Source organism: the organism of the source record quoted next, unplaced genomic scaffold, assembly GCF_019419815.1.
Source record: "Pyrus x bretschneideri cultivar Hongxiangsu unplaced genomic scaffold, Pyrus_bretschneideri_v1 Contig95, whole genome shotgun sequence".
NCBI classification, from domain to species: domain Eukaryota; kingdom Viridiplantae; phylum Streptophyta; class Magnoliopsida; order Rosales; family Rosaceae; genus Pyrus; species Pyrus x bretschneideri.
This window is the reverse complement of record NW_025999837.1, coordinates 668,072-740,160: the sequence shown is the minus strand read 5'-3', so window position 1 is coordinate 740,160 and position 72,089 is coordinate 668,072. Positions and strand designations below refer to the sequence as shown.

General features: G+C 39.2%; 3 protein-coding genes, 1 long non-coding RNA gene and 1 pseudogene across 4 annotated transcripts; 1 reads left to right on the top strand and 4 right to left on the bottom strand.

Moving 5' to 3' along the window:
- Window positions 1-24,035: 24,035 nt before the first annotated feature.
- Window positions 24,036-30,182, top strand: LOC103936328 (ubiquitin carboxyl-terminal hydrolase 6). The gene is made up of 18 exons (XM_009346166.3): window positions 24,036-24,193; window positions 25,264-25,409; window positions 25,518-25,553; window positions 25,702-25,809; window positions 26,427-26,527; window positions 26,620-26,746; window positions 26,957-27,016; window positions 27,112-27,179; window positions 27,361-27,411; window positions 27,733-27,841; window positions 27,955-28,043; window positions 28,639-28,708; window positions 28,924-29,004; window positions 29,116-29,211; window positions 29,307-29,355; window positions 29,454-29,552; window positions 29,638-29,712; window positions 29,955-30,182. Exons 1-18 carry the CDS (start codon window positions 24,184-24,186, stop codon window positions 30,008-30,010), a joined length of 1,431 nt encoding a protein of 476 aa, XP_009344441.2. The 5' UTR covers window positions 24,036-24,183; the 3' UTR covers window positions 30,011-30,182.
- Window positions 30,183-40,753: 10,571 nt separating this feature from the next.
- On the bottom strand, window positions 40,754-43,248 carry LOC125473748 (myosin-12-like). The gene is made up of 4 exons (XM_048577009.1): window positions 43,211-43,248; window positions 42,178-42,258; window positions 41,294-41,382; window positions 40,754-41,169 (listed from the first exon to the last, which is right to left on the bottom strand). Exons 1-4 carry the CDS (start codon window positions 43,238-43,240, stop codon window positions 41,046-41,048), a joined length of 324 nt encoding a protein of 107 aa, XP_048432966.1. The 5' UTR covers window positions 43,241-43,248; the 3' UTR covers window positions 40,754-41,045.
- A 3,472-nt stretch (window positions 43,249-46,720) lies between these two features.
- LOC103936334 lies at window positions 46,721-48,975 on the bottom strand (annotated as a pseudogene).
- Window positions 48,976-63,288: 14,313 nt separating this feature from the next.
- On the bottom strand, window positions 63,289-64,274 carry LOC125473749. The gene is made up of 3 exons (XR_007255584.1): window positions 64,033-64,274; window positions 63,828-63,938; window positions 63,289-63,352 (listed from the first exon to the last, which is right to left on the bottom strand). It is a non-coding gene; the product is annotated as an uncharacterized LOC125473749 (long non-coding RNA).
- Window positions 64,275-66,079: 1,805 nt separating this feature from the next.
- Window positions 66,080-67,217, bottom strand: LOC103936331 (senescence-specific cysteine protease SAG39-like). The gene is made up of 2 exons (XM_009346169.3): window positions 66,776-67,217; window positions 66,080-66,672 (listed from the first exon to the last, which is right to left on the bottom strand). The coding sequence occupies exons 1-2, from the start codon at window positions 67,215-67,217 to the stop codon at window positions 66,080-66,082; spliced, it is 1,035 nt and encodes a 344-aa protein (XP_009344444.3).
- Between the last annotated feature and the right edge of the window lie 4,872 nt (window positions 67,218-72,089).

Below are 72,089 nucleotides of genomic sequence, written 5' to 3'. Positions count from 1 at the left end.
GGAATGCTACTACTTAGACGCGAGAACCAGTGACACCATATGCTCATACCAAATTCAAACTCCACAATTGAAATGCACAACACTCAAGATAGAAGTCAAGGGTTGTAACGGGGCTTGGGATATTGGCTCACAAGGAAAGGTAGGGATAAACAAAAGTTCTTTAAACCATAGCAAGCAAAGTAATGAAATTAAGGCTTAGAATTCACTTGGCATGCAGAAATCAACTTTTAGACATAAGGGGGAGATTCAACAACTCTTAGGGCCTAATTTATTGTTTTGGGCCCTTACTTCAACCAACAATACTTTTCAACTCTTTTTTTTTTTTTTTTTTTTCTTTTTGGCCGTGCCTATGGTACATCAACTCACATAAACACTCTTTCCCCCACACTTATTTTCTGCAATACCTTAATCAAAAGGAATTCATTGCTTACTATGCTTCAAGAACAAGGGTAAGGACGGTCATATTCTAGGTTAGGTGAGGATAAAGTGGGTTAACAAAGAACATGGGCTAACATGGCTCAACGGGGGTAAAACTTACAACATATACGAAATATGGGAAGTGAGGCTATTTGGCTATGGTGGCAACTACACAACTTCATCTTGATATATGTTATGCAAATCAATAACATGCTTTGAATGAAATGGGCATGAGTTCTAGCATTTGGAACTATATGATGAAACGCCTTCTAAGTAGTAACCAAGCAAAGAATAATGAGATCATGCAACGACTTTAGAAAACAAGAAATCACAGATTATACTCTCCAAAGAACGTTATAGGCTCAAGTCTCTCAGGGTTGTAGCGTTTGTTTGAGTTCCTTCCTTCAAGCATGTTACATAACTAATTTTTTTCTTTTATAATTGCATGTGAAGTCATACATTATAACCATAACCAAGCATATACCAAGAGTAAATCAAACTTTTCTCCATGTTTATAACTCTTTTCAACAGTCATGTAATTAGAAACCAAATCCTTATCATTGTGTTGGAAGGTGACCTACGACACAAAAACGACTCAAAACACTCTTTTTAGGCTTTTCAAAACATGTTTTTCAAATTTTTATGTGATTTTCGAATTTTTAAGTCAAAACACACTAAACACACTTAAAAACAGCAAGAAACAACATTTGAAGTTATGGTGGATAAAACCCTACGAATTTTCATCAAAACACTTTAGTAACTCCTTCACACTTAAATCAAACATTGTCCTCAATGTTAAAAACCACACTACACACAAGCAAACATATAAACAGCAATTAAACAAACTAAACATGGCAGAATGTATCTAACAAAGAGAAGAGTTTAGAGATGTAAATCTGATTATGGAGTGTTCGTTCCATCTTCTCCTTGGTGATTGCAGTGAGGCTTGGATCTTTGTGATTCCACAGGCTTACTCTTGAACTGCGCTGCTCCCATCGTTGATTTTCCTTTGTGCTACTCTTGAACTGGGCAGCAGGCTTCCTTTGGTCTCCCCCGAAGGTCTGAGCTTCCTCCTCTTATCTGTTTCTTTGTTCAATCTCTCCAATTCGTATTGAAGAGGGTTAGAGGATAGCTCAGCAAAGCTAGGTAAGCAACCAGGGAATAGAGTCCAGATAGACTCCAAGTGCCGGCTGATTGCTTCTTTCACTTTGCCATGCAAGTAATATCAAGGACAAAGGAAAAGACAGGGAAAGAGCATGATATGAGATACCTTTGCTTTTGCCCTTGATGATATGAGATACCTTTGCTTTTGAAGAAGCGGTGAATGAATCAGCACATGTATTTGTGGTGCTGTTTCCTCCTGGGTCATCTGTACTCCAGGCATCTGGTATCATCTTTGGGGAAGAAGAAAGACTTGAGTATTTCGAAAGGCTTTGCTGGGAGTGCGCCCTCAGAGGTGAGAAAGAGTTGGGCATTTTCTTCAGTTCTGTCTTGCCAAAAAAAAAAATGAAGGTCGACATATATAGGGAATTCAATAGCAAGTGGTGATACTGTTCTTTTACCGTTGTCGACAAACATTTTAATCCCGCAAATCCGGCTTTTTGGAATAGTGACGACTCTTCGATCTTTGAAGACGCCTCTTCGATAAAGCTGCACGCGTTTTCTGAAAAGCAGATAAAGCGTCGCCGAACTTTGCGCTTGTCGGCTAAAGACGTGTAGTTGCGATGATGGCCTCCACGTGTTGAACGCGTTTCCTGAAAAGCCGAGGCTTTTTGAATCGGTGGACGCGTTGCCTTGGCTTTTTATAGAGTTATCGATCACCGCCAACTTACACACTCTGAAGATTTTCCATTCTTGAAACTCGTCTCCGGCCCTTTGAAAATCTACTTCGTCCACCCCTTCGTTTTTAACTTCGTGAACAATGGCTAGCTCATCCAACCCATCGAACCTTTGCTTAGATTTGAGTCTAAGCAGTGATCCGGTCGCGTCTCGTCAGGGTAAGGTATGGTGCCCGTCTTTCTTATCTTCCCATGGCCCTCTTACAGATGAGGACTCTGTGATGACGGATCCCACAACGGCTACGATAGTGGCTCGGAACCTCCTCACTCCCAAAGACAGTTAGCTGCTTTCAGGACGGTCCGATGAGTTGGCCGTTCAAGAATCCCTGGCTCTGAGTGTTCAATGTGCTGGCTCTGTGTCCAACATGGGCCAACGCCTTCTTGCTCGCTCCCGACAGGTTGAATCCTTGATGGCGGAGGTGGAGAGTCTTAAGCAGGAGATCAAACAGCTTAAGTACGAGAACCGAAGTTTGCACGTGCTTGCCAACAATTATTCAACAGGCATGAAGAGGAAGCTTGATGAGCTTGATGACCGTCAACGGTTTGCAGCTTTCTTCCAGAGGCACCTCTTTCCTGGGTCATCCAGCGTTCCACCAAGGTTTGGGGCCTTGAATGATCTATCTTCGGTGCCTCCCGCTCCTATGCCTCCTGCTCCGATGCCTCTTGCTCCAATGCCTCCTGCTCCGATGCCTCCTGCTCCGATGCCTCCTGCTCCGAGAGTGTTGCCACGTAGTGGGGCCTCACGTACACAACCTTTGTAAAGGCTCCATCTTTCTGCCATGTTTAGACACAATTGTAATTTATCGAAAAAAATCAATGAACAAGCAAAAGTTTTATTTACTGTATTGGGTTGCCTCCCAAGTAGCGCTTGCTTTAACGTCGTACAGCCGGACGAGTACTCTCTTCAATCTTCATTTGAGCTCACGGAATGGAAAGGAATGTCTTCCACCACTTGCCCCACACCATGCTCGTAATATGGCTTCAACCGATGCCCATTCACCTTGAATTCTACGCCATTCCTTAAGCTTTTTATGTGGACTGCACCATAAGGTAAAACGTTAGTAACAACAAACGGGCCAATCCATTTAGAACGCAACTTACCAGGAAACAAACGTAGGCGAGAGTTGAAGAGTAACACTTTTTGCCCAACTGTGAAGGTCTTGGTTCGAATCATTTTATCATGGAATGCTTTGGTCTTGGCTTTGTACATCCGGGCATTCTCATAGGCTTCATTCCGAATCTCCTCAAGTTCATTCAATTGGAGCTTCCTATGAACTCCCGCTGCATCTATGTCCATGTTGAAAGTCTTCACGGCCCAATGTGCCTTGTGCTCTAACTCTACGGGCAAATGACATGGCTTACCATAGACGAGCCGAAAAGGTGACATCCCAATGGGTGTTTTGAACGCCGTACGATATGCCCACAATGTCTCATCTAAACGTAAGCTCCAATCCTTCCTTGTTGGTCCAACGGTCTTCTCCAAAATTTGTTTGATTTCTCGGTTAGACACCTCGGCTTGGCCATTTGTTTGAGGATGGTAAGGTGTGGAGACCTTATGGTTGACATGGTACTTTCTTAGCAACGCCTCAATGGTCCGATTGCAAAAGTGAGACCCTCCATCACTTATGATTACTCTCGGCATTCCAAACCTAGCAAAAATGTTAGTTTTCACGAAATCTGCAACCACCTTAGAATCGTTAGTACGGGTGGCTTTTGCTTCCACCCATTTAGAAACATAATCAACGGCTAGCAAGATATAAGTGAAACCATAAGATGGAGGGAAAGGGCCCATGAAATCAATGCCCCAAACATCAAAAATTTCAACATTAAAGACAGGGGTTTGTGGCATTTGGTCCTTGGTACCTATGTTACCCATTCGTTGGCAACGATCACAAGACATACAAAAGGTTCTAGCATCCCTAAATATAGTCGGCCAATAAAAACCACACTCTAGAACCTTGAGGGCAGTGCGTTGTGTGCCAAAATGACCACCACATGCATATGTGTGACAAAAGCTTAGAATTGAGTGAAATTCAGAATCATGCACACATCTACGTACAATTTGATCTGAGCAATACTTCCACAAATAAGGGTCATCCCAAACATAGAAACGTGCATCATTTTTAAGCTTATCACGTTGGTGCTTGTTTAGTTCATTTGGAAATTGTTTAACCACCAAGTAATTCACTAAATCTGCATACCATGGTTCACTTACCTCAATGGATAGCAGCTGCTCATCGGGAAAAGTTTCAGGGATAGGTACGGCATGTTCATGCTCCTCGTGGATCATTCGGCTTAAATGGTCAGCCACTACATTCTCGCTTCCTTTCTTATCCCGGATTTCAATATCAAATTCTTGAAGAAGAAGAATCCAACGGATAAGCCTCGGCTTTGCTTCCTTTTTCGTGAGCAAGTACCTCAAAGCTGCATGATCAGAATAAACGATTACTTTAGTACCAATTAAATATGAACGGAATTTATCTAAAGCAAAAACCACAACTAGAAGTTCTTTTTCCGTCGTGGAGTAGTTCAATTGGGCATCATCGAGAGTCCGAGAGGCATAGTATATGGCATGCGGCCGCTTGTCTCTTCTTTGTCCTAGAACAGCTCCTAATGCATAGTCGGATGCATCGCACATGAGCTCGAACGGAAGGCTCCAATCTGGAGGTACAATAATGGGGGCCGAGACTAGCTTCTCCTTGAGTTGGTTAAATGCCGAATTACACTTTTCATCAAACTTGAATGGCACATCTTTTTGAAGCAATCGGCAAAGAGGGTTGGACATCTTGGAGAAGTCCTTGATAAAACGCCTATAGAACCCTGCATGGCCAAGAAACGAACGTACCTCTCTAACCGAAGTAGGAGAAGGTAAGTGACGTATAAGGTCTATTTTCGATTTATCTACTTCAATTCCTTTTTCTGAAACAATATGTCCTAAAACTATACCTTGTTTCACCATAAAGTGACATTTCTCCCAATTCAAGACAAGGTTAGATTCAACACATCGTTTCAAAATTAAGGTCAGATTATCCAAGCAATTATCAAATGAATTCCCAAACACACTGAAATCATCCATGAAAACCTCAATGATCTTTTCAACAAAATCGGAAAATATACTTACCATACACCTTTGGAAAGTGGCCGGTGCGTTGCATAAGCCAAATGGCATGCGACGATAAGCAAATGTTCCAAAGGGACATGTGAATGTGGTCTTCTCTTGATCATCCGGGGCTATCACAATTTGGTTATATCCAGAGTATCCATCAAGAAAACAGTAAAAAGCATGACCGGCTAACCTTTCGAGCATCTGGTCGATGAATGGCAGAGGAAAGTGATCTTTCCTAGTCATGGCATTTAGCTTCCGGTAATCGATACATACTCGCCATCCAGTCTGAATGCGTGTAGGCACGAGCTCATTCTCATCATTCTTGATAACAGTTACTCCGGACTTCTTGGGAACGACTTGAACTGGAGAGACCCAACGGCTATCGGAGATAGGGTAGATCACTCCGCAATCCAAAAGCTTGATTATTTCCTTCTTCACTACTTTCATCATCGGCGGGTTGAGACGGCGTTGAGCCTCTCGGGATGGCTTAGTCCCCTCCTCAAGAAGTATACGGTGCATGCATGTGGTAGGGCTTATTCCTTTAATGTCGGCCAAAGTCCACCCTATGGCCGTTTTGTGTTCTCGCAGCACCCTCACAAGCTTCTCCTCCTCCATTGCCGTGAGACTTGATGAAATGATGACGGGCAATGTTTCGCCTTCTCCCAAAAACACATATTTCAAATGGTCCGGCAACGGCTTAAGTTCAAGCGATGGTGCCTGAACAACAGAAGGTAGCATCTTAGTGGAAACTGAATTTGAAAGTGAGAGTGGAACCTTACCATATTGTTGTGGCAATGACTCAAGGGCTGCCACAACCTCAATTATTTCTTCACTAGAACCCATGGCAAAGAATTCCTCCTCCTTGCCGTGGCCTTGCATTGGCCCAAATCCGTCATTTTTGCACTCTATGGCCTTAGTGATGGTTGTTTCCAGGGCGTCCTCGTTCAATTCTTCAAGGTATACTTGTGCCAAAGAATCGATAACATCAATGGAAAAACAAGAATGGTCATCAACGGGATATCTCATAGTTTCAGAAATATTAAAATCAATCACTTCCCTATCGAATTCCATTGTCAAGGTGCCTTTGTATACATCAATCTTCGTTCGGGCCGTCTTCATGAATGGCCTACCAAGGAGAATCGGCAAAGATGTAGAATGGGCTGAATCCTCCATGTCTAGGACGTAGAAATCAGCCGGAAAAATTAAATGGTTCACCTGCACAAGCACATCTTCCAAAACTCCTTTTGGATACGCGTTAGAACGATCGGCCAGTTGTATAATTACACCATCTTGTTTTAATTCACCCAAATTCATAGATGCATAAATAGAATAAGGCATGACATTTATGGATGCACCTAAATCAAGCATGGCATGTTCAAAACGATTATGTCCAATCACACAAGGAATCGTGAAACTACCGGGGTCTTTGCACTTGGTAGGCAGTTTACGTTGCAAAACAGCGGACACATTCTCGCTTACCTTCACTACCTCTTTGTTTGCCCTTCTTCTCTTTGTATTGCATAGGTCCTTGAGGAATTTAGCATACTTTGGAACCTGTTTGATTGCATCGAGAAGCGGTATGTTCACTTGCACCTTCCGGAACGTTTCAAGAATGTCCTTCTCGCTTTCTTCCTTTTTTTCTTGCATGAACCTGCAAGGAAAAGGTACATTGGGCAGATTAGGACGTGAAGTACATGAATTTGAATTTAAATTACCTGATTTGGCCGAGTTAGGGTGATTGGGGGCCTGCGGCATTGGGTTTTTCACTCTTTCCGTGGGTGAGCTAGACACTTCCTCAGGTTGTGTCGTCTCTTCATCTACTTTCTGGGCAGATTTGGGATTGTTTGGCTCGGTCCCAACTTCTTTTCCACCCCTTAGGGTGATGGCCTTGGCGGATTCGAATCCTCCCTTTGGATTGACTGTGGTTGAGCTAGGAAGCTTTCCTTGCTCTCTAATCTATCCAAGGAACTCAGAAATCTGCCCTATTTGTTTCTTCATATCCATCATCTCCTTCTCGTTATTTTCTATCCGGTTGTTTTGATTTTGCAACCCCTGCGAAATAGAGGTTAGTAATTGCATAGCTTGATTACTTTCCAAGGATGTACCTGAATGAGATGATGCCGAAGGTTGTTGGGATTGTTGGGGTGCATACGGCTTGGAATAAAAACCAGGGGGGTTTGGCCTAAATCCTCCTTGTTGGGCAGCTTGTTGTGGTTCCCTCCATTTGAAGTTTGGATGGTCCCTCCATCCGGCATTGTAAGTGTTCGAGTATGGGTTGTTTTGATTTTGTCCTTAGAAACCAATTGCATTGGCAGATTCCCACCCACCATTCTCGATTAGTTGAGGGCACTTGTCGGATGGATGCCCTTGAATTGAGCACACGCCACAAACTTCGTGTTCTTGTGCTTTTGGACCAATCACAACCTGAGAAACAAGAGAAGTAAGATTAGCAAGTTGTGATTGAATTTCAGAAATAGCACTAACCTCATTTACACTTTGTTGCCGTGGGGCTTCCCTTTGGCCCACTCCTTCATATTGTTGAGCGTTGAGCGCTCGGTTGGCTATGAGAATCTTGGCATCCCTTGGTGTTTTGTCCACCAATGCTCCTCCCGCTGATGCATCAAGCATTTGACGTTCGATAGGAAGGAGGCCCTCATAGAAATATTGAAGGGGAAGTTCCTCCTTCATTTGATGTTGAGGACATGAAGCTACAAGGCTCTTGAAACGCTCATAATAAGCCGGGAATGTCTCACCATGATTCTGTAGAATACCACTAATTTTCTTCCGTAGGAGAATCACTCTCGAAGTAGGGAAGAATTTCTCCAAGAAGGCACGCTTCATACTCTCCCACGAAGTCACAGTTCCCGGGGCTAGTTCGTAGAGCCAATCTTTGGCCTTGTCCATAAGTGAAAATGGAAAGGCCTTCATCATCATTATACTCCCATCCACAGTGACGGGGGTCACGCTCGAACAAACCACCTCGAACTCCTTCAAGTGTTTGTTGGGGTCTTCCATAGACAAGCCATGGAACTTCGGAATATAGTGTAACAAACTGGATTTGAGTTCAAACACCTCAGTCTTCCCCTCTGCAGCCGTGGGGTATTGGATACAAAGAGGCAATGCATTATCCAAACCCGAGGCCGAAAGCTCCTTGATGGTTTTATTATCTGCTGCCATGGTTTGTTCTTCTTCAAAAATCTGATCCGTGGGCTTTTCTTCTACACCTACTTCGTCTTCTTCAAGTCCAGGTTGTGGTGGAGGTTGTGGTGGCTCTTGTTGACTCCTCGTTCTCCTCAAAGTGCGTTCAAAATCACCGTCAAAGTCGGAGATGTTCTCTATAATAGGCCGAGAGCTACGAGTCATACACAGTACCTGAAAAACAAGAAAACAAACAAACTAGGAATCTGAAATAAGAATGCACGAAAAAACAACAAAAAAAAAATAAAATAAAATAAAAATAAAGACAAGGGACTAGCAAAGTTGCTAATCCCCGGCAACAGCGCCAAAATTTGATGCGAGAATTACTTGACACTCAAATTAAACCCTCGTTTGACAATTGTAGTAGAATGGATAAGTGAGGGATCGTTTGATGCAAGAATTACTTGACACTCAAATTAAACCCTCGTTTGACAATTGTAGTAGAATGGATAAGTGAGGGATCGTTCTAGACCGGGGATTAGGAGGGCTTGCTAAAACCTTCTAAATTGACTTAAAAACATAAAAACACAATATAAAACACTATTTAATGCTCAAAGAAAGCAAAACTAAAAATAAGAAAGATTAAGACTAAGACTTCAACGAAATAGGGGGGAATTGGATTTGGACGAATTTAAACTAAAACGTAAAAACAATATAAAACGTTAAACTAGACTCAAAGAATGTGAAACTAAACGTTAAAACACTAAGACAAACCAAAAGAATCAAAATGCTTTAAAAACACAAACTAAATTGATTTCTAACTATATTGCACATTAAAGCAAAAGGGAGATTGAGGTTTGATGAAAATTGAAATAACGAAACAAGAATGTAATTGATGAAATAAGATGGTTGGTGAATTAGCTAGAGGTTCTTTCTCCACACATGATATTTATGCATATGAATCAATTTCCAGTTATTCCTTCATTGAATTATGAACGACAATGCCCCAAATTAACCGTGACATCACTAGTTAACCCTCAGATTTTCCTTATATTATTGGATTGGATGGCATCATTCGACAACCCAAAATATTCTCAAAAGTTCCTTACATGTCATCATAATAGAGATACAATCGAAGATCATTAAGAATAATGAAAACCATAAGCATTGACAAAGCATTTGCAACTATGACATCATGTTACTCATGCTAAGAATTAAACTTAACGCGATCGTGACAAGCGACCTTCACTACTTTCAAGTATAAGTTAGTAACAATTATGTGAAACCTTCTTAAACTTTAGCCACATATTCATGCATGCTAATTAAGTGTCGACCCTCAATCAACAAACACAAATAAGTTAATCATCAAATAGTTAAGCCAATTGCATTCACGAATCAAGAGTTCATAACTGGAATTCATCAATTCATATTACATAAATAATCATGGTATTGAAATCACCCCTAGCCAAAAAGGATTTAGTTCCTCATAACTTTGAAATCAAAGAAACACCTAAACATTCCAACAACTCAAACGTGAATTGTATGAACGTTTAGGCACTCTTCTCTTCCATTCCTCATATTACAAAACAAAGAGAATTGAATTTAAACATTGAAATCAAAGAAACGCGTAAACATTCCAACAACTCAAACGTGAATTGTATGAACGTTTAGGCCCTCTTATCTTCCTCTTTATTGTGGCACAAGGACTAAGGGATGTTGTTGGTGTGTTGAATGGATTGGGGGATTATGGAAATGGAAGAAATGGAGGAGAAATGGAAGGGAAATGGAGAGAAACTCACGGCTAGGGAGAAGATGGAAGTGTTTGTGGTGTGTTGTGTATGAAATGAGATGATGAATGAATGAATGAATGCAAGGGTATTTATAGGAGTAGTGGAGGGAACATATAGGGAGAGAATGGATGGGAGAGCATGTGAATGATAGCTAGGAGAATGATTAAAGGGGTGTGAATGGTTGGAAATGCATGTGGGTGAATTGGTGGTGCAATGATGAAAGAATAAGTGCATGTGTGTGTGAATGGGTGTTTCTTGATGGTTTTGGGGTTGTGATGCATGTGAATGCATGATGAAAAGTTAATAAATAATGCATGTAGGGTTAGGAAATAAAATCATAATTTAAAGGGGGGATGATTAAAGGATGCGGCTAGGTTGGAAAGGTGTGGAAGATGGATGGAATTAGGGGGAATGTATGGCAATGATGGGGAGTTCTTTGGTGATGAATGCAATGATGAAGAGTGAATAAATAATGCATGTAGGGTTAGCTAGGTTGGCTTTGTTTGGGTGCATGTGAGTTAAAGAGGGAGAATGTGGTGAAATGATGAAGTAGGAAGGTGGAAATGCATGTGAATGCATGTGAGTGCATGTGTGTGTGAATGGGTGTTTCTTGATGGTTTTGGGGTTGTGATGCATGTGAATGCATGTGGCTAAGGCTTGTTGATTGGGCTAGAGGTTTTGCATGGCTCAAAGGATTGTTTGATTGGGCTAGGCCCTTTGTTTTATGTCCAAAGTGCATACAAGGCTTTCAAATTCGTCCAACACTTTGGCTCCAAAAATATGTTATCCATTCCAAGCCCAATTTTGCTCCAAAATGCTCCAAAATGCATCTTTTTGCTTCCTTAGCCATATGAACCTAAAAACACACGAAAATGGCTTAAACTACTAAAACAACTATGAATTAACAACATAGATGCACGAAAACAAGCTAAGTAAGTCGCCTAAATATGCTCCTATCAGCCATAAATAATTAAACCATTTGATTATCCTTACTCATCTCCGTTGTTTCTTCAATCTCTACCTTACTCGGTGTACGATCCATTAGGTTCCTTTTAGCGAGGTAGTGGGCGATTAGAACTCTTCAAATCAATTGTGAATTGAAACTTACTTTCAATTCTTCATTTAGTGATTATACACCTTTAGGGCTTCCACAAACCATGAGTGACACCTAGCAATGTGTCATGACTACCCAAGCTAATCAGAAGAGGTGGAGAATCTATTCAGTTTAGGATTACAATGCAATACGGTCTTTCTCTAATACGATACTCTTGACCACATTGTTTGGTTTGATAGTTTATTCATGTTTATTATCCAATGTGATTCTCTTACTTATATGATTACCTTAAATGTTATTTGGAACGACTTCCTAAATCTCATTCATACTATGGCAAGAGATTCTTAATCATATCATAGAGTATTCTCCCTCAAATGGTTTAAAGGTTAGAGATCCCTTATTGCGCATTCACTTGCCTTCATGGCTAAGTGGCTTAACCCCAACTATGCTGTGGACACCCTCTGACGGAGTGACTTTGACATAGTCAAAGATCAAGGACCTAACCACAAGACAACTATGATGCCTTAGGTCAAAGGACTGCTTTGCATTATCCTAACCATGAGATCTCATGTGACATGAATGAGAACTCCTTGTTGATCGTGTTGAGCAGACTCATTCTCTATTAAGCACCTACATGTCTGTCTTGGTGTCAGTCACACCAATGACTCGAGACCAGTCACTCTCCCTAAGAGAAGACATAGCACGTATTGATCTTAACAGACTGTCAATACCCAATTAGCAATCCTATGATTAGGAACGTTTAGGATATGTATACAAAAGAGAATGGTCTCATGAATCTAACTTCTTTAGATCACATTCTCCCAATTACATATTCTTTGGACTTATCGTTTAAGCATATTATGGAGCCAAAAATTATCAGAAGGCGACACGTGAATTTTTGGATAAGAGAGGACAAAAATACCCTTGAGGAACAACGGGATTCCTACGCGCGAGCAACAGGCAATTATCCTTCAACCAAGTCAAAAATGCCCAAAAAAGGTAACAATTCAAAATCCATCTTATCAAATCCCTTTTACAAGGTAATTCCCAAAACCTATCTCATTCCATATATTTTTTTACCTCTTTTCCCCTCTTTTAGCTAATCAATTAAGCTATCATTACATAACCTCCCAAAAGCATTCCTTTTATTATGTTAATTAGCCAATTAATATGTTTATTCCTAATCAATATATTAATTGCTAATTAAATCACCAAATAACACCCAAAATATACATAAAGGGCCGGCCACTCTTTCTCCAAAGAAGACCGGCCATGCCCTACAAATATGACCCACTTTTCTCTAAAAACAAAAGTTCACACTCGCAAAATTCCAGAAACTCTCTAAACACTTTTCTCTCTAAATTCTAACTTTGGCATCAGAGGTTCTTCGGCCAAAGGCCCCCCCTCATCGTGGGCGCGTGAGGCTCTTAGCCTTGACCCTAAGGTGTTAATTGTTTTGTAGGTGCAATTTTGTCCAAGAAGAAAGAGGAAGAAATTTGCATCCACAAATAGGTGCTTTTATTGAGAGTTGAAATTCACGCTCGTAGAAGACTCTTGGACAAAAAGGTTTTTTCTCTATTTTCTAGTCTGCTTGTATTTTTCGTACATTCTTATTTTAGAATTTTTTATTTGCAAAGATTCTTTGATAAAACAAAAAAGAGAAATACACGCCGAGCAGCCCACTTTCATGGCCCAACCTGATCCCGCCGAGCAGTCTACTCTCGTGGTCCAGCTTGCTTTCGCCGAGCAGCCTGCTCCTGCAGCCTAGTCTGCTCTCGTGGCCTTCCAATCAGCCCAAATCAATCGAAGACTAGTTCAACCGTCCCGGCTCTAAATTTTCGTACCGATGATCAAACCGGGAGCATTTTCACCATATTTTTCTGCGGATTTGACATTTTCCAGCTCAAATCTTGCACCCGGAGTCTACCACACTTCCACTGCTCAAGGAGAAACATTCCTTAGAAGCTCTTCCAATCCAAATGACGAACAACACTTGCCTTGACAAGTCATAGAGTTGACGAGTGCCCTAGCACATCAGACAACCTTGGTGAGCCAACTCTTGTAGCGCACCAAGATGCAATGTGTTCCAAACTAGGTGTCCCAAAGAACGACAAGGGCAGACAAAGAACCTCTCCAGCAACTTCTCGACAAGCAGCCACTCGACCAGCCACGAACCGAGTGTTTGGGCAGAGTACACTCCCGATTGGGCCTCTGAGATAACGTATACTCCCATCTTAGCACGTGGAGGAGTGTGTATTCTCAACTAGGCCGACAGACGAGCATACACTCACGGTTGGGGCCACACTCTGATAATCAACATGAGCAACCTTCCAAGCGAAGTGTTTATTCGTGGCTCGGCCCACAAGGAGCATCATCCACATCACATCGGAGTAAGCAGCACGACGGGCAGAGAGAAGCAGTCACTCAATCCAGCCCAAGTTCAACCAACAGCCTGCAAAATCCCTCGCCTGCTAAGAATCCACCATATGCACCGTCATTACGACATAGACAAGCCGAACACATAGAATAACAACCTAGATCAGTAGGTCAAGATTGGGTACAGTTGATGGCTTCACTACACCAATAAAGGCAAATTCAGGAAGAAGTAGAGAGACTCTTAAACAAGCAATCACGTGATTTCCAACGTAACGAAATGGCCAACGAAGCTCTACGACGGGACATGACCAACATAAACAGGTCATCCTTCACGGACGAGATTAAGCAGGCAGAGCCTCCACACGAGTTCAGCATGCTACATTTCATATCTTTCAAAGGGGATGAAGACCCGAAGAGACACCTAAAGCGCTACCAAAGCGCAATGATCCTCTATCGAAACAACGATGATCTTATGTGTCAGATATGCGCCACCACTTTACAAGGCGAGGTGCAAGATTAGTTCTACACCCTGCCTCCACAATCTATCCGGAATTTTGACGAACTTTCTTTGGTTTTCACCAAAGAATATTCATCCTATTGCTTGATCAAGAAGAAGTCTGACCACTTGTTCAACGTCAAGAAGAACCCAAATGAGTCGTTTCGCAACTATGTGAAGAGGTTCAAGGCAAAGAAGGTAAAGATAGTTGAATGCAATGACTCGATAGCTAGAGCAGTCTTCTAAAAAGGACTTTTAGTAGACCATCCACTATTCAGAAAATTGATCATGAAAGAAGATCTAACTCTAGCAGATTCTTTCGCTCTAGCAGAAAAGCATGCACTTTAGGACGAGGCTCACCAATACACATTCAAGAACTTGAAGAAGTACCCAACATCACCTCCATACTATCCAAACCGGAAGTAGAGGATGACTCATTCATATGTTTGACGGTATCTGAAGCAACAATAAGCTCTACCATCATACGAGAAGAGCTAGGGGCCCGACTACCTGTATTTCACAATTCAAAAGCCCTCATCGATGCTATTAGAAATTCAAAAGCCAACTTTGGCGATAGTTGTTGCAACCCAAAAGCTCAAGTTTTACCTTCAAATGCATGCAGTCATCTTCATGATGCATTATTCCGCCCAATCCAGACGCGCGACAATAAAGGCGTAAACCTTGGCAGATGCAAAGTTTTCTGACAAACGCAACAACTTGGCCCAAAAGACACGCCAAGGGCAGATGAACATTAGAAGAACACACTTGGAAGTAAGTTTTATCCTCGTCGCCCCAAAAGATTCTACATAGGAGCAATATCTACCTGCAGTTGAGCACTACCTCCTGCTACGCGTCACACGGCCTTAGCCGACCCTTGCTTCATAATTTAGCTTTAGAATGGTCCAATACCAGCAGTTGAGCATCTCCTATTATGTGTAACATGGCCCCAACTCCACGACTCCCTACCATGCATTCACAACGCAATAGAGTGGCCCAACGACGCCCTAAAGGTAACCGAGCATGCCTTAGCCGCGCCTACTCTACCCAATGGAGACTTCTGGCATTTGCATGTCGACTGCTCATCGAACTACAAAGGTTCGAGAACAGGCGTAGTCCTTGTCACCCCAGACGATTCGATACCCAAACAAGTGATCACTATAGGCTTCAAAGTACCCAACAACGAAACAGAGTACGAGACCCTACTAGCAGGCCTCCGAATGGCAAAAGACTTAATGGCAGACAACGCTCACATGGATACACTAACCGGCCTAGACTTTGCCCTCGACCACCAACTCAAACACTCTATCCTGAAGGAATATCTAGACAAGACAAGCATAAAGGCGAAGCTAGCAGCTGAGGTGTCACAGGTTAGTACAACCCCAAACTGGCAAGATTTCATTGTAAACTACATGATCAATGGCACATTCCTCACAGAAAGATTGAAGTCTAGGAAGCTCCAAATCAAGGCAGCACGCTACTACATGTGGAACGACATTCTCATCTGAACATCCTACACCAGATCACATCTCCATTATCTAGCATTTCCCGATGACTTGAAGGTTTTAAGCTCAATTCACGAAGGTGTTTGTGGAAATCACTCTGGAGGTCGATCCTTAGCACAGAAGGCTCTTAACGCAGGCTACTATTGGCCTACCATGCACTAAGATGGTAAGGAATTAGTACAAAAATGTGACCACTGCCAACGCTACAAGCCAATACCAGTACTGACGCCAGGGAACTACACCCGCATACGAGTCTTTGGCCGTTCATGCAGTGGGCAATCGGCCTGATAGGACTTATGTCGCCTACTACTAGGGGCAGGGGCATGATGATCGTGGTAACCAACTACTTCAGGATATGGGTAGAAGTAGAGCCCAAGACGACCACGACTCAAACGGACATAGAACACTTCATATGAAGGAACATCATATGCCAATTTGGCATCCCTTAGTCCATCATCACCAACAACGGTTCGTAATTCGTCGGCAAAGATATGGCGAAGTTCTTCCAAAAGTATGGCATCAAGCAACGCATGTCCACGCCGAGATATCCTCAAGGCAATAGGCAGGCCGAAGCATCCGACAAGATGATCCTCGACTGCCTCAAGAAATCCCTCACCAACAAGAAGGGAAAATGGCCTGACGAACTCCTTGGATGTCTATGGGCATATTGCATCACCAAAAGACGAGCAACTAATGAGACTCATTTCTCTTTGGCATTTGGCTAAAAAACAATCATTCATCCCAATGTCATTAAGCCAAGTATCATCGCTCTACTACCAAGTATTGAGCAAAACAGTAAGGAGATGGCCACAAGCTTAGATCTGGCAAAGAAGAAGCTCAAGTAGACCATCATCCGCATCGCAGCCTACCAGCAGCAGTTCCTCTCCAGCTACAATAAAAGGGCCAAGATCCGTCTGTTCCAACCCAAAGATTTAGTCCTAAGAAAAGCCTTCATCCCTACCCACAGAGAAGGCTCTAAAAAGATGGATCCCATCTGAGAAGGTTCGTACAAAATTAGTAGAGTAGGCGGCAAGAGTAATTACACCCTCGCCACCATGAAACGACAAAAAGATCGAAAAGCAGTGGAGCGCCTACAATCTGAGGAAGTGCCATGTGTAACCTCTCACTACATCAAAGCCCGAAGACTCAAGCAACTCGACGGGCACTACCTCATAAGCCGATGACTATCCAGTTGTTATGCAATTCCTACCTTATAGCTAAGTTCTCATTTGTTTCACTCGTTTTTCAACGAGAAATTCAAAAGTAATCATAACTTGGCTCGGCTGCATGCTTACAACAACTGATCACTCTTACACTTCAAAAGAAGACTATGCCCTTTTTAGGGACTTGTTGCAGGAATTGCGCCTCTCGAGGGACCAACTATGTTTTCCAATGCAAGAGGGTAAACCAATTCCTCGACACCCATATGGGTCAGCCCTCTAAGATGGGAGGATAAACTCTACACTTCGAATATCCAGACGTGGATGAGCCTGGTTGCCCTAGTATAACTAGATGCACGATGGCTTGTGCTGGGATTCCTAGAAGTAGCCACAATGGTCTTTTTCAAGGCTTAGCTAACTGAAGGATTTTGGGTATCTTGGCCTAATCCATAGGGAATCGGGCCTTTAAAGACCGAAGGGGCACATTATGCAGTACATCCGATGGACGGCTGCCCTGGAATCCTAAAGCTGCTACCGAGTGCACTAAGGCCGCCTACGGTTTCTAGAAGACTGCCTACGGCTTCCCCTTCGAGCAGTAAAGCCATGCTAGACTTATACAACCGCATATTTTTGTGAAAGGTTAAACAAGCTAGTGTGCATATATGAAGCTTTATCCACTGCCGACATGCTACGTAGTTGAGAAGCTTCACCTCTGCCAAGCTCAAAATAAATAACACCAAGTCCTAAAGTGTTGTGATATTTGCTATGCAACCTACAGAATTGAAGAAAGCCAAGGTTAACAGCCTAGTGGTTACGCAGATTTGTCTGCTTCTGTAAATAAGGCATCCGGCTGCCATCCCTATGACTAACAACTTTGCAAAGTTCTATACCAACACCTACAACTGCATAGACTACGTGGGCCTGTCTGCTTATAGAAAAGTAGCATGCCTGTTACTGGTCTATAAAGTCTAAAGGTTAAGGCATAAACAAAAAAAAAAAAAAAAAACGAAGATGAAGAAAGCGAATGAAGGATGTTTATAAACAACTTGAAAATGCTAAAGGAGCTACAAGGGAAAAAAAAGAAAATCCTAAAGGCTACCTAGAAGACTACATTTCAGCAGCTTGGACATCCCACGACTACTCGGTCACCACACCTTCAACAGCAGCAACATCATCTAGCACTTCACCCCCGGCTACCTTAGCCTAGGCACCAACTTCTTCAACTACTTCACTAATGGAAGCCTCAAAAGTAAAAGCAAGCAAGTCTTCTGGAGAAATAGAGAAGGTCTCGATACCTCGAGCCTATCCTTCTCACCCTTCAGCTGCTCATTCTCTTCGAGTAGACCAACACGGACGCGTTGCAGCTCATCCACTTCCTTCTTCAAACTTTCGTTGATCTTTGAAGTGAATCACTTGATTATAAGCAGCAATCAACTCTTCATCCTTTGCATAAGCAATGAAATGAAGCTGAGAAACTGCAAACTCAAGATCTTGAATCTGAGGTATGTAATATCCAATCTCCTTCTCTGCACTTTCATACTTAACTTGGATCGCGTCAAGCTTAATCTTCAAGTCAACGATTTCTTGGCGAGCGGTCTCAAACTGCAGAGAAATGGGGGCATAAATATTAGACCCCTTCAAAGCAACGAGCTTAGAGTCCAACCTCTTGATCTCCTCGGTCGAGGAATAAGCTTTAACTGCCATAGTCTTCACCACCTCTTTGGTAGCCTTGCTATATATGCATTATAGCAAACAAAGCAGTCCTTCTATATTGGGTCGTATGCTTCACAAAGGAACTCGGGCAAACAAACTTTTCTAACGCCATCAACAAACTTGGCACAATCATCCATGTCTTCAAGTAGATTTGGTTTCAAGAGCACACAGTTCTCAGTAGCCTCCCTATAAGCAGGGTTAGTGGATTCTCCTCCTTCCCAGCAGACGAATCAATCTTACCAGCAGAGGGAGTGGGCCTTAGCGCCACTTTAGTAGCAGAGTCCACCTTATCGCTTTTCATAATAGCCAGCCTTTCCGAATGAAAACCAGACTTAGCTCCCAACGGATATCTTGGCACAGACTTCGGCACTGATGACAAGACCTTTACAGTGAGCAATACTATCAACAATCGAATTAGCCATTCTTGACATAGCAGGAGCTACAGGCTCAAATCTAGCAGCCTTATTTTTCTTCCCATTAGAAGAAGTCATGTCAATCACAGGCCTCTCGATAGTAGGTGGACCCTCACGAGCAGCGGAGGAAGTCTTCAGTTTTTTCTTAACCAGCATCTCTTGAGCAGACGGAGTAGATCTCTTCTTTCCACCTTCATTCACAGTAGGCTCCATGATAACGATCAGATGAGCCAAAGTATCCACCTTGATCCTCTTTACCTTCTCTCGAGAGAGCAACCCACATTTCTCCTAGCGAAGATAACTAAACAGCCAACGCTATTCATGGTACTCAACAGAGGAACTCAACCCATACTGGCTTTTTCCTCATTTTTTCTCTCAGATCAACAGGCAGAAGGTCTGCATGCCCAACATTTCAGCAGCCCATGAAGCCCTCAACCTCCTCATTTCTCCTAATCGCCGGCCTGGCCCCTGCTAAGTCCAAGAAGCCAGAAGACATGAGCCATACGACTCGCCTAACATTGCGCCCTAGTGCCTCAATCTGCGGCCCAAGCCGCATAAGCTACCCTTGGCAATAGCCAAACCAAGCAGCCCAAGCAGTGGTTCTTACCATAACACCTCCTCGCCCTATGCCGAGTTGACTCTTGGCCCCTGCCAGCTGACGTACCGCACCACCTCAACGACTGCTCTACGACAACACTATCCAAGAAGAAGACATGAAAAATTAAATTTTTCTTACCTCGGTGCGGCGCGGAGAAGATGAAGAAAGCAGCGAAAGACGGTCCTTTGCATAGGCAAGTGTAGAAGATTGCTAGAGGAGGGGGAACAAATATCCTCTAGCTTTCTTTCTCTTGCAGGGTAGAATGAATTGATCTCCAAAGTTGATTTATTAACCCACTTAAGGTGGACTTAAATAGGCTTTGAGAGAAATTTATTTCCCTTCCCTAGAAGGATCTAATTTCTTATTGAAGAGGGAATCTACAACAAAATAGAAGCAGTCTTAAGTTTCCTTAAGCAAGAAGATCTTTACACCTGCTGCCCTTTCCTGCGAACAGCCCAATAGGTGTAAGGCATTTGTGAAGCCAAAAATAATCACAAGGCGACACGTGGATTTTTGGATAGGAGAGGACAAAAATACCCTTGAGGTACAATGGGATTCTTACGCGCGAGCAGCGGGCAATCATCCTTCAACCAAGTCAAAAATACCCAAAAAAGGTAACAATTCAAACTCCATCTCATCAAATCCCTTTTACAAGGTAATTCCCAAAACCTATCTCATTCCATATATTTTTTACCTCTTTTTCCCTCTTTTAGCTAATCAATTAAGCTATCATTACATAACCTCCCAAAAACATTCCTTTTATTATGTTAGTTAGCCAATTAATATATTTATTCCTAATCAACATATTAATTGCTAATTAAATCACCAAATAACACCCAAATATATACATAAAGGGCCGGCCACTCTTTTTCCAAAGAAGACCGGCCATGCCTTATAAATATGACCCACTTTGTTCTAGAAACAAAAGTTCACACTCTTGCAAAATTCCAAAAACTCTGTAAACACTTTTCTCTCTAAATTCTAACTTTGGCATTAGAGGTTCTTCGGCCAAAGCCCCACCCATTTGTCGTGGGCGCGTGAGGTTCTTGGCCTTGACCCTAAGGTGTTAATTGTTTTATAGGTGCAATTTTGTCCAAGAAGGAGGAAAAAATTTGCATCCACACATATAACATTTATATGAGACGGCTTAAAACAATAATATTTGCTCTTTATATTACACTAGATTAGTTTAACATGTGAATGTCCGTAAAGTATCATCATATGATTGGTTTTAGGGCACATTTCCAACAATTGTTACTTGAATTCCTCATTGTTGAGCCTAAAATAATCCCAAAAATCCTAGAGCCGATAGGTGGACTTTTGCTCAAGAAAAACAAGATTGCTCTCATTAAATGGGCATGCTTCTCAAATACTCCCACGTGCAGCTCATCACCCTTAAAGGTCCAAGCAGCTGAATAAGACTGCTCACAGCTCACATGCTTATAGCATGGAAAAGTCAAATCATTAAAAATAAAGATTAATTATCCAAATTCTATCTTTAATGCATTCCCAATTGAAGAAATGACTCCATTCTAGTAAGTAATCCTTATTTAAATCAATTAGGGATATTTACAACATTATCTCAAGATATTATTTCTTATTTAATAGCTTGAGAAATTCTCTTCATAAACCTTGACCAATAGGATGCCGCCATGTGTAGGGTAAAACTCTAACACCATGGCCGGCCCCCCTCCTATAAATACCTCAATCTTTACCTCCCTCGTGGGTGCGTGAAACTTAGGACTTTGATCAAAGGTGTTGATTGTTTTCCAGGTGCATTTTCGTTAAAGCTAAAGATGGCTGAAAATTGCATTAACACTCATAGCGAGCAAAGAAAAGATTAATTTACAAATTAATTGTTACTTGAATTCGTCATACTTAGCGAAGAAAAAATAAATTTACAAAGTAATTGTTGTGGGATCAAAATTTCGTTGAAATCAATGACACATATTTCAGAAAGTGTTATACATGATTTTGAAAAGCCCCCTTGCCTGCAGAGCACATAACCCAGAACGTCAACAACCAAAAAATGGATATGTCACTGATTTTGTCGATCCCTTTCTGTTTGGATTGAATGGAAACCACACAATAAACTGCTGAAAATGAAAAAAAGTTGCCTTCCTATTATTCATCTCTAAATATTGGGGGTACATTGGTAACTACGATTGAATCTCAATCTCCCACTAAAGTGAGATCATATCGTGGGAATCCCTGAGAGAAAACTGCTAATGGTTGATTTGAGATTGTGGTACTTTAAAAAAAACAACTTATTTAAAATGTGTTTGGTAAAACAAAAAAAAAAAAGTGTTTTTTATTTTATTTATTTATTTATAATTTCAAAGTATAGTAATCAATGCTCATTTAATGAACTTTTCAAATGGTAAGTATACCTCCACATGTTTTACAAAATTACAATATTTGCCTCTACATTATTGTCTTTAACAAATATTATATCACATTAAATACTATATTTTTTTTAGTCATTTAACATATTCAAAGCGATTTATATAGAAGTTTACCAAACTAGCCCTAACTAGTCATTTAAAATGTTATATCACATTAAATACTATATTCTTTTAGACATTGGTTTTTTTTTTTTAATTTTATTAAATGCACTTTTACAAAGAAACAGATTTATCAAACACTTAACAACTTTAATTTACAGTTGTTTATTCTCCAAGTACAACAAAAGTTGTTTTTTATTTTTTTTTATTTTTTTTAAAGCACAACAATACCAAACTAGGCCTAACTCGTCATGCTTTTTCTTTGAAGGTTGAATATGTTACCTTTTTTTTATTATTATTGTTTTTTACCTTTTTAATTGATTTTTCACTACAGAAACAGAATGTATCTACTTCTTAGTTAGATTTTTTTTTTAATTTTTTAATACAATTTTTTGTAGTATGATTTTTTACCAATTTGTCCTCTTTTTTTATTTTTTTGAATTTTAATTGTGAAGGAAATTAAGGGGTTTTCTTGACATTTTGAAATGCTTCACCTATATAGCCTTCTGGCTTTATATATACTAGCCTTCATGCATGCGCTCATGCTTATACAGAAGACATTTTTTGAATCACGGCGTGTTACGCGTGACTTACACGTTTTAATATATTTATATGCATGAATTGACAAAAGGAAAGTCAAATATTTGAAGTAAATAAATAATCTTAGATCATGCTAGAAAAAACCCCTTACAAATCAACCAAAGCAACTGAATTCACAAAATAAAATTGGTTTTTCAATTTCCATCTACAATCTATTGAATTTACATTAAGAATAGAGAAAATAATATTTAATATGTAACATCCCACATCGACTAACAGAGAGGGGGTGATGTGCCTTATATGTACATGCCCACCTCCTATAACACGAGGCTTTTTGGGAGCTCACTGGCTTCGAGTTCCATCGGAACTTCGAAGTTAAGCGAGTTCGGACTAAAGCATTCCTAAGATGGGTGACCCACTAGGAAGTTATTGTATGAGTTCATAAAAACAAAACTACGAGGGCGTAATCAGAGCCTAAAGGGGACAATATCGTGCTTCGGTGGAGTTGAGACTGGGATGTGACATAATAAACAACTGATTGAATTATATTATTACTAACCCATTGTGAGGTTAAGCCTACCTCCTCCCCCTTAGTGTAGATAATCGTTTGTTCAAAAAACAAAAAATCTAACGTCATATGAAAAAAAATCCAATTCTATGTGGATTGACAGATCTATTGTGTGATGCCAATTTCGACATATGAAAAAAATCTAACATCAAATTGTTTTTATATATTTTGTTGTATGAATCTTAATGCACCAATCATAGATCATAAGAATTAATCTTTATTTATTTATTTTAAACAGTGGGCTCCATAAATATTTATTAAATAAAAAAAACATATGAGTTTGAGCAGAATGAAAATTCGAGATTACCACATAAGCTCTTAAATTTACATTTACCTATTTTTATGACATCTCCGATGATCTTTGCTGTTTTTACGGATACGAACACGAAAAAGGTGTATTCAATTGAGAATTTTAGAGATTTTAATGGATTTATAAATCCATGGATTTTTATGAAGTTTAATTGATTTGTAGAGATTTTATATTAAATTTTGATTCAATTCCCTCAAAATCTCATGGAAGAGGTGAGATTTGTGGATGCTTAAAATACAATACGAAATCTCTCGAATTCCCTCTAATTCCTCAATTTTCTCAAATTCTTTAAATCAATTTCTAATTGAATACACTTGGAATGTTATAAACTTCTTTAAAATCCTAATCGAATACACTTGGATTTCTAAAGATTTTAATAATTTTTTTTTTAAATTCTAATTGAAAACACCTTAAATTTTAAAGAATTACTAAAAATCCTGATTGAATATCCTAAATCCATTAAAATAATTAAATTTTCTCAAAATTCCAATTAAATACACCACGCGAAAACTCGGGTCCAGACTCGCTCTCTATAAAACGAAAGCCAGAAAGCGTAGAACATTGAAGCACATTTGTCTCTGCCTGTTGTACAAGCTAGACTCTGATAAAACCACAGCCTCCGTCGCTCACCGATCTTCGAAGCTCCAAACCATTTCCACGATGCTTAACGGTAAGAGCGCCTCTCGAGTTTAATTTCTCATCCAAGTTATACTGTTTATTGATTTTATTTGTATTCCAAATTGTTGTTCGTACTAAATTCTTTCTAATTTCGAGCATTTCTGGCGCTTAATATTTCACTTGGCGCATTTAGGGGTTTTCTTTCAGTTTTTCAATCTGGGTTACCGGAGTTTGTGGTATTTGACGCGACTAAGCTGTTTGTTTGTCCGTTTTTTTTTTTTTTTTTAGAGTAATTTGCGCTGGATTTGTGGGTTGTAATTCGAAATTAGGATCTGGGTCTTTGCAATTTCGGGATTTCTGATGTGGGTTTTCGTATTTAAGCGGAGTGGTTCGGTTACGTATCATTTTGGTTTCTTTTTGCTGTATTCATCTTATGCAACAATGTTGCATAGCATACTAACGAAGAATCTAAGGTGTTACTGAAATCTCAGTTTTACAGGACTTCAGACTTTTATTAGAAATGAATTAACTAAGTTTACTTTTAGAGGAATTTCGGATATTTGATGTGGGTTTTTCGTATTAAGTTGCACATGTAATTTCTCAGTCAATTTAGTTTATTTTTGCTGTATTTATCTTATGCAACAATTTTGCATAGTGTAATATCGAATAATCTAAGGTGTTGCTGAAAACTCAGTTTTACAAGACTCCAGACTCTTCTTAAATGAATGAACTAGTTTTACTTTTAGCCGAATTTGGGATTTCTAATGTGGGTTTTCATATTAAAGTGGAGCGGTTCTGTTGCACGTATAAAGTTCTTAGTCAATTTAGGTTTCTTTTTGCTGTATTCATCTTATGCAACAATGTTTCATAGCATACTATCGAACAATCTAAGGTGTTGCTGAAAACTCAGTTTTACAAGACTCCAGACACTTGTTGGTTTCGATTGCATTAGTTTTAGCTCAGTAACAAATTTTCTCTCTTTCCAGACGCTATTATTACCTTAATCTGAGGACAGTATAAATGGGTTCTTCATAAGTTCATATGTTGTTCTGTAGATTTGTAACTTTTAACTTGGTTTGTAGATTACATTATTGACAATAGTGATTTATTACTCATTTGTAGTGAGTGTAAAATGGCAAAAGGAGCTGTTGAAAGCTGTGGAAATTGATACTACTCAGCCACCTTATGTATTCAAATGCCAACTGTACGACTTAACAGGGGTACCTCCTGAAAGACAGAAGATAATGGTTAAAGGTGGTTTATTGAAGGTAAATAGATTGCTCAGGCTTAGTGAAAGTGTTCATATATACATTATATATGTCTTGTTTAATTGTCAAGTAAATCCTTCTTTTATGTTTGTATGTTTTTAAATGTAGGATGATGCAGACTGGTCGACTCTAGGAGTAAAAGAGGTGGGGTTTTTTTTTTTTTTTTTTTTTTTTGAAGCGAATCACAATTAGTATTATATTTATCTGCTTCTTATTTATTGTTGCTTTAATCACAAATCTATAACCTTTCCTACAAGGAAACGAAATGATCGATAATATATACGTTTTGTAGGGTCAAAAATTGATGATGATGGGGACAGCAGATGAGGTTGTCAAGGCTCCAGAGAAGGCTATTGTATTTGCAGAAGATCTCCCAGAAGAAGAACAAGCGCTTAACTTGGTAAGTACTTTGTACTTGGGTTCTGCAGATTTAAATAGCTGAACAAGCTCTTAACGTGATAAGTACTAAGTACTTGTTCTGCAGATGTTAAAAGCTGTTATTTCTTCTTAGTGGACCTCGTGCTGTTATTATGACGCACTTGTGATATTTATCTGCAAACTTCTCCCATCTCTTTCATTTAGAGTTTTGCAAACTTCTCTTATATAAATTCGACCTCGTGATGTTATTATGATGATATGCTAGTGGCTCTGTAACATTTTGAGTTTTTCTTACTTTTTCTGTAAATATGATATTAGTTAGGATTTTGTGCTGTACTGTTCTGGCACGTTCCTTGTTGACTTGTAGTACCAATACATTATTTTATTCTCATTTGCATCTGATTCATTATCAGAAATAATGGCTTCAGAGCATTCTCAATTATGCCACCTTTACGTATTTGAAGGTTCAGTCATAAAATGAACTTTTTCGTCTTTTTTTTTTTTTTTTGGAGTAATTTTAACTTGTTAGACTTTTATGCGTTTCTAAATTCCATGATTTTGTTTTGGGTTTCAATATTTTTTCCTTTTCTTTTTGCGTTGTGTATAAATTATTTCAACCTATGTTACTTTTATTTACAGGGTTATGGTGCTGGTCTATTTAACCTGGGAAACACCTGTTATATGAACTCCACCATACAGTGTCTGCATTCTGTTCCAGAGTTGAAATCAGCTTTGATCAAGTAAGTTAGCTTCTTCAGTTGAAGAATGTATTTCAATTTACTTAAAAATTTGTTCCTATCATACTAGTTCTGACAGTATATTATTTCTTCAGGTATTCACATTCTGGAAGAAGCAATGATGTGGATCAGACTTCTCATATGTTGACTATTGCAACTCGTGATTTATTTAGTGAATTGGATAAAAGTGTCAAGGCTGTGGCACCCATGCAATTTTGGATGGTTTGTTCTTTATTCACTGTTTTAATTAATTTCTTGAACACGTTTCATCTTTCAATGAAGCTTACGAAACTTGTACAGTATATTCTTAATTCTTGCATTCTACTTTTGCATAGAAGCTTTGTCATGGAGCCTGATATCATTAGTGTATAGGTAGTTTCTTACTAGTACAGGCGGAAAGATAAACAAGTTGGTTTGTTGTTATATCTGCAGGTATTACGCAAAAAGTATCCTCAATTTGGTCAGCAGCATAATAGTACTTTCATGCAGCAGGTTTTCATTTGGTTTTTATCCTATTGTAATGCTGCATTTTTTCAGTCTAGTTACTTTGGTAGTTTATTGAATTTTTTGTTCTTAATGTGTGACAGGATGCTGAAGAATGTTGGTCACAGCTTTTATACACCCTTTCTCAATCTCTAAGATCGACAGGTTCTAGGTGGGTTATTTTATTTTTTCTGGGTTTAGATGTGTGTAGGAACTGAAAGTGGTTTAATGACCTTAAACTAATGATCTATGGAAACTTTCTTTTAGGTTCAGTAGCAATTTTTGTGTTCTGGTTTCCAGTCTGTTTTCTGCCATATATATTGGAAATTATACTGAATAATGTCCTCTTGCAGTGAAAGTCCAGACTCTGTTAAAGCCCTTTTCGGCATTGAACTTGTTAGCAGGTTAGACATCTGCAACTTATCAACTTACTGTATACTAATTAGATATTGACTTACACTGAATAGCAGTCTGAGATTACGTAACAGTTTTCTTTGTTGTGATTATGAAATTGAAATATATACTTTAGTTTTCTGGATGATTGGTTTAAAGAAAATTTAACAGCTGACGTTTGAATAATTTGTTCAGTTTCCTCTTGCTGGCACGATATATGACTGGCTTGTTGAAGTTCATATTTCATTTATGAGTTATAAGTTAAAGAGTTATTAAATGACGCTGCAATGTTTCTACCATTTCTTGTATTTATTGATGTGGTGGAATGCTAGGGTGCACTGCGTAGAAAGTGGGGAAGAAAGCTCAGAAACAGAGTCAGTTTATTCTCTGAAGTGCCACATATCACATGAGGTGAACCATTTGCATGAAGGGTTAAAACATGTAAGTATAATCTTCTTCATTTCATTTTGTGTGTGCGTGCTAGAATGTGGTGATATAATCAAGATACTCGATAGTAATTACAGGGTCCTCATATATTACACTGCTTCACGCAGGGCTTAAAATCAGAATTGGAAAAAAACTCACCTTCCTTAGGGCGTAGTGCGATCTACGTCAAGGAGTCTCTTATCAATGGCCTTCCGAGGTACAAAATGACTATATGTATACTATTCTTAATGCATTATTCTTGATTGTAACCTTTTAGTCTCCAACATGTAATAAGTTACACTATCACGTAGTCAGTTTAGTATCTTGTGCCCTTATTTAAGGGTCTCATTAATAAATCATTTTCTTTTTAATTTTGAGTTTTCATTTATTTTTTGTGCTACGGAGAGAGGAAAAGTATGTAGGAGAAAGGTGGAATAGAGAGAGGTAAAGGAAGGATGGTGGAAGAAACGCAAAATGAATGTGTATGGAGTGACAGACAAAATGAAAACTAAAAAACAAAACTGGAAACAATATTGTTTTCACTTTCATATTTTTGTTTGCATATAATTTTCTTCATTTCTCTATCCTCCTTCCCACCACCTCCGTTCATCCCTCTCCGTTCCTCACTTCTCCCGTATACTTTCCCTCTATTCTAGCACAAAAATTTAAAACATAAACTAAAACTGAAATGGTTATCAAACGGCCCCAAGTTTGTGGATGGGTGGCTAAATTCTGTGTGGTCTGCCCTTTTGACTTTAACCCAAAAAAATATTACAAAAGTGGAATCTTAACAGAATTTTTTTTCCCTCAAGGTACTTGACCATTCAGTTTGTACGCTTTTTCTGGAAAAGGGAATCAAATCAGAAGGCCAAGATTTTGCGGGTAATGCCTATTTTCTTCTTCTGATATACAAATTATCATTTGTCTCTTTCCATATCGTTCTAGGTGGAAAAAGATAGTATTCCTAAGAGAATTTCTGTGTATGTGTTGAGTATGCTTGACAGTTTTTTTTGCAACTTTAGTGCACTGATATCTTATTGTGAAAGTGTTAATAGAAACACTGCCTATTAAATTTAAACTGTTTTCACTTATCTCAGAAAGTCGATTACCCTTTGCAATTGGATATTTTTGATCTGTGTTCAGATGATCTTCGCAAAACGTTGGAAGCTCCTCGTCAGGTATATACTTCTATTTGATTTTGACGAACTTATGTTAACATTTGGTAAAGAATATTCACTTTTTTTGTTTTTTTTGTACTGGTCCAATTTATTTCCAACCTCAACTTTCAGAGACTGAGGGATGAGGAAGGTAAAAAACTTGGTTTGAAACCCAGTGAAAAGAGCTCTGATTCAAAAGACAAAGATATCAAGATGTCTGATGCGGAGGTGATTATACAACCTAGCTATACACTTTCACACAGAAACCTCATGAACTGCCTATTTGATTACTTATAAAGCATCACCCTCTTTTCTGCGTGCAGGGATCTTCAAATGGAAGTGGAGAATCATCTTATCCTACACCAGATGAAGGTTAAAGTCAATCAACCTTGTGATTTTTCTTCTTCTGTGTTTCACTCTGGTTCTTCGAGTCCTTAGTTTGCACTTATTTTGCTGTCCCATTGCTGCAGGTGCTATGACTGGAATTTATGATTTGGTTGCTGTGCTGACACACAAGGGTCGTAGTGCAGACTCTGGCCATTATGTTGCCTGGGTCAAGCAAGAAAGCGGTCAGTTTTCTGGAATAACTGCTAGTTTGGTTGCATGTGATTATTACAAACCTTTCAACTCATGGAATTCTTTTGTTGGTTCAAGGGAAATGGATCCAATATGACGATGACAATCCCTACCCACAGAAGGAGGAAGACATCACCAAACTCTCCGGAGGAGGTAAGATTGCTGGAATTTCTTTGCTTGCTAACCTCCTGTATAGTAGCATGAATTTCACTAAGGACTGCTCTATGGTTCTCTGGCGCATATATAACAGCAGAGCGGCTCACTTGTTAACTTGTCAATTAACAATGCCTAAACCTACTTACCCATGTTTTGGGCAGCGCTCGTGTCCCGCTTTGGCATTTATCTTGGTCACCTTAAAATTGTCCGTCACTCTAATAGTTTTTGCTTGTTTGCAGGTGATTGGCATATGGCCTATATCTGCATGTACAAGGCCCGTACCATCCGCATGTGATATTTCCTTTACCTCAATTGAAATTGAAATATCCTTCCAGTTTATATTTCTCAGGATTAGATTCTACACCAACTGTATCGTGTGCAATTGAAATTTGTCCCAAATGTGCGTTAGAACGAAAAATTCTGATATTTAGATGCGTTTTAATTATGTAAGCAAATTTTTTGGTTTACATTGAAGTTTGTTCTAATTGTGTGCTAGAACGAAGACTGTTGCCATTTAGATGTGTCTTTAATTTGCAGAGTATTACATATTCGCCGTAATGCTTGATTTACGCTAACAGTTAGCGCGCTGATGACAGTCGAGTCGAGGACTTGAGTGAAGTTGAAGGGGAAAATCTCCACTATAAACTTGGTGTAACTTTCCACATCCTTGACACCAGGAGGAAGAATTCTAACAACCTTGCACGTATACTGAGCATTAAGCTGCACGACATGTTTTCTTTCCTTATCGCAGACGAATCCCAAGCTTATCAGAGCGCGTATGATTGGACACTTAGATAAGGATCCGAGATGAGAGTATGCCACTGCGTGCACACACTTGCATTGAAAAACGAATCTACTGCTCGGAAGCCGAGAAAGTATTTCTGCCAACAAATCGTTTGGGATTGAATGCTTGTTGGCACTTGCATCTGTTAACTAAAGAGAGATTTATTTCGCACGCTATTTTTATCCTAGTTCGTAACAAACAACCAGTGTCTTCTGTGTTGTCTTCTACGACTTACTATTAGCTTTAACCTACACAATTTACTATTAGCTTTGTACAACGAACATTGAGCTGAGATCATGAACTTTGTTCTATTACCCTTCATGATATCCAGACGACAAAGGAGGAAGATTCTCTCCCCTTCTTTTCCTTCCTATTTGAACGGTTACAGTTAAGCCACGTCAATATCTTATATTAATTTTTTTTTATAGAGACAGTAAGACAAAAAACAATATGTGAAAACTTCTACTCCGACGACAAAGGTTCAAAAAAAAATTTCTTCTCATCTTCGTCTTTGAGCCTTCTGTTTCTTTTCTTTTTGTTTGTTTTCAACATGACAAAAAGTGCCATGGTTCCTGCCTTCTTGATGACAAGGGAAACAAAACGATAAGGCGAATGAATCCCTTATACGTTGAATGGATACAAACTAATCAGATGGTTCTCTCCAGGATCACTAGTTCGCTACCCCTAAAGTTCTTTCTACCATCGTCAACAAAACGGATCCTGCTTCTACATGGTCTTGTTTAAAAGAACGATATGCCTCTACCTCTCCAAATCGAATTATCTAGACTGCATACTGAATTAATGAATACTGCTCGTGGTGACCTTTCTATTGCTGATTACCTAGACAAAATCAACGTTCTTGATGACAACCTTGCTCCTTCTGGAGCTCCCGTCTCTGAATCTGATTAGTCGCGGTTGTTATGAGCAAAGTCGGTCCTCAATATGAGAACGCTGTTGCTTCTACCGAAGGACGTGACACCCTAATCACCTACAACGCCTTGGAAGTGCTATTGTTGAGTGCTGAGCAGCGTCATAATGCATTCTCTCTTCCTTCTGATGTCGACACATTTGCTTTTGTTGCTGTATGCGGTGGTTCCATAGGTCGTCATGGTGGTTCCTCACGTGGCTCCAATTTCTCAGATTCTGCTTCTGGAGGGGTTGCTACCTTTCCTTCCTCAGGAAGCTTGCGTGGTAATTCTTCAGCTAATTTCACAGGCTTACTTGGCCCTGCTCCTGGCCCAACTCAAGGCTTTTCTAATGGTTTTCTTCTTCTGGGCGTTTTGAGTGCCAAGTTTGTCAACGGTTTGGTCACTCGGGTATTGTTTCAATCATCTCGCCGTGTTATATGTATTGCCGTGAGTCTTTGGAAAATAGGAATGTAAATATTGTGTAAATATTAGAATTATTTATTAGGAAGGATATCTCTTTGTGTCCTTTTTTGTTTCCTTGGAGAACAAGAATTGTATATACTTACAAAATTATGCAATACATGAAAATTAAGCCGTAAAATTCTATTTGGCATCAGAGCCTGGTGTATTCTACTGCCAAGAAAAAGAAGGAAAAAGAAAAAGAAAAAATCTGCAGATAAAAGTGCATCATGAGAGTTAAAAGATAAAAAGATAAATTCAAAAATTATTTTAATTTTAAAAAATAGAGGTGACTATTGGTCAAAACACTTTAATCAAATTTTAAAAAGCACAGATGTTTAATCTAAATGATATAGAAAAACTGTAAGGGATTCTAATTTTCCCATATTTTTAACTAAGGATCTTGGGCCATTAAATTATTTGTACTGCCAACGGCCTTCATTTTACTCAGATAAAGTACATTATGGATCTTCTAAAGCGCACAACTATGTTGGAATCTAAACCTATTTCTACTACTGCCATTAGTGGTCGTTGTCTCACTCTGCATGATGGTGAACTTGACATAGCGAAAGTTATAACAAAAAGAGATCACGAACTGTCACCTTTGGATGGAAGTCTGGAATACCAAAGGTTGTGAGAGAAACTCTCGTTTTCAAAAATTTTATTCAATGAAAGATGCTCACTACAAGGCCTATGAACATATTATAAATGATTGCTCAAGAGAACTAAAAGATAAGCAATAAAACCCTTGAAACCTCAAAAGACAAATAATAAAGAACATAAAACCCTTGAAACCCCAAAAGACAAACACTAAAGAACCCCATTATTAGTAGGCTGCAGTTTTGATGGATTTTTGCAAAAGATGGCTCAAGCCACTTTTGTGGGAGAAGGAACACCTCTTTTACAACTTGAAAAGTACAAAACATCCACTTTCGAGATATGGCAACAACAAATAATATTTTAACCACTCCAATCACTTTTCTTAGTTAAATGATGCTTTCTTCTTTTATTTCTCCTGCGTCTAAAATAACACCAACTCCATCCTCGACTTTGAGTTCTCTTCGAATAGAAGTTCATCTTGAACAAACATTTTATCTTGTGTGCTATGGGCATAAACTTTACCATAGCTAGAAAGAAAATAACTTGACCTTGAATTCTCAATGAACAAAAATTGATCACCCATGAAAATCAAATCTTGTACCTTTGTGTCATGGAACCAATTATACTTGCATTTTGGCGTTATGATCTTGAATGCAACTCCATAAATAAGTTTGACATTAGCATCTTGGTACCCATTTTCTAACTTGGTTGAAATTTCATGGCTTTGGAACTCGCTTTCTTGAGCTACCATATGATATTGGTCCATTTGATCTGAAATTGGCTCCATAAAATTTATTTTGTCCCTCACAATGATGTCAACTTCTTCTGTTTGAGCAAACATATTTTGACCTTCAAAGAGGACTACTTGTAAGTCATCAACCTTCTCGTCAACAAGAAGACCAACAGGCAACTCGTCCTCCATATTAGATTCTAATAACAGTTCTTCTCCCTCAATACCTTTAGGGTGCACTATGACATCTACAAGCCGTTGAGGTTCTTCATCTAGAGCTCGCACTTCAGATTCTTTTAAATTTGTGTTTGGAGCTTGATGTGGTAAAAACTAACACACAAATTAAACTCTATAAATTATGCAATCATAGTACAAGTTTTCGGGGATTAGAAGGGATGCTAATCAACACAAATTAAGCATATAAACCTGAAAACTAAGTTAAACTAAAAACAAAACAATGATTGGGGGGATTTTGGATGAATTTGACTAAAACAAAAGTAAAGTGCAGCAAGTAAATTATGTTGTGAATGAAATATGGATGAAAGGATAGCTAAAGGATTTTTCTCCACACATGGAACATATGCATACAAATTGATTTCTAGTTATTCTTCCTATAAACCATGAATGACAATGCCCCAAATTAATTGTAAACAACAGTAATTAACTCTCAGATTTTCCTAAGTTCATTGAATTAAATTCATTCACGCAACCAAATTATTCTTCTCAAGTTCCCTAACTATGAAAAGCATGATAGAGATACATCTCAAAGATCATTAAGTTTAGTGAAAATCATAAGCATTGACAAAGCATTCGTAACTATGAAAAACATGATACTCCTACCAAGAATTTACTTAACTCAATCATGACTAGTGACTTTGACTACTTGCAAATATAAGTTCATAACGATTAGGTGAAATTCCCTTATATCCTAGCATCAAATCCCTACATGCAAACTAAGTATGCATCCTTAATAAACATACAAGAATAAGTTTTCTATAAAGCAGATAAGTAAATCGCATTCATGTTTTATGAAACAATAACTGAATATAATCAATTTATATAAAACATATGATCATGGCTTCGAATTCACCTCTAGCTAAAAAGAAACTTAGTTACACATGTTCATCATAACTAAAAAACAATCTAAAATAAACATTGAAACTTAAAACAAAGATAGAAGGAACTCTGAAAATTCCAGCAACTTCAATGGAAGATAGAAAGAAGCCTTAATCCCAATCAAAGAAGGTGCCGTGCCAAATCTGCAAGGGATCCTTCCTTGCCGTGTAAGGGAGCCCATTCCCTTTCCTATTTTCCTTGCCGCAAAGCACATTCCCTTTTGTCCCCTTTCTGCCGCATATCCCTTTCCCTTTTCCCCTTTGATTCTGACTTTAATTCTCCTTTTCCTTGTAGATTTGGGGATAAAAACCTGTTTACCAAAATTAATTAGGGCTGTTTTTTTTCCTTTCCTTTTAAATATAACCCTTTGATGCACATCCCAGGGGGATCACCCATTCAGCCATCATTCTTCCCTTCCACATCCGCACCACCTACCAGACATCCACCACAACCCAATTTCACACCCATTCACCCTTGTGCCGCAGCAAAGAATAAGGAGAGAAGACCCCTTGGAGTTGTGCTTGCCATTCAAGATTGTTGGATTGTTGAAGCGTTTCTAGGTGTATTGAATCTTTGTTTTCAATGTTTAATTTATATTTTCTTTGTTTTGCTGTGAACATGAGAGGCAAAACTCGTTTTAGCTAGAGGATACTTTGAAACCATGATTATATTTGCAATATGAATTGATTAACTCCAGTTATGATTTCATAAATCGTGAATGCAATTTGCTTAATTGTTGGATTAAGAACTTATTCTTGTATGTTGATTAAGGGTGTACACTTAATTTGCATGCATGAATTTGATGCTAGAATATATAAGGGAGTTTCACATAATTGTTATGAACTTATATTCACAAGTAGTGAAGGTCACGATTGTGTTAAGTTGAATTTCTGGCATGAGTATCATGATGTCATAGTTACGAATGCCTTGTCATTGCTTATGATTTTCACAAAGCTTAATGATCTTTGATTGTATCTCTATTATGCTATTCATGTAGGGAACTATTGAAAAATAATTTGGTTGCCAATGTGTATTCCATCCAATTCAATGACTTAAGGAAAATCTGAGGGTTAATTAGTGATGTCACGGTTAATCTGACGTATTGAGGTTCATGGTTTATTGAAAAAGCAACTGGAAATCAATTTGTATGCAAGTGTGTCATGTGTGGAAAAGGACCCTCTAGCTAGCTAATCACCCATCAATTCACCCAAATTTGTATTCCTTTACTTAGTTTCTGCAATTTACTTGTTTTTACTTCAAATTCGTCAAAAACCCAATCCTCTTTACTTTGTTGTGTCAAACTAGTTAGAATCTATCCTAATTTGTGTTTTTAAGTGTTTTGAGTCAAAACCAATTCAATTTTCGTCCAAAGTAAGTCCTAGAGTCTGTTTTGAGTCTATTTGATTGTTTTGTGCTGTTTTGCATCTTTTTAGTTTGTTTTGAGTTCTTTGAGTCTACTTAAGTGTTTTTAAGCCTAGTTTTGTGTTTTTATGTTAGTTTAGAATAGATTAGCAGTCCCTCCTAATCCCCATCCTAGAACGATCCCTACTTATATCTTTACTACAATTATCAATAAGAGGGTTTAATTTGAGTGCTATTATATATCACATCAATAAGCACTTATACTTGCTAATCTAGAAGATTGTTTGTCCTCTTCTTCACGGTTAATTTGAGCACTAGTTGATAGAAAGTTCTCAAAAGTGTTGCTCTTTATACGTTCAAGTGTTTGGCCTATCTCAGCAAGTTTGTCGGACATATACTACCTGAGAAATAGACAGAACACAAATGAAATTTAGAAATCTAAACTGAAAATGAAAATAAATAGGGTTTGAAGAACAAGCAATTATAGGGGGCTGAAATCAATCCCCAGCAACGGCGCCATAATTTTGTTGTGTTCCTTCTGAGTGCAATATATGGTTAGTATAATGGCACAAGTAAGGGTGTTGAACCACATGGACTGATTAAAACTCTATAAATTACTAGCCTTGAAAGAACCCTAACTAAACAATGAAAATAACAAATTAAATGTAGATTGTGTGCTGTTAATGAGAATAACTTAAAATGCAAGAAAAATGTAACAACGAATGATATGTTGATTAAGAAACGATGAGGATGGGTCCAAGGATTTCGAGTTCACCATTACAAAACCAATTCCATGTTTATGAAGTTAAACCGTATTCAATTACCAACCTATTTCCAGAGTCTGTTTTACATATATATGATCAGCCATATGATGTGTGGCTTTGATCAAATTCTCCTAATCTACAATCTAATTGGGATGTTCAACTTCGGTTCCAAATTAAGAGTCTTTAGCATGCAAGAAAACGTTAAAGAACCAAAGAAAATACATGGCAGGATGTTTGCATAGCATTCTCTTCATTCATTCACATGTCTACCAAGATTAACCATGATGTTTACTATAATCTTGATCAAATGATTTGTAAGAAATCCTAATGGTGATCAATCATTAAAATTAACAAACAAATTTAACAAAAGATTCAGTGAATGAAACAAGAGATAGATTGATGAATTCAATATTTTAACATAAAAACATGGATCAATTGTGCAAGGCTACATCGAAATCCCTAGCTATGAATTTAGTTACACATCATGTTCACAGAGATGAAATTGGAAATACACAACATGAGTGAAAATAAATCAAAGAGAGAGGAAACCCTTGAAGCAATTCTGATATTGAACTTCTCCAAGAACAACCTGTCGGGATGAGTCTTCGATGATGTTGGAGAGTATAGAATGAGTTGAGATTTGAGTGTGGATGAAAAGAGAGAAAAATAGTGACTGGAGTTATGAAATTCGCTTAGAATGAAAGGTGTATGTAAAAGTGGCTAAAAGGCTAGGTTTTATGGTGTTAAAGAGCTGTTACAGATTGCCAATACATTCCAGTAATTGGGCATTTAATTCCCACATTTTTTTGTTGTTATTGGTCTTATAAAGAGTCATATTCATCACCATATTCAGTTTCCACTTTTAATTCTTTGTCTACATTAGCATCCTTATTTAATTCTCCACTTTTAGCACCATTTTGCTTTATTTGTCCTCAACTGAGCTCCAAAATTTGATTAGCTGCACACTAACACAAAAGAGGGTAAAATGTAACTAGTTTAACTCAAAAATATCACAAAGGGACTAGGAATGGATGGTATAAATGTATGAAATATATGAGTTATCACTTGGCTAATCAGTGAACGCGATGCCTTAAACTGCTCAGCTGTTTGTGTAAACCAAGATAATAGTAATCACATAATATCCTTCCAAACACCCTGTGGTTGCTCGGTTATGTTCATTTTGGCCCTGAACAATTCTTGGTTTCTCATGAGTGCTTTTAGAGAACTAAGCCCTTCAAAAAATTCTCACAAGAACAACCCCATTCCTCACTCAAGATAGGTGACTTCCTATTAAGAGTATCCTGTAATACCCCACTTGATATTTCCAAGTATAGAAATCATTAAAAGCAAAGTTTACCTAAATACGCTGCAAATAACACTGTTTCATCATAGGACATGGGTAGGAGATTATCTTCGCAGTGCTCCTATTGAATCATCCACAATTCGGCTGTCCCTTTGAACCTAGATCTTGGGATCTCCAATCAGCTAGGTTAGGTTGCCATTATGGCGATTCTTAAAGATGTAGGCTTTTAACCCATTCCCCTCAATGACACAACTTATTCTCTAGTCAAACCTTTAATTAATTGGATCCACTAGGTTGATGACTATCACTTATGGTGCGCACTTCCATTTATGAAATTATATTTCATTCGAGAGTAGTTGTTTCCCAATCTAATTCCTCCAAACATGTGTTCAGGTTTGATAAGTAATTTACTAACACTTGGGTAAATTCCCCACATTTAAGGTATTTGCTAAAGGATCCCCAACCTTTCAATACCTTAAAACTTCAGTTATAAGAGATAATCGTTATCTCTTTCTAGAAACAAATTACTTTTACATTCTTTTTAAGTTTATTCCATTTATCAAAAATAGCTAAGCTAGCCCCACAATTCCCTCACATTGTGGTTGCTTTTTACTGCTATCAATTACTCATTCATCATACTTAAGAAGTAGGTGCCAATGAAGGTACTGTTTCGTTATCTATCTTTACTATTAGGCTTTCAAGCCTCACAAGTACTTTCTAAGGAGATGCACTTGTCTCCTCAATTAGGCTTCTAATTATCAAACCCAACATGATTTGAAGTTTCTTCCCTTTGTGGGAATACTTCTTTTGCCTTCACATATATTTGCAACGTTAATATACTCATCAAGCAAATATACATATGAAGGCATCTTTCACCAATAGATGCTAAACAAACAGAGTGTTTCCATTCTCCAACCAAACCTACCATGACTCTGCCATTTGCTTTCATAAAATGAAAGCATCTGTATTTGCATGCAGAAGACTAATCATTGTGTAGGGCTTGGTTTTTCCAGGCAGGGAATGTTACTTTCCTAATAGAAAGATTTGCTTCGTCTTAGTTTTGTTCTCAGGCGATAATCGTTACTTTTCAAAATTGAAACCGTTTCTTCTTGTTTGCGCCATATCATCTTTTCATGAAGGGTCGCAACTCTTCATGGAGGTTTGCAGAAAATTTAACAACTTTCTCAGACAAACTACTAATTCTTTATAACAAAAAGGAAATCACATCTCATATGCATTCACGAGAATTATTAAACTTTTGAACCAATATAAGTAGAGAAGATATCTTATTACAATAATGGCTGCACCAAATAACTTTTCCTTGTGAGTACTCTTAAGGAAATAACCTTTTTTCAACTAGCACAAGATTATATACATCATTGTCACTTGTATACAAGACAAAAGAAGTGTCATGCATGCTCCACTATTTCTTATTTTGAATCCAATCAAATCTTAATTAAATTCACTAACAGTATATGAAATCATGAATCACTTCATATATATGACATTAAGCATCTGTAAAACCACAAAATTAACACACACACAGACACACAGACACACACACACACACACACACACACACACACACACACACATATATATATAGTTGGTATCTTCTTGGAAACAATAACACACACACACACACAAACACACACACACACACACACACACACACATATATATATATATATATAGTTGGTATCTTCTTGGAAACAATACATGTATGAATAGGGAACATGTTGTCAACAACCACTTATGTAATTAATGCCAATTCGGAAGTGATGACAAAATTATAGCAACCAAACCAAAACTTTTCAATCAAAACGTAAACCCTTTCTTGCTATATTAAATCACATCAAAAATCAAGAAATAATTGATGCACTTATATGTCAAAGTAATGAATGCACATGAGTAACAAATGTTAAATGAACATGATATAATGGATTAGAAAAATCTAGAAAATACGGTCGAGGTAAGTGTTGGACACTTTGTCCTTAAGACAAGTTTACGCCCCACTATAGTTCTCATGGTTGATCGGTGCATGTCTCCCAAGATACAACGATCACGTCCTTATAATAGTAGCACTCCAAATCATAAGGCTACATGAACCACGATTGTGTTGAAAACTTTCTCATATGAAGTCAATGAGACTCTCTAATATTTAATGCATTATGTATGACGAAAAGTTATTTTGTGATTATAGGGGGCTTCTCTATTTATAGAATGTGAGATACCTCTTTGGAAAGTATGTGACTATTAATGAAGAGTCAAAAGTTGCAACACTTTATTTAAATAGACATATCTTTCTACCAAAAGACTCCACTTCTAATTTTCATTGAATTAATAATTTAAGGTATTAAATTTTCCAACAACAACTGCCTGAAACATGAAGAAAGCCAGAAACTCATAATAGCCATTGCAGACAAACCCAGAAAAAGACAAACAAATAAAATCATTCAGATTTTGGAAAACATATGAATATGTGCCCACCCATTATCATATCCGACATTGCAGTTGATTAATCTCACATAAAATCACATTAAAAGAACCCATAAATTTGACTAACAATTCTCTAAAACCCACAATATAAATGAAAAAACCCACACAAATTTAAACAAAAAATTCTTTAAAATCATGAAAAATTTAATAAAACCCAATTACATTAATCACAAATTTGGTCATACAAATCTTCACATACAATAAGTTTAGAATGTACCTAGCTTCCTTGCAAAATCGTATCTTTATAGGCCAAGGCTCAAATTTCCTTGCTGTTGCCTTCATTCGTTAAGTCCTGATTCAAGCAGTTATATACATCACATACATATATATATATATATATATATATAAATAGGATCAAGGGACAAATATTTTTACAAATACTTTGCACTCTTTTTAAGCCTTTTGATTGCATGACATTCAATGGTTCTTATTTATTCATTAAATGACATGGATGCTTATGTGGATTTTAACTAACATATTAAAGATAAAATAAAACTGAAAAAACTTAAAATCTGGAAAATTAAAAATATAATTAAAAGGGGAAGAAACCCTAGATTGATACGAAATTCCAATTGTTGCTGATCAGAGGACGACACCAGCAAAAACAGCGTTGCAGGTGCAATTTAGACAATGGAGGATATATGTTATTTGCAACCATTTTTGTTGTAATGAACTTGGGCACTCTAGGAAAATCGAAAGTAGCAATGTCATTCCCAAATTCCAATTGTTGATGGTGTGAATATTGAAGGGAAGAATTCAATGCATATTTATCTGAACACTCATGCACTGATTAGTTCAAGTAACCTCAATCAATTTGTTGCAACATGACGTGGAAGTCAGATCTTTGGTGGATGATGGCCCATGGATCCACATCAGATAGGCTGATATCAATGAAGGATGTGCACATTTTTTCCATCAAAAAAGGTATGCTGCAAATCAATTATGCCAGCCATTTTTAGTACGTAACTCGGGTCTTGTAGTGTTGGAGATTGTATGTAAGTAGATGTTGAATTCCATAGGTCAAATCTTTAAGACTTTAATGACTAATATTACTTGGAATCAACGTCAAGCACGAAGGAATTATTGGGCATGTTCATATTGATTGAATCATCCGCCATCAGAACTCTCATTTGTCCAATAGCCTGATGCAACAAAACGAATCCCCAGATGGAGAAAAAAATGAGATACCGTTTACACATGTGACATCCCACATCGCCCAGGGGAGTGATCCTTAAATGTATATTCTCATCCCTACCTTGCACGAGGCCTTTTGGGAGCTCACTGGCTTCGGGTTCCATGGAAACGCCGAAGTTAAGCGAGTAGCGCACGAGAGCACTCCCAGGATGGGTGACCCATTTGGAAGTTCTTGTATGAGTTCCCAGAAACAAAACCGTGAGGGCGTGGTCGGGGCCCAAAGCGGACAATATCGTGCTACGGTGGTGGACCGGGCTCGGGAAGTGGTCCCCGCCTGGGTCGGGATATGACAATTTGGTATCAGAGCCTAACCCTGGTCGTGGTGTGCCGACGGGGACGTCGGGCCCCTAAGGGGGGTGGATTGTGACATCCCACATCGCCCAGGGGAGTGATCCTTAAATGTATATTCCCATCCCTACCTAGCACAAGGCCTTTTGGGAGCTCACTGGCTTCGGGTTCCGTGGGAACTCCGAAGTTAAGCGAGTAGCGCACGAGAGCACTCCCAGGATGGGTGACCCATCGGGAAGTTCTCGTGTGAGTTCCCAGAAACAAAACCGTGAGGGCGTGGTCGGAACCAAAAGCGAACAATATCGTGCTACGGTGGTGGACCGGGCCCGGGAAGTGATCCGACCCGGGCAGGGATGTGACAACACATCTATATAACTCTGCTTTAGCTCTAGCATATATGCGCTCTCATGACAACTCAAGTTAGCAAACAATGATGCATAATTAGTTACACTCACGTATGCAGATAATCCCTCGGCTCCATATTTGTCGTCCCAGAACATTGTTCCAATGCAATATATTTGAGGAATGTTGAGTATCTAGTAATGAAGTGAATATCTCAACATTAGTATGTCCTTAATCGATTGCTATTGGTATTAATTCATATCATACCTTATTTCTATTTGCAAAAGTTCATTTCGTATCAATCTAAGGTTTCTTCCCCTTTTAATTATATGTTTAATTTTTTCAGATTTTTTTTTTAGTTATATTTTATCTTTAATATTAGTTAAAATCTACATAAGCATCCATGTCATTTAATAAATAAGAACCATTGGATGTCATGTAATCAAAAGGCTTAAAAAGAGTGTAAAAATATGTCCCTTGATCCTATCCCATATATATCTACGAATTAATGAAACATTTTTTGTTAACTAAAAGAGGGTGAAAAGATTACATAATCTTCTATCACAAAAAAAATAATAATAATAATAATAATATGGGCAATAATGTAATTTCACAAGCCCAAATTTTACCGTTTTTTATTGAAGCCTTATTTACAAGTGATGTTAAAATACCTCTAATATTAAAAATAAAAAAAATACCAAAAACAAAAACCTCCCACTCATCCACATTCTCCCTCTCTCCCTCTCTCCCTTTATCCTTCTCATTTTCTAAAAAAATATGTTCATACACACGAAGTGTGTAGGCAAATGCTAGTGTATATATATAATAAGTTGATGCATTTCATGGGCATGAACTTATCAGAAATTATGAAACCGATTGAACACGTTTAGAGTAATGTCCGCAATTAAATAATGAACATGAAAATGACTAACATGGGTAACACAAACTGCTCAACTTATGAATTAAAGCATCCAATATTTAGAAAATAATTGACAATTTTCATGGTCAAATTAATAAGGAAAATCATAATTGAATAAGGAGTCGACGGTTTAGTATAAACACTACAAATGCCATCCGATGAAACCTAAACCCAAAGGGTTCAAATTTTAGAGAGAAAGTAAGGACAGAGATAGATATGGGGAGGACCTTGAGCGAGGAGGCGATTGACGGCTTCATCGGGGAGGACCTCAGAAGAGGGACAATGCTGTCGAAATCTTACGTGAACAATCCTAGGTGGAGCAAATCATCATCACCACTGAACCCTGTCTCTTTTTCTCTCTGGAATACCTACGCCTACTTCCTCCCTCTATTTGCAACACGTCCCGTCAACCTCGATGTCAAAACACCAATCCCATCCCTTTAGATACACAATTATAAAATTACCCCCAAGTTCTATAGCCCGGTCCGTTCGATCTGGATTGAAAACAGGCTAAAGAGTAATTTTAATGATCCCATCCCCAACCCATGTGACAGCCCACATCGGGCCCAAAAGGCAACAAACCGAAGCCACCCCTCCTCAACTTTAGAATAGATAATGTTCAACGTGGGAGGGGACAGACAAATTTCTTTAATTAAACATTTGACACGTTGTCTCAATTCGAGTTTGATGTTTCTAACGTTAGCGAATAATATGGAGAATTATCACCTTGGATCTGAAGAATTAACAATATAATTGTCTTCTTTATGCTCACAAGAGTGGATAAACTTCAACTTAGGGTTGCCCATGATCCAATGTACATAAAAACGTTAAGAGTCTTCACGATTTTATGAGTTTCTTCTATTATATTGTCAATTATTTTTAGGTGTGAATGGAAGAGGCTTCCCAATTTGAAGTTGCAAAACAAACAAAATTGTTAAAGTTAATGGAATAATTTGTACTACAAAATAAAATGTCATTACAGGGGGTTAATGCTGTAAAAAATAAAAAAATAAAAAAACAAAATGTCGTCGTTAATAGTTATGTTTTCGAAAAATACCTTTGTTCCAACCAGCCATCGTTGTTAATAGTTATATTTATGTCAGAAATAAATTTTCAAAATGGCAAACTTGTTTTATTTTCGACATAGCAATGTGGTTGCAAATACTTATATAGTTGTCAAAATTACTTTCCAAATAACGATATGTGTTTTTTTGCGATGACTTTTTTCTGACCAAACAATTGTGTCACAAAATCTTTTTCCAACAAAATAATTTTTATTTACGAGAGCGTAGTCATCGAAAATACATAACGTCTTCATAGAAATAGGCACAAAAATATATTTGCGATGAGCAAGCATCGTAAAAATTATGTACTTCTAATGGTGAAGTTTTGTCAGTAATACATATTTGCAATGGCAAGCTTCGTCGCAAATATATATATTTTCGACAATGAAGCATTGTCAAGAATATATATTTACAATGGTGAAGCTTCGTCAAGAATATATATTTGCGACATTGAAGTTTCAATGGTAATATATATTTCTGATGGTGAAGCTTCATTGGAAATATATATTATTGACCATGTTCAGTCGTCGCTAATTTTGTCATAATTGAAAATGGGTATTTCCAATAGGAATGTCTTTGTTAGAAATGTGCACATAAGGACTTGAAAATAGAGGTCCACATGATAATAATGAAAGTTCGTGAGTCTTTTAGCTTTATGCCTCGATTTTCTAGGTACGAAATGCAAATCCTCCATGTTAGGAACGATAATGTCATGCTCCTCACGAAAATTTTGTACATCATGAAACAAGTCCCCAAAGTTATCATCTCTCAACTATTGAAATCTTTGCTTGCATACTTCCACTAACGCTATCGCATTCACAATATCTTGATATTTCTTTTGTAATGGATTTCTGCAAGGGATGGCTTAAGCGACTTTTGTGGGAGAAAGAAACACTACTTCTACGACCGCATCAAAGTTTAAGTAGCGTTCATCCGAATAGCCTGAAAAGTCTAAACATACCACTTTCGAGATATGGCAGCAGCAAATAATCTTTTAATCACCGCATTACCAATTCTCCAATCACTTTTCTTAATTAAATGGTGCTTCCTTCTTTTATTTCTCCTGCGTCTAAAATAACACTAATTCAATATCTTAAGGTTTGCCTGATGAAACTGAGGTTTGTCAGCTAGATTAACATTGCCCAATGGCCCAGTTCATTGGCCCAAGTCTCTCTCTCTCTCTCACACTCATACTCTCTCCTCCATCTCTCTTTTCTCCCAATTAATTTAAGCTTAGTTTGTTTTTACTTGTTGAATAAATTTTTATTTGAGTGTGTGATTAATTATTTTTTATTGTTGTAGCTTTGTGATTGGATTGGAAGTAAATTAAAGGAAAGTATGTACTTGTCTCTTAATTATAAATTAATAAGGTGAATTCGTTGGGTTAAGGGTTTAATTTTTTTTAATTTAGTTTTGTTAATAAAACACTCCCTACGAATTGGTCGGTAGAAAAAATTAAGGTTTCTTGTTTTAAAAAAATTAAAATTTTGGCCGAGGAAAATATTTTGTCAAGCAACCATTTTCTATCAGGTCTCTTTGGTCAACACGAGCTTGCTCGACGAACGTTCACCAGGAAAGCTGTTGTTGCACAATGAAAATTAGTTTTCGCCGAGTAAAATGTTCAGCAATAGGTTTTATGCGACGATCTTTGTCCAACGGATATCCATAGCCGAAAATCTTAGACAACGAACTCCTGCTTTAAGAGATGAATGTTTTTCTATAGTTCTAAATGTTTTTTTATAAGTATATATAAAGAGATAAGAAATTTAAATATTTAATATTAAGAATATAAAAGTAATGTTTAAAAGCTCAATATTTTTTTTTTCTCAGGAATTGCTATTGGAAATATAATATATAACAAATTAAATTAAAATAAAAAATACGCTTAGGATCTCGCCTAAGCCCCTAAACCTAGTCCTCCCACTCCCTTGGGTCTTTACCTCCCAACCACTGTAAAAGCTTCCAGCAATCCAATAACCTCACCCTTTTCTCCACATTCTCATTCTTGAAACCTTAATCACTACCACCAAATGTGCCTTCAAACATTTCTTCTAAAACGAAATCATTCACTCTCATTTGCTAAAATTGTGGGTCGTTAACTCCGTACACCTCAAGTTCTCATTGACATGCCCCGATCTCAATGTCCGGAGGACAGCGGGATGGTCAAGTGCTGGCCGACACCTGAAGGTGACGCAAGCCATTTAATGAATACATATAAATTTCGCTTGAACTACTCATAATGTAATATGCATGTTTCACATATTCTCAGCATATGCATTCATTAGATGGCTTGCGTCACCTCAGGTGTCGGCCAGCACATGGCCATCCCGCTATCCTCCGGACATCGGGATCGGGGCGTGTCACTCATGCCAAGCTTAATTATTCTAATATTGAGTAATTATTTTCATATAGCTAAGTTCTATCAGCCTCCCCTTCTTTTGGTCACCATTTAGAGGGCTAAAAGCTTTTGTCTGTTTCTAGTTAGACTTTCATGCTTCCTAATTTGTATTGGCATCACTGTCCATTGTAGTTTATGCTTTTTGTTTGGGCTTTTATTGGCCTTCCTTGTTCGTGTTGTGCCTGTTTTAGGTTTTATGAATTGATTTTTTGTCCAAAATAAAAAAAAATACAACGGTCATTTTATTCAACGAGACATCATAAAACATCGATATTCTAACAACAACGAAATAGTGGCATTGGATCGATATAGATTGAAGCAACGCTATCTCTCGTCACCTTTCCAAATCGTGTGAATCCATCTTCCCCTTTGTAAAGAAGATCAACTATTCTTGTTAAATTGAGAACGCGCATAAGAACAGGCATTGGCACAAAAGTTGATCCAAGGAACTCCTCGTTTATATCCTTCCACAATTCCATAACTTGCTTCTGAAAAGCATCAACTGTCTCTTGCTTTGACAGCCCGTATTGCTTCATGTAGCAATCAACACTAGAAGCAGCATGCCCTCTTCCTCAAACTGCAAAAATTAAATTCAAAATTAATATGTCTTAGGATCTTACTGCATTGAAATAATCACACAAGTTAATAAAATTATACGTACGTCTGTGGAAACAATGTCATCCATGAGCCTAAAAATGGTATTTGCAGCTCTAACAATTTTGGGGTCAGTGAACAACCACTCAAATGCTTCCTTTGTCACAACATGTCCCATGCCAAGTAAAGATACGGTTATAAGAAAGGTGTAACTAATTGAAACTGTTGCAACACGCACGTAATCCTCCATGCTTGGAACTCTTCCCTCATGCAAGCATCGGGCCTCATTAAAATAGGATCGAGCTTGATCTTTCATCTGACGAGCCAAGGGTACGTTAATTTACCAGGAATAAAAAAAGTTTAAAAGAAAAGTGCTGCACATGTTTATGTACTACATACAGCTTGTATTGCATACAGAACTCGGTATGATCTTCCTTCCTTCACCATCTCTTCCTCAATTTCATTGTAGAGATTTAAAAGTGCATGATAAAATGTTTGCATATATTCTGGGAGTTCATCAACACAATTGACATCCCACCTGAAGCGCTAGCATAATCATCATCGTAATCATTGGAATAAAGTAGCAGCTTAATTATTTTCAATAAATAGTTATTATTTAAATACATCTCAAACTTATCAATTGCTTTAGTACAGACTACGAGCTCTTCAAATGTACCAAATGCATCGTAGATATCATCCATTATTGTCAGCAAGACACTCACTTTTGTCATAATTTTTCTCCCAACGGAGTACAGGGGTTCAAAATACACTCCAACAATCCAAAAGTACAACTCTACCATCCTACTTATTGCAAATGGTAGCTTCCCTTCAAAGTCTAGTGCTCTCGACCATTACTTAAATATTAATTACTTTGAATTCGAAAAATGTGTATACATTTGGTCATCTTGCAAACTAATAAGATCAGCTTAATTACCTAGTAATCTCTTGGAGCTCCTTTTTGTGCAAAGGCTGAACAAGATTGAAGTCTAACTTTGCAAGTTTCAGTAAAGCTTGATCTTGGTAGATTGAAATGTAACGCTGCGCAAATAATCTTTCTAAACTTTTTCGCAGAGGTCTCTCTAGGGCTTGAGTTATTTGTGTAGCCAGTGGACTGCTTACATGGATAGCTGTGGACTCAAGGTGAGTAGTGGTGAATACAAGAGCCTCTTCCAATATGTCTTCTCCATACACCTTCAGATGTGTTGCTTCATAAAAGCTTAGCATACCAGACGTGTCATCAATCAAGCTTTCCTTAAAGCTACTACTTTCATCTTTGAAATTGTTGAATATGGCTACATGGTTTTCAGAAAATAGGGACAAAAGAATTAAGAAAGTTGTAATAGTAACTCAAATTAATTAATTTGTTTACACCTACCACATGACACATTATATCCATGTTGTCTTAGCAGCTGGAAACCAAGAGCAACGGTGTATAGATCAACATCTTCATTGCCATGGTCATCATCAAACGTAGCATGCATACATTCAAGTGCTTCTTCGATTCTCTTTCAAAATGGTATGCCACGCCAAGGCACTGAATTGCATCAATCAACTTTAGTTGAAGTGAAAAATCAGTTTCCCTGGTTGTGAATACGTCCCTCACAATTTATTTGAGTTCATCAACTTGTCGTTGGCTGTGAGCTTGAGTAGTCTGCAAATGGTAAAATCCGCATCTATTAGAGAGTGTCAATTTTATGCATTCAGAAATAGCCATACACTATGTTATAACTCATAATATTTAAAAACTGCTGTGTTATTGTTGAAAATATGTGCAAGCATGCATGATATGTATTACAATGTCTTGGGAATCATCATAATTTATGAACTGATCTCCCTAAACGCTCGGGTGAAAATTTGCCGTCCACCGAAAAACTTCAGGCTTAGCATTTTGTGATTGAGCTTCTGCTGAACCTTGGAATAACATGATGTCTTCCATGCTATCCTGTTAGAAAATTTTAGTCGGTCTGAAGAACAATGCGTGGATGATGATGTATATATTGTGGAGCCAAAAATAATCACAAGGCAACATGTGGATTTCTGGACAGGAGAGGACAAAAATACCCTTGAGGTACAATGGGTTTCCTACACGCGAGCAGCGAGCAATCATCATTCAACCAAGTCAAAAATGCCCAAGAAAGGTAACAATTCAAAATCCATCTCATCAAATCCCTCTTACAAGGTAGTTCCCAAAACCTATCTCATTCCATATATTTTTCACCTCTTTTTCCCTTTTTTAGCTAAGCTATCATTACATAACTTACAAAATATTCCACATAAATTACATAACCTTCCCAAAAACATTCCTTTTATTATGTTAATTAGCCAATTAATATATTTATTCCTAATCAGTATATTAATTGCTAATTAAATCACAAAATAACACACAAAATACACATAAAGGGCCGGCCACTCTTTCTCCAAAGAGAACCGGCCATGCCCTATAAATATTACCCACTTTTCCCTAAAAACCTAGGTTCATACTCTTGCAAAATTCCAAAAACTCTCTAAACACTTTTCTCTCTAAATTCTAACTTTGATATCGGAGATTCTTCTACCAAAGTCCCCCCCCCCCCCCAATTCATCGTGGGCACATGAGGCTCTTGGCCTTGACCCTAAGACCATCTCCAATGGTTAGGCTAAAAGCCAAATATTTTAGCCCGGAAAATTTAGCTTTTAGCCTAGAAACAGCTTTTCTGTTCCAACCGTTCTAGCCTAAAATTTTAGCACGGGATTATTAAAGAATGAACTTAGGCTTTTGTTTTTTGTTAAATTAAATTTTTTTTTTTAAATAAGTATGTAGACTATCGTAAATTAATTTTATGAACATTTTAATCTAAAAAAATTTAAATTCCGATAAATATTGGGTGGAGCCCACTCTGATTTTTGGGCTAAATTTTGGGAGGAATTTGGCTTTGGTTTAGCGTATAGCATTTAACCCAAATTTTCCCCTTGGGTTGGATTGGGTGAGTTGGTCTAAGGTGTTAATTGTTTTGTAGGTGCAATTTTGTCCAAAAAGAAGGAGGAAGAAATTTGCATCCACAAATTGGTGTTTTTATTGAGAGAAGAAATCCACACTCGTAGAAGACTCTCGCATGAAAAAGGTTTTTCTCTATTTTCTAGTCCACTTGTATTTTTTTGTACGTTCTTATTATTAGAATTTTTTTATTTGCGAAGATTCTTTGATAAAACGTAAAAAAATAATACAATGGCTGGAAATTTAGAAAATTCCACGAGTGAAAATTCCAATATCCAAGGAATGGGACCACGATGATCCACAAGGCTAAATGTGACAATAAGTGGAGCAGCACCACCACCACGAGTTTCCACCACGGGAACCACCACAGTAGCCACCCGTGGCAAGGTCTATGGTGCCTTCACCACGACCCGAGGTCCATGGTGCCTTCACCACGACCCAAGCCTCACCCTCGCATTCATCACGTACCGAGCAACCCATTCTTGTGGCCCAGCCTACTCCTGTAGCCCAGCTTGCTCTCGTCAAGCAGCCTGCTCCCATGGTCTCCCAAGCAGTCCAAGTCAACTTGAGACCATCTTAACCAATCATCGAGCCAGGGGCATTTTCACCACATTTCTCCACGGATTTGACATTTCCCAACTCAAATCTCGTGCTCGAGGCCTACCATCCTTCCACTGCTCAAGGAGGCACATTCCATCTAAGCTCTTCCGATCCGAATGGTGAACAAAACTTGTCCTGACAAGTCATAGAATCGACGAACGTCCTTGCACAACAGACGGCCTTGGTAAATCAACTTTTGCAACATACCGAGATCTAACGTGCCTCATATGAAGCTTCCCAAAGTAGGACATGGGCAGATGAGAAACCTCTCAAGCAGTGTCCTAGCAAACAGCCACTTAACCAAACACAGATCGAGCATTCGGGTAGTGTACACTCCCGATTAGGCCCCCAAGATAGCGTACACTTCCATCTTAGCAGGCGGAGGAGCGTGCACTTTCGACTAGGCCTACGGACAAGTATACATTCACGGTTGAGGCCACACTTCAATAATCAACATGAGCAGCCTTCTAAGCAAAGCATTCATTCGCGGTTAGGTCCTCAGAGAGCATTATCCACATCACATCGGAGCAGGTAGCATGACAAACGAAGAGAAGCAATCACTCAATCTGGTTCAAGTTCAACCAGTAGCTTGCGAAGAAACCCCTCGCCTACTAGGAATCTATCTCATATACCGCAGCCGCGGCATAAACGAGCCAAGTGTGTAGAAGGGCAGCCTGGACTAGTACGTCAAGACCAAGGGCAGCCGAGAGCTCTGCTACCCCCAACAAAGGCAAATCCAAGAAGAGGTAGGAAGACTTTTCAATGAACGGTTGCGTGATTTCTGATGTAACGAAATGGCTGATGAAACACTAAGGCGGGATATGACCAACATAAGTAGGTCACCTTTCACGGACGAGATTGAGCAGGTAAAGTGTCCACACAAGTTTAACATGTCGCACTTCACATCTTTCAAATGAGATGGAGATCTAGAGAGGTACTTGAAGTACTACCGAAGTGCGATGGTCCTTTATCGGAACAATGACGCCCTTATGTGTAAAATATTCGCCACCACTCTACAAGGCGAGGTACAAGATTGGTTTCACACCTTGCCGCCACTATCCATCTAGAATTTTGATGATCTTTCCTTGGTTTTCACCAAAGAATACTCATCTTACCACTCGATCAAGAAAAAGTCTGATCACTTGTTCAACATAAAGAAAAACCCAAAGGAGTCACTTCGCAACTATGTGAAGAGGTTCAAAGTAGAGAAGGCGAATATCGTCAGATGCGATGACTTGATAGCAAGTGTAGCCTTCCAAAAAGGGCTCCCAGCAAACTACCCACTGTTCGGAGAAATAATCATGAAATAAGACCTAACTTTAGCAAATTCCTTTGCGTTGGCAGAGAAGCATGTACTTTGGGATGAGGCTCGACGAGTAAAAAAGGCGCTCGAGAAACCTCAAAAAGAGTCGATAGCTGCTCAAAGGAAGGAGGACGGGAAGCTGCCTAAAGAAAGCCCGATAACCAAAAACTATTCTAAATTCTCAATTCTAATCCATCAAATCCTTTGTGAATCATGAACGAGCCGTGGTTCAAGCTGCCGAAACAATCAAAAGGATATACTTCCAAGTTGGACCATACCAAGTATTGCGCATTCCACCAAGGTCCTGGTCACACAACCGACGATTGCTACACTTGGAAGAACTACTTAGAGAAACTCGTGAAAAAGGCAAAGTCGATAGATACTTGGACAAGCCAGCTACGCAGCCAAAAAGGAATGCAAATGATGATGAGCAGCCGCCAACCAAGATGATTCCAATCAATGGCATTTTCGTCAAATCCGAGCACTTGGGGGCCACTAATAACTCCAAAAAGAGGAAGATCCAGCAGGCTTTACTAATCTCACAAGTCCAAGCAGTCGATACCCAACATGTACCCATTATTGGCTTCACTGAACAGGATGCAGAAGACGTCGATTTCCCACACGACAATGCACTAATAGTATTTGTCCAACTAGCCCATGCTATAGTTGACAGGATGATAGTTGACAATGAAAGTGCAGTCAACCTACTTGAACTCTCAGTCATTCAAAAGATGGGCCTGGAAAGCACAATCATACGCCGAGCAGAGGTACTTACGGATTCAACGGACACACCTCAACTGCCATCAGCCATATCACACTTGACGTGAAAACACTGCTAGTCGTCTCAAAACAAACATTCGCTATCGTAAGCGATCCATCTCCTTACAATGATATTCTTAGGAGACCTTGGTTGATCAAGCTAGATGCTGTCAGTTCCGTCAAGTATCAAAAAATCTGATTCTGCATCTTGAGAAGAAGAGTCGGAGATATCAATTCTGACCAGGCCTTATCTCGACGATGCACTATGCAAATGTTGAAAGAATCAAAGAAGATGACCTTTACCCTTCATAAAGGCTACCAAATAGCAATTACAACAGGTGGATCGAGAAGAAGGCACCCAAGCAGACGAGATAGGATGGAAACCTGAAGAGGACGCCAAAGACATCATTCTTGATCCTCAGCAGCCGGAAATGACGGCTAGAATTGGCTCATGTCTAAGCCCAGCCGAGAAGGAAGAACTCACGACTTTCCTTAGAGAAAAGCGAGACGTCTTCGTATTGTCACCATCCGACATGCCCGGCATTGACCTTGAGGTGGCCTACCACAAGCTACACATTGACCCCGTTGCTAAACCGATGATCTAAAAGAGAAGACATTTCACACCTGAGCAAGTAGCGATCATCAAGGCAGAAATTGACAAGCTATTGGATGCCAGATTCATAAAAGAGGTAGCATACTCAACATGGCTTGCTAATGTTGTACTAGTCACGAAAAAAGAGAAAGGCAAATGGAGGGTTTGTGTAGACTACACCGACCTCAACAAAGCATGCCCAAAAGACCCTTATCTTATCCCCAGGATCGATCAATTAGTAGATTCAACTTCTGGGAACTAGCTGCTCAGCTTTTTAGACGCATAATCCTGCTACAACCAAATAGCCATGTATGAGCCCAACAAGGAGAAAACTGCGTTCGTGATAGAGCGGGGCACCTACTGCTACAAGGTCATGCCCTTTGGCCTCAAGAATGCGGGAGCCACTTACCAAAGACTAGTAAATATGATGTTCAAGAAGCAAATTGGGGTAACCATGGAGGTTTATGTCGACGATATCATGGTAAAGGGTAAGCAGCGGTTAGACCACATTTACAACTTGGCAAAAACTTTCAGCATCTTTAGACAATACAAGATAAAGCTTAACCCTACCAAATGCACGTTTGGAGTATCTTCAGGCCAATTCCTAGGGTACTTAGTAACTCAACGAAGAATTGAAGCATATCTCAAGCAAATCCAAGCAATCCTAGAGATGAAGTCTCCAACTACCTTGAAGGAGATCCAAAGCTTAACCGGACGAGCAGCTGCCCTCAACCACTTCCTTTCATGGTACCCCGATCGCTGCTAGCCTTTTTTTCAAAGCTATCAAAAAGGCACAATGAGACAAATGGGATGAAGAGTGTGAAAAAACTTTCCAAGACTTGAAGAAGTATCTCACATCACCTCTCTTACTATCCAAGCCAGAAGCAATAGAGGATTTATACATTTACCTGGTAGTCTTCGAAGTAGCCGTGAGCTTTGCCTTCATACGAGAAGAGATGGGGGCCCAACTGCCGGTATTCTACACTTCTAAAACTCTTCTCGATGCAGAAACAAAATATCCGAAGATCGAAAAATTAATTTTGGCATTAGTTGTTGCGGCTTAGAAGCTTAGACCATACTTTCAAGCTCATATAGTCATTATCATGACTTAGTATCCTCTACGATCAATCTTACATTGTCCGGACACTTCTCAACAAGTGATGAAATAGGCATTGGAACTTGGCCAATATGGTTTAGTTTTCTGACCTCACACAGCGATAAAGGCCCAAGCCTTAGCGGACTTTATAGCAGAATTCGCACCTAGCCTAGGCGATGCAATAGAGCAGCCTATCAATACTTTAGAAACAGCTAAACACACCTTACCTTAGCCATGCTTGCACCCCCAAACGAAGATTTTTGGCATTTGCATGTTGACGGCGCATCCAACTACAAAGGCTCGGGGGCAGGCATGGTCTTTTTTACCCAAGACAGCTCAATACTCGAGCAGGCGATCACTTTAGACTTCAAAGCATCCAATAACGAAGCAGAGTACGAGGCCCTACTAGCAGGCCTCCGAATGGCAAAATACTTGGCGATGAAGAAGCTCGCAATTCATTCTAATTCCCAACTAATCACCAGCTAGGCTACTGAGGAATGCATGGCAAAACATCCAAGGATGGCGCAATACCTAGAGAAAGTACACCAATAGCTTGAGGCATTTTAGACTTACACTCTTACTCAAGCTCCGTTAGCAGACAACGCCCATATGGATACACTAGCCGGTTTAGGCTCCGCTCTCAACCACCAATTTAAACACTTCATTCCGGTGGAATATCCAGACAAGCTAAGTATAAAGATGGAGCCGACAGCCGAAGTGTCACAGGTTAATGTAACTCCCAACTGGTAAAGTTCTATTATAGATTACTTGGTTAACGGCACACTACCTACCAAAAGATTGGAGTCAATGAAGCTCCAAATTAAGGCACGCTACTATATGTGGAAGGGCATTCTCGTCTGAAGATCTTACACCAGACCTCATCTCCGCTGCCTACCACTTCCCGATGACTTGAAGGTTCTAAGCTCAATCCACGAAGGCGTTTATGGGAATCACTTCGAAGGCCGATCCTTAGCATAGAAGGCCCTTAACGCAGGTTACTACTGGCCTACCATGCACCAAGATGCTAAGAAGTTAGTAAAAAAGTACAACCATTGCCAAATCTACAAATCGGGACCAGCACTACCTGCCAGTGAACTACACCCGTAGACAAGTCCTTGGCCATTCATGTAGTGGGCAATCGACCTAGTAGGGCCTATATCGCCTGCTACTGGGGGCAGATGCATGATGATCATGGCAACCAACTACTTCACCAAATGGGTAAAAGCAGAGCCTATGATGATCACGACTCAGACGGACATAGAGTGCTTCATATGGAGGAACATCATTTGCCGATTTGGCATCCCTTAGTCCATCGTCACCAACAACGGCCCGCAATTTGTGGGAAAAAATTTGGCGAAGTTTTTCCAAAAGTATGGCATTAAGCAACACATGTCCACACCAAGATATCGTCAAGGCAATGGGCAAGCTGAAGCATCCAACAAGACGATCCTAGACTGCCTCAAGAAATCCCTCATCGACAAAAAGGGAAAATGGCCAGATGAACTCCCTGGATGTTTATGGCCATATCGCACCACTAAAAGACGAGTAACCGGTGAGACTCTTTTCTCTTTGGCATTTGGTTCGGAAGCAATCATTCATCCCAACATCATCGTGCCAAGCATCAGCATTCTATTTCCAAGGATTGAATAGAACAGCAAAGAGATGGCCATAAACTTAGATCTGGCAAAGGAGATGCGCGAGCAAACGATCACCCGTATCAAAGCTTACCAGTAGCAGCTCCTCTCCAGCTACAATAAAAGGGCCAAGATCCTGTAGTTCCAACCCAGAGATCTAGTCTAATCAAAGCCTTCATCACTGCCCGTAGAGAAGGCTCGAAAAAGATGGATCTCATCTGGAAAGGTCCATACAAGATCAACAGAGTAGGCGGTAAGGGTAACTATACCTTCGCCACCATGAATGACAAAGAGATCGAGAAGCAATGGAACGCCTACAATTTGAGGAAATACCATGTGTGACTTCTCACTATGGCAAGACCTAAAGACTCAATAAGCTCAACGAACACCACCTCGTAAGCCGAGGACTATCCAGTTGTCATGCAGCCTTTTACAGCTAAGTTATTCGTTTATTTCATTCATTTTTCAATGAAGAATTCAAAAGTAATTTGCAACTTGGCTCGACTACATGTCTACAACAAATTATCTCTCATGCACTTCAAAAGAAGATCGCACCTTTTTTTGGGACTCATTGCAGGAATTGCACCCCCCTGAGGGACTAACCATGCTCTCCAAAATGGGAGGATAAACTTAACACTCCGAATATCCAGATGTGGATGAGCTTGGCTGCCCTAATATAACTAGATGTATGATGGCTTGTGCCGGGATTCCTAGAAGTAGCCACAATGGTCTTTTCCAAGGCTTAGCTAATTGAAGGATTTTTGGTCTCTTGGCTTAATATGCGGGGAACTGGGCCCTAGATATGGAAGGAGCACATTACGCAGTACACCCTATGGGTGGTTGCCCTGGAAACCTAAAGCTACTACCGAGTGCACTAAGGTAGCCTACAGATTTTCGGAAGACTGCCTATGGCTTGCCTTCAAGCAGTGAAGCCACATTAGACTTGTACAACTACGCATCCTTGTGAAAGGTTAAACAAGCTAGCGTGCATATACGAAGTTTTATCCACTGCCGACATGCTACGTAGTCAATAAACTTCACCTCTGCCAAGCGCGGAACAATCGGCACCAAGTCCTAAAGTGTTGTGATACTTGTTACGCAACCTACGAAATTAGAGGAAGCCAAGGTTAACAACTTAGTGGTTATACGAACTAGTCTACTTCTGTAAGTAAGGCATTCGGCTACCAACCCTATGACTAACAACTTTGCAAAAAGTTTTACACCAACAACTACGGCTGCGTAGGCTACGCGGGCCTATCTGCTTATAAAAAAGTAGTGCGCTTGCCACTGGTCTATAAAGTCTAGAAGTTATGGCGTGAACCAAAGAAGGGAAGATGGAGAAGAACGAAGGAAACAAGTTTATTAAATTTTCTAGCAAAATTGATAAACAACTAGTAAAGACCAAAAGAGTTCAAGAAAAAAACAACAAAGGAAAACAAAGAAAATCCTAAAGGCTACCTAGAAGACTACTCTTCAATAGCTTGGACCTCTCATGACTACTCGATCGCCACACCTTGAGTAACCTTGACGTTTTCAGCACCGGCATCATCCGGCGTTTGAACTTGGCTACCCTAGCCTGGGCACTAACTTCTCCAACTACTTCACCAATAGAAAACTCAAAAGTAAAGGCGAGCAAGTCTTCTAGAGAAATAGAGAAGGTCTCGAAGTCTTTACCGGAAAACTCAAAGTCAGACGATCGCCTATAGAGATGATCTACATAACCCAGCTTGTAGAAATCGGCTTGACACTGAGTAAGCAAAGCCTCGAACCCAGCCTCGAACCCTTCAACTGCTCATTTTCCTCAAGCAGGCAAGCACGAACCCGCTGTAACTCCTTAACTTCCTTCTTCAGATTGTCGTTGATCTTCAAAGCACTTTGAAGCTCCAACACTTAAGATTCAAGCCTATCAACAACCTTTTTGAAGTAGATCACTTGGTTGTAAGCAACGATCAGTTCTTCATCCTTTGCGTAAGCAGCGGAATGGAATTCAAAGATGGAACCCTCAAGATCTTGAATCTAAGGTATGTAATACTCGATTTCCTTCTCTGTACTTTCATACTTTACTTAGATCGCAGTAAGCCTAGTCTTCAAATCCATGATCTCTTAGAGAGCGGTCTCAAGCTGCAGAGAAGTAGGGGCAGAAACATTAGATCCCTTTAAAGCAGCAAGCTCATATTCCAATTTCTTGATTTTTTCGACGGAGGAGTAAGCTTTGGCAGCCATGTTTCTTGCCATCTCTTTAGCAGCCTTGGTATCCTCTTGGTCAAGAAACATAGACTCAGCTGCCAGAATCATTGTTTTCTGCGTCATGGCTAGCAGAGTAATTTTCTATACTTGGATGTGTGCTTCGCGAAAAGACTCGGACCAATAATCTCCTTGACGCCATCAACAAACTTGGCACATATATCCATGTCTTCAAGTAGATATGGCTTCAAAAGCGTGGAGATCTTAGCAACTTCCCCAGAAACAGTCTTGGTGGATTCTTCAAGCCTGCCTGCACTAGCAGTTTCCTTCTTCTCAGCAGACGAGTTGGTCGCAACATTGGAGGAAGAAGGTTTTGGCGCCACTTTAGCAGGTAAGAGCACCTTGTCACTCTTCATAGTACCAAGCCTCTCCAAAGGTGAGCCAGACTTAGCTCCAAACAAACGCTTTGGCACAAACCTCGACACCGGAAGCATGGAGGAACTTTTGCGCTGGGCAATCCTTTCAACAATCGAGTTAGCAGCCTTCAGAACAATAGGCGTTATCGGCACAAATCTAGCTGTTCTTTCTTTCTCGCCCTAAGAGGAAGTCAAGTTAATCACAAGCTTAGGAGCAGTCGGTAGACCTTCACGAGCAGTGGAAGAAGTCTTTATTTTCTTCTCAGCAGGCGTCTCCTGGGTAGGGGGGAAGGTCTCTTTTTTCCACTTTCATTTGTAGCAAGCTCCACCACAGTGATAGGACGAGTTAACGCCTCAGCTTTGATTTGTTTTATCTCCTCTCGGAGGCAACCCATCTTTTTCCCTACGAAGAGGGCTAAGCAACCAACGCCATTCACGATACTCGGAAGGGATACCCATAGCAACATGCACTTTTCTCATGTTTGGAGAAGCCTTAGGAATGGAGCCGAATTCCGAATCTACAAAAACAACGGAAGACAATCAGAAAATTAAGGAGTAGCTTGGCACTAAAGCAAAGCAGCCAAGAAGATTAAGCAGCCTGCTTACCAGATATGAAGACCGTTGGTACACGCAGCTCGGGGGAAGAATCAGACTCTCATTCTCCACTTATCTCCAAAGTCTCCTTGGCCCAGTCATGATCTCCCTTGCTTAAGTTATCAAAAAGAAGGAAAAAGTGAACAACTCCCATAAAAATTGGGTAGTTTTCCATGGGCTAAAGTCAATAGGCCCAAAAGAAAAGAAAAAAAAAATCATTTTTCCCCAACACTCGGATTGGACTACAAGTCCAATGGAGAAAAATAAGTGGGTTGCAAGCCCAAAAGCAGCATAGGAAGCCATACTGGGGTTCTATGGTTTTTTTTTGTCTCTTCTGTTTGCTGGGCTTCTAGCTAGCAATGAGTCACAACCCCAAAGTACACTAGGAGGCCTAGAAAACCCTTAATAGGCTGCACAAGAGAAAAAGAAAAAACAAGCCCAAAACTAGGGCCTAAAGAAAAACAGCCCAAACATAGGCTAGGATTAAGTGGAGCCGAGTATAAGAGAAGGCCCAGTAAGCCTCAGATTGGGTTAAGGACTCCCCAGCGAAGGCTAGGTGTACAACCATTGATGAAACCAGGCACGGCAGTGAGTTTCGAGCAAAATCGAATGGGGTTTCGATAAGGAAGGATTCCGAACATCTGAGGAGTGAGAAATTTCGAACTCTGTGGAGATTTCGAAGGAAAACTCGAAGGGCTCTCTTCGAGAATAACGATGTGGGCTTAAGGACGATTTCCAATCGTCAGAATGATTCACAGGTAGACTGCAGGTTGTCAAAGAAAACCGACTTCACCATGTTCTAGTGAAAGATAATGGTGAGGTAGGCTACAGGCCACCTAAACTACTACCCAATCTTAGGGAGAGCATCAGTTTTACAGATTAGGGTTTGGAACAGTTGACAGCTCAGCAGTTCGACTACTTAGCACGATGGCTCAATGCGGTTCCAGCATAAGTTGGGTACTCAAGTAGTGGGCTTTCAGGTCAAGCCAAACAAAAACAGATTTGTCATGTTTCTAGGCCCAACTCAAGTTCTAGGGTTTTTTCTTTCTTTCTTTTTCTTGCTTATTGACACACCCCAACCGAGACCAGGGCATGCTGGCCGTCACGTGGAAGTGACGTAGCCATGTGTACAGTGCGGAAGCTAAAGAAGGTAATATAAAAGTACGAATAATTTAAAAACTAGCATATATAATGTGATAATATAAGTGCTAGCGTAAGTAAGACACTAAATTCAGAGCATAAAGACTATAGCAGTCCAAAGAAAAGATACGACGGTAGTACACCAGAAGGTGACCCTACACTGGTGAGTGTCTGTCAGAAATGCCGAGACGCCCTCCGGGAAAACCACCGAACCTGCTAAGCTACTAGAACCTGGAGGGGTGCAAAACAAAAGCGTGAGTGGGCAAAAACAAAGCTCTTTGAAAACCATTTAGTAAAATACATTCTAACCCCTCGCCGTAAAACCTGTATACTTCCCAGAAATAAATATATATACGTATGTATAAATATGCCAATCATGTTCAAGGGTATGCCAATCATGCTCAAGAATGTGCTATGTCAAAGCCTTATAATGGTATGCAAGGGCTCAGGTATAAATCACATCAATAGCAAAACGTCTGGCAGCCGGAGTCCCTTAAGTGATCTGTACGGCTGAATCTAGAGCTCAAATCTCAATCTCAATCATTAAACCTGCCCACGAGTCGGAACCACCTATAGTGGTCTGTACGACAGGCCTGGGTGTAATACATATAAACACTCTAGTGCTACGGTCACGTGAAGGCTGTGCGAATAATCGCGGGTCACCTACGAGTCGGAACCACCTATAGTGGTCTGTACGACAGGACTGTGCACCTAACTTGGATCCAAGCTGAGCGTATGGTGCGGGAGGTGAACAACACGTGAAGGACTGTGCCCTACTCTGGGCGGGAGCACTAACACCGGGGGTGCAGGTTATGAGCTCTCTAAGCACCTCTAACCACTATTTAATGCAATTGTTAAATAACGCTTACCTGGCACTTACCTGCGCCTCCACAACACCAAATATAAATATGTATATGTATGTCACTACTAATGCATATGATAATGCATAACAATAACGATATGGTGCATGGCATAAAACAAATAACATTTTTTTTTTTTTTTACAATTTCTGGGAATATAAATGTATATAGGTATATACTGTTGGAAATATGCCCTGAAAGTCAATCTTTGGAAGAAACCTTTCAGGACAATGAATTGATGTATATATGACTCTTATACATCGGAAGGCAAAGATACTAATTAGGATTATCTCAATGAACGAAATATGTCCTAAATAGTGAATCCATGGACAATGGATCGATGGAAGAAGTAACCTAATAATGTTAGATTACAGAGACCTTCTTCTCATAACCATCATGTCCAAAAAGGTTCCCGGTCATAAGGATTGTCGGAGGGATACTGACAATCCATAGATTGGTACATACTATGTCCGCTTCAATTGGAAGGATGGAAAGTCTCATCCCATTCGTGTAGCGACACTAAGACAAGCATGTAGGTGCTCATTAAGGGAATGAGTTCACTGAACACAATCGAACGAGAGTACTTGCATGGAGGTCTACTCACATGTCAAGCAAGTAACTCTAATGGTTGGAATAATGTAAGTAATCCTTTGACCTGAGGCATCGTCGTTGTCTTGTGGTTAAGTACTTAATCTTTGATTATGTTAAAGTCATTCCATTCGAGAGTGTCCAAGGCATCGTTGGGGTTAAGCCACTTAGCCATGAAGGCAAGTGAATGCGCAACAAGGAATCTCTAATCCTCGATAAGAGAGGATGAATACTCTAAGATATGATTCGGGAATCTTCGGCCGAAGTATCGAGCGTAATAAAGGAAAGCGTTCCTATACGTCTCAAATGAATCATATAAGAAGGAATAATCACATTAGGGGTTTGACATTATAAATCCATACCCTAGTAATGTGATTGAGAGTATTGTTTTAGAGAAGGATTGAATTATATTGTAATTCCAACTGAATAGGTTCTCCGAATAACTTCTACATTAGCTTGGGTAGCCATGATATATGGTTAGATGTCACTCATGGCTTGTGAGTTCTTCTAGATGATTAAATGTAGTCATTAAAAGGAAGGTGAATTAAAAGTAAGTTTTAATTCACTAAGTGATTGGATAATCAATTGGATTGGTGCCAATCACCTCACTGCCTCGCTAATTAGAACCTAAAAGATTGTTCACCAATACACTCTTGTAGTGAGTAACTAATGGATGAAGGAAATAATTAATTGGATTAATTAAGTGTTTTGATTAATTTAGAAAGTCTAAAGAAATCATAAAAGCGATAAAGATCGTTTTGGGCTTAAAGAAACGTTCGGGTTTAATTAGGCCCATTGGGCCAAAACCCATTGGGCTTTTATTCAAGCATTGGATGACTTGAAATAATTAAAAGCCCAAAGCCCAAACCAAACATCAAAGGCCGGCCAAAGAGAAGGGAGAGAGTGGGTCAATTGTTGACTTGTTTCTTTATGTAATAAAAGGAACATAATAATGAAAGTGTGAGTGAGTGTGTTAGGTGGTTCATAATACACAAAAGAAAATAAAATCATTCTCTCTCAAACTTGAAAGGGCCGGCCACCAAAGGGAATTCTAGCTAATCATCTTATCACCCTTTGGTTAATTCCTTCATCTTTCTCATTACAAAGTGGGTGAGGATCTTTAGAGGTTTTCATATCTTTGGAAACTTGAAGAGGACCTAGGAGCACTCATTCTCAACAAAGTGGAGGAGGCAAGGAGGGAGGCTAGGCTCAAGGAGTTCAAGGAGCAAAGAGCTTGGAGGTGGTCAATCCTTGGTCTTAGATCTAGATCAAGAGGTATAAAACTACTCCTAAACTTTGTTCTTCAATAAATTGTTTTTGATGCATCATATATAAACCTATGCATCTTGAAGGGGATTTGCATGACTATAGCTTTGATAAAATGTATGACATGCTTCCGTTGCTTTCGTATATAAATTTTGAATTGTATATGCATGCTAGTCACTAGAAATCCCAAATAAATCTCATATTTTCCCTTCATATACGGAAAACCAAAAGCCCACTCACTGGTATGTGGAAGGGTCGTAGCCCCCCTGCCTCGCGTGAGCACGCTCGTCCTCGGGATACGTGTCACCTATATGCGAAAACACTATAAAAACGTTAATTTTAAAGCACATAACCTTCCGTTCAAAATAACTTCTCAAACATTGCTCAAAATGGACAATTGAATATACCAACGTGCTCTACACAACCTCAGGATCACAACCATATTTTTAGAAAAATTTTCCACCGCCGCACGCGCCTGCCACGCGCAGGCACGTGCCTGGCAATTTGACGGCGTCAACTGACGCCGTTAGGAATATTCCGTCAAAACTGACAGATTCCGTTAACGGCGTCAGGAATATTCCATCAGAATTGACGGAATATTCCGTCTCCTTCTCCGTTCAATCTCCGGCGCCGTCGCCGGCGCCAGAAACTGGAAAACCTGTAAATTACGTTTTCTCGTTCGTTTTTCCACCATTTTCCATGATTCTTGCACCATTTTAACCCTTAGAACTAGTAGAACACGTCCATATAAGTTTTAAGGACTAAAACTCACGAGAACTCACCTGTCACCAATTACCAAAACCGGTCAAACTCGAACCAGGCTAATCCGACGTCCAATTCCGTCCAACGATGCACTCCCAAGCTCCTTGGGACCTCACCAACACATCTACAAGCTTCAAAATCCTAAAAACTAACTAGATTATTCTTGCATGAACAGTACATGAATCTGCCATTGTAGAATCAACGTGAAAACGGTTACAACCTTACCTGAAAATGGTACGACTGTGCTCCTCACAGCCCCACGAGCTTGATGGTGTACTTGGTTCCCTTGATCTGCAAACGTTTGAGGGGTTTTGGGTGTGGTCCGTACGTATATGGTGAAAAGGAAGGGGAAAGGGAGCACGGGAGAGAGAGAGAGAGTAACAGAAGGTGATGCAGGTATGGGGGTGTGTGTGTGGCCCAAGGACATGCCAGCACAACACCAAAAACAATCAACAAACGTAAAAGAACGAACTAGGGGCAAAATAGTAATTTCACCCGAGAATTTTCGAGATTTTGGGACGGGATGTCACACTTATTCACACATATTCAATTCACATAATTCAACATTATGAATTTACTGCATACACAATTTATGTAGAATTTAAAATTCATAAAAAATAAAGTTGGGTCATGCATTATGGTGCAGGTTCATGCAATCAAGGCTGAAAAAATATCGAGATAAACACCGATGTTTTAGAAGAACCTAGATTGCTTGATGAATATTGTCAGCAGGTTTGTAGAAATATTTCTTTCTTAAATTTTGGCTTTTCCATCTTCAAAGCTTGTATCAGTTCATGACAAGAAAAATAAATTAAATCAATAAAAGTATATAATTTAATAAAATCAAATTTTAATCAACTAAGAGTAATTGAAACATAATACTCCCCTGATTGAAGACGAATAATTTCCACATCAGATTTCTTAGCGCAGTAGAGGAGCGTGCTGATAACGTGTTGTAGCTTATTTAATATGACAAGGGAGAGAGAGAGAGGTGTGAAGCAGAGTAAAAAGACATAGAGAGATGTGTGTGAGTGATGTGTGTTATTCCCCCTATGCAATGCCTTTATTTATAGTAATAAGGGAAGGAAGAATCATTCTCCTCCAAGGAATACAATCCTAATAGGGAAAAATAACTAGTATCAAATCTAATCTATGAATTACCCAATCACACTTTAAGATAATATCTATAACAAGTTTTTGTTTATTGGTTTTGTTTAGTTTCTATTTTATATAAAAAAAATAGAAGTATTTACTAGACAAACTTTAAAAAACTAAACACTCAAATGGTTATCTAACTGTCAATTAAGGTACATGATACACACACACACACACACACACACACACACATACACACCAAAAGCTCTTGGGGTATCAAGAAATAAGTTCCTTGAAGAGAAAGAAACGTAATAAAATTAGTTTACAAATACTTGCGTTACAAGGAATCCTAACTAAGAGGGTATTCTCCCCAACAACGGTCGGGAATAGACAATTTTCGATGGAACACGAACAAGTGATACTTGTATAGTCCCTTGGTGAGAATGTTAGCTGGGTAATCGGCAGATGGTATGTAATGAACTTGATTAGATTGGATCCACTCACAAACAAAATGATTATCAAACTTAATATGTTTAGTGCGGGCATATTTGAATCAACAAATTGGCAGTTACGTAAGTGCTGCTTAGGTTATCAGAATACATAATATTGACATAAACTTGGCAAGATCAGAGAAGACAAACACAGGGTCTAAGAACAAGCACGAGCACGATATTACTCGAACAAATGAAAATGATATGATTAGAGCATCTACAGTAGACTCTACAAATGTGGAGACCAAAATTTGTTAATTCACAAAAATGAGTGGATTTCTCTTGTGGATTGGTCTTCATCTTCTTTCCAACTTTAGACTCTAGATCTCCGTCCCTCCTTGTAATTTAGATGAACTTGAATTCCCTAGTGTTGCTCAAAATCCGTCTAGAATATTGCGATTGCTGGGATTCTTTAAATGATAAGAATAAACGTCACACTGGTCTTACCTGAATGAATTAGTTAGTTGTTAACAGTTTATTAAAGCATGGAAAGATGTTTACCATTTTGATAGGAAAACCTACGCTTTTACGATAAAAAGTTCAATAAAGTGGCGAGTTCTTACAGCCAACATATATAGATCGTACAAGTATTTTGCACAGGAGTTTCTTAGATCTCATAGTACCTACAATGCATATATATATATATATATAGTAGACATTTATTTAATTGTTGATGGTAAAATTAACTAAGCTGTGGGGTAAGAGGCAGCCATAGCAATGCCACAGAGTCCTTCCGCTGCAGCAACATCTCTTTGCATTCTTATGTACCCAGCTTCACCCCATTCTGCACCCCATGAGTTCTTCACTAGCCAATACTTAGTGCCATCCTCACTCACACCATAACCAACAGCGGTAACACCATGGTCAAGGCTCGTTCCACAGGTTCCGGTAAAGACACCACTTGAGTAGAACTGGAAGTCGGAACCACTAGCATCAATGGCAACAGAAACAGGTTGATGAGCTACTGCGGCAAGAAGTGCCTTTTCACTGTTTGCAGGGACATCTTCAAAGCCAGTTATCTTGGCTGCATGGCTGGTTTCCTTCTTGGTGTTACATGTACCATCAACGCCTTCGTAGGGGTAATTAGCCTCTGTGCTAATCCCGTGATTTTGTTGGATGAACTGGAAGGCATCGTCCATCAAGCCGCCCTCACATCCTTGGTCTTCACCAGCAGTGTCACAATCAACGAGCTCTTGCTCAGACAAAGAGATCAATTTCCCAGTTGTAAGCTGTGTAATTCCTTCAGTGGCGGCCACTGCTGAAAAAGCCCAACAACATCCTGTATTTTGATATTGGGATTAAAAGTAGTTAGAATAAGTATCAAATATTCAAACCAGTTAATATAAATAAATAAAAAATAAGCTAGACGTTTAACTAGCTACCGCATTGGCCTTGGTCCTTGATGGGGGTTACTGCTCCTTTCTTTCTCCAATCCATTGTTGCTGGTAATGATGCAGTCACATTTTCATATTTGAAAGAAGTTGTTTTCGTGGAGCACTCGTGTCCCTTGAATCCATTTTTTGAGGCCTTGAACTCTTCATTTGTAAGGTCTGCAAATTGATTGACACTTAATTTGTAAGGTTTGTTTGCATACTTATTAGAAGATTCGATAAATGCCACATTTTCCTTGAATATCTTGAAACGAGTCTCCTTCTCATTAACGTCATTATATACGCGACCATAACGAGTCAACCATTGCTCATATCTCCCGTACATCGGTGCATCTTGTAGAGTGCGAGAAGTGGCTCCGGATGACCAGGTCCCCAGCATGAGGATCAAGCTCAAGCACATATATTTCCACGGCTGCAGATTAATGAACTCCATGTTAGCTGGCTAGCTAGTGTTCTGGAATGAAGCAGCTAAGTGTTGAACTTTTGATGAAGTAAAAGATATGAGCAAGTAATACTGAAATGGTAGACTGCTTGGGAATTTATATACTTGTCCATCCAGGTACTACATAATGGCCTCTCGAGCTCTCGCCGTGCCCCAAAAATTGATCTGCAATACATGTACGTGCCCTGGAATTTATGTTGATATGGACCTGTAAGATTAATATGTTAATCTTTAATATATTTGGGTTTGATGCTAAACCTTTATCTTTTTGTGCGGTAATGGGTCCTTAATTAAACAACGAGGGATAATACTAATACACTTAATTATGGCTTATAATTCAGAAGGCGTTGATTACAGTTTTGTAATCATCGAAGTTCGAAATTTCTTATGTATGGAAAACCCTCGCTTCGATTATTTTGTTGAAAATATGACTTTAGCCTCTCAAACTCAATTTTCTTCGTATAAAATCCGACATAATTTTTTTATTCAAAAGAAATCCAGTGACTAGGAGTAGGATCTACATAAGCGAAATCATTAATTTCATATTACTTTAAACCTTTTAAATTTTTCACACGCGTAAAATACCCCTATTACATATTTGATGTACACAATTAATTGTAAGGAGAGAGTTAATGATTATGCAACAAGAAAAAAAAAAAAGACATTAATGACACACCCTAACCGAGATCAGGGCATGCTGGCCGTCACGTGAAGGTGACATAACCATGTGCACAGTGCGGAAGCTAAGAATAATAATAAAAGTACGAATAAATAAAAACCGAGCTATACACTAAGTAGATAACATACATGTGGAAGCGTAAGTGTGATAAAATAATATTCAAAGCATGGAAGACCTAGTGCAGTCCGGGGGAAACAAACACTAAATAAACACACCCAGAGGTGGTCCTACACTAGTGATAATCTGTCAGATATGCCGAATCCCTCGAGAGCCACCAAAAAAGCTACCAGACTAAAACCTAGAGGGGCGCAAAATAGAAAGCGTGAGTGAGCAAAAACAAAGCTTTTCAAAATCATTTCAATAACAAAAGTTCTAACCCTTCTCCGTAAAACCTGTATAGTTTCCCAGAAAATAGAATATACCCATATATATAAATCATGCTCAGAAATATGCCATGTCGAATGCCTCTAAATAAAATGCAAGTACTCAGGTAATGTCAATCAATGTCATGTAATCTGTCAGCCGGAGTCATCTAACGTGACCTGTACGGTTGAATCTAGAGCTCAAATCCCCCACTCACTAACTATAACTGCACACGAGTCGGAACCACCTAAAGTGGTCTGTACGACAGGACTGGGTGTAAAATAAATACGCTCAAGTGCTACGATCACGTGAAGACTGGGCGAATAATCGCAGGTCACCTACGAGTCGGAACCACCTATAGTGGTCTGTACGACAGGACTGTGCACCTAACTTGGATCTAAGATGAGCGTGTGGTGCGGGAGGTGAACATCACGTGAAGGACTGTGCCCTACTCTAGAGGGGAGTACTAACACCGAGGGTGCAGGTTATGGGCTCTTTATGCATCTCAAATCATTACTAAACACAAACATAAACCATAACTTACCTGCCACTTACCTGTGCGTCCGCAGCACCAAACATATATATATATATATATATATATATATATATATATGCAACTACTAATGCATAATTAAATATGCAAATGCAAAGCATGGCATTTAAAACATATAAAGGTTTAATTTCATTTTCTGGGAAAATCACAAGTATATAGGTATATACGGAAAACCAAAAGCCCACTCACTGGTATGTAGAAGGGTCGTAACCCCCTTGCCTCGAGTGACTGCGCTCGTCCTCGGGATAAGTATCACCTATATGCAAAACAACTATAAAAACGTTAATTTAAAGCATATAACCCAAACTAGGTAAAAACTTCTCATACAATGCTCAAATAGGGTGTATGAATGCACCAACGTGATCTACTCAACCTCACGAACATCCCCATATTTTTAAAATAATTTTCCGACGCCGCACGCGCCCCCACGCACCGGCCAAAGCACGACCACACACGCCGCCCACGCACAGGCATGTGCTTAGCACACTGACGGCGTCAGTTAACGCCGTCAGGAATATTCCATTAAATCTGACAGATTCCGTTAAAGTTAACCTAATGCCGTTAGGAATATTCCGGAAAACTAGGAAAATTTCCAAACTTCATATCTTACTCGTTTTTCACCCAAATTTCACGAAATTGGTACCAAAATGAAGTTACAACTAGAGGAACAAATCCTTACCACTTTCAAGTACTAAAACCAACGGAATCTCATCGGAAAAACTCCACCAAATCCGGCCAAACCTGCAACTCATGATCCCAACGTCCAAAACCTTCAAACGAACAACCTTGAGCTTCCTAAGGACCTCACCAAGCTTCCTACAAGCCTGAAATTCCCAAAAACACAAGAATTTACGTGTGCATGAACAGTACTCCAAAATGAACCTCTCGGGTTCGACGTGAAAACGAAGGTTCCATTACCTGAAATGGGTATGGTTGAACTCCTAAGAACCTCACGAGCACAAATGTAAAGGTTTCTTCCTCGATCTACCACGTTTTCGAGTGATTGGGTTCTTGTCCGTACATAAGAAGAAAAAGGGAAAGAGAGAGAGAGAAACTCGGGACAGGCAGAAGATGAGACTAAAAGTGTGGGGGTGTGTGTGTGGTCTAAATACAGCCAACCAAATCCCCAAAACGACCACACAACGAAACAAAATCACTAGGGGCAAAATCGTCATTTCACCCCTACGGTATGAAAAATCCGGGACGGGCTATCATATTAATGTTCAAAATTCATTGCATATTAATTTTAAAAAAGCTTTGAATTTCATAAAACTACAATTCCTTTGGTTTTTTTCCCTTACTCTTGAGTACTTTTGTCTTTACCTTTATTTATTAATATATTAGAACATTGCATGTCATTATTTACATGCACATTAATTACCTATAACAATTATGCCATGGATGTAATATAATCTCTCTTTGTTACAATGATGCAAAATATTGTATATAGGCTTTTCAACCAAAATGGTCCCTGAGATTTGCATAACCAAATTCGTAACTTAATTGTTTCTTAACCAAATTCGACCCATAATATATCAAAATGAAGATAGGAAAGTGTAGAACAAGATTATACCTATTTGGAAGACCAATGGTTGCCGGAGATGGCCAGAAAATAGTCTAAAAGGTGATTGGTCCGCTGAAAAACTGGAAAATTCACAAAAAAACTGGGTAAACTTCAAACATTCATAACTTCTTCAATACTCAACAAAATCAAGTGATTCAAAAACGAAAAATTATACTTTTTGACGAGACGAAGAGAATGATACCTTTTAGACGGTTAATTCGCAGTCTTTTGGCCGAAAAACGGCTCGAAAGTGTCTAACTCAAGACCAAGAGCTTCCGTTTCTTCAAATGTGCTGATTTTATCCCTCATAGAGTTTTGAATCTTGTGGGGGATTTTGTAATTTCAATTATTTTATTATGAATATTCAAAACTTAATATTTTTTGTTTCATTTGAAGAGTCATAATCCTTTTTATAGGGGTACAAGGAGTTCTTTGAATATATAAAAACCTCAGACAAAAACACAATATGTTAAACTACTACGTTTCCTGTACTCTTCATATTGCTATCATCACCATTCTTCAAATCCTATAATCCTTGTGTTTTAACTTTTGGGCAATCAATCACGACTTGGCAATCCCGTCTGCAATTGACGTGCATAGTGGATCAGACATCTTGTGAGGTTTTGGGTTGTATCTTGGAGTTGTAGGCATTGGCATAACCTGCACATAGAGAAGATGTCTACAGCTTTAGGGCAGTGACATCGCACATCTCTTTATTTCACAAGCCAGAATTTCTAATTCTCTTATTCTCATTTAATTTGCACAAATGTTATCGTGATTATATATTTAATTTGTTATATTTGATTATATCAATAGCTAGTCAATTTTACAATATATTTCACACCCAATTTATTAGATAGAAAAGATCACCAATATTTTTTCATACGTTGCCGAACTTATTCGAAGTTAATAAGCATTCTCAATTTTCAATGTTATGCCTTGCAGAGGAGAACGGGCTTGAAGCTCCACTCTCAATTTTCAATTAAAAAAAATTCCACAAATCATCGTATCATATGCACCGGATAATATTATCCACATACCTTCATACACATCTGTTGACTCTAAAAATTACAAAACCTACGTGGCGCGCAGGCCGAGTAACTAATAAGCTAACTACGTCCTTCGGTTGAATGCGGGGCGTGCCAACTCGTCGGCCGAGCTCGGCCGAGGAGTAAAATTTGATGTTGCCGCGTTGGGCGCGCTGTTGACTTCTGTATCTTGCGATTGTGACCGAGGAAGGAACGCTCTCGATCTCTGGGTTCTATAGCCTGAAGACAAGGCTACTAATTCTACGGAGTTCACAAATCGTCGGAACCTGATTCGGTCACTGTGATTATATTCGTAAGAGTATAAGCACGCCGAATCGAGACCAAACTATATGGGCACAGGTACTCAAATGTGATATATGTCTTGATGGTAAACGTAGTTCGGCCGTCGGAATGCTGAACCTTGAAGCTTACTTGCGAGTATCTAATCATAAAATCACTCGACGTCCAATGCGCCGAGCAATGCAATTCGTAACACCCAACTATGCCGGAAAGGCTAGCGAGATGACCTCTACCAACAAGGGCTCGAAAACCCTTCTCGGCCGAGACTTAGATAGATAATCGGTCGACCTCGACGCAGTGCTGTTTATCCAAACTGAAGGTGCTTCTCGGTCGGCTGATTCTGCGGCAGCAGTGCTGTTTATCCAAACTGAAGATG

Excerpts from the sequence above, each read along its gene's own strand:
- LOC125473748 (XM_048577009.1), bottom strand. The coding sequence starts at position 43,240 with ATGAAGCCGTCAATCGCCTCCTCGCTCAAG. Across the intron at positions 42,259-43,210 it reads CAATCGCCTCCTCGCTCAAG|ATACTCAACATTCCTCAAAT; the intron begins GTCCTCCCCATA and ends CTTCATTACTAG. Across the intron at positions 41,170-41,293 it reads GTGCTTGACGTTGATTCCAA|CATACCTTTTTTGATGGAAA; the intron begins GTAATATTAGTC and ends ATTGATTTGCAG.
- LOC103936331 (XM_009346169.3), bottom strand. The coding sequence starts at position 67,217 with ATGGAGTTCATTAATCTGCAGCCGTGGAAATATATGTGCTTGAGCTTG. Across the intron at positions 66,673-66,775 it reads CAAGGACCAAGGCCAATGCG|GATGTTGTTGGGCTTTTTCA; the intron begins GTAGCTAGTTAA and ends ATCAAAATACAG.
- LOC103936328 (XM_009346166.3), top strand. Across the intron at positions 26,528-26,619 it reads TTGAAATCAGCTTTGATCAA|GTATTCACATTCTGGAAGAA; the intron begins GTAAGTTAGCTT and ends TTATTTCTTCAG. Across the intron at positions 28,709-28,923 it reads AGAAGGCCAAGATTTTGCGG|AAAGTCGATTACCCTTTGCA; the intron begins GTAATGCCTATT and ends CACTTATCTCAG.